Source organism: Toxotes jaculatrix, chromosome 7 (genome assembly GCF_017976425.1).
Source record: "Toxotes jaculatrix isolate fToxJac2 chromosome 7, fToxJac2.pri, whole genome shotgun sequence".
NCBI lineage: Eukaryota > Metazoa > Chordata > Actinopteri > Toxotidae > Toxotes > Toxotes jaculatrix.
This window is the reverse complement of record NC_054400.1, coordinates 14,619,541-14,682,834: the sequence shown is the minus strand read 5'-3', so window position 1 is coordinate 14,682,834 and position 63,294 is coordinate 14,619,541. Positions and strand designations below refer to the sequence as shown.

The following is a 63,294-nucleotide window of genomic DNA, read 5'->3' as shown; positions in this document are numbered from 1 at the left end:
ATGGGGAGCTTTCGTGAGCTGCATTTATCATGACCAATGTGAAGACAATAGAATCTGGCAGGAATGATGAATCTTTAAGTTTGTCTCCTCATTGCGCTCACTATTTTGACAGGTATCACTCACTCCCCACCTACAGACAGCCAATTAAATTGGTATACAGTCTAACCTAGATGCTCTCACTCGACTGACCCAGCTACAGTATGCAGGTGTGTGTGTGTGAACGTTGTGTGTATAGTGTACCGGTGGGGGAGAGGGCACATGCAGAGTTTAGGCAGAGAAAGCACAACTGCAAGGACAACTTCTCCATCTCTTCCAAACATTTATCTGACACTTGAGAGTAATAGATGAAGGTTGCTGCATTTTTGGAAGGGGATGCTAGAGTTTTATTTCACAGGATGTTTTGTTTTTCCCGTGGAGGATTTATTTTGGCAGGGTTGTTACTCAGAAGTGCTGCTCTTTCCTCCCTCCACTCTTCCTCTCTATCTATCTCTGTCCTCTCTTCATCTCCATCCTTTATTTCTCTCTGAGGCGCTGTCTCTTTCTTACAGCCTCCCCTCCATTTGATAAACTTTTGAGATTTTGTATAACAAAGCACACAAGAAACAGCAGCCACGAGGAGGAAAAAAAAGGACAATCACACTGTCAAGGTGCTTTGAAGAGCAGAGCACTGCAGCAGCAGATTAATGTGCTCATAAAGCAAGGGAGCTGATTTTGATGGAGGACTTTATAGATTTTGTAGGTGGACCACCTCCTTTGGGTGATATTTCTTTTCTCTTTTGTTCTACATACTTGAGGTAACAGAGGGAAAGAGTGGAGAGATGTAAGAGTGGGTGCGAGCACAGGGGTTGATGGTGACAGTAACAATAACCGGATCAGCTATGCAGTCAGTCATGTATATGAAAATCTCCGCCTTGTGGGAGAGTGGCATACAGCTTCAATGATTATTAGCTCTTAGGAACAATAGACAGTATGCATCACCTTTAGCCTTGTCCTCCTAACACACACACACACACACACACACACACAGAATTTTCAGACAGCTGAACAGTGGCACAGATATTGCACCATTAAGAGGCAATTGTCCAAGAATGATTGGCCCCTTACAAACAATGAATCAGTAGTTACTATGGAAATGGAGTCAAAAAGAAAACAGCAGTGGCTATTGACGTGGGCAGGTAATGAAATGATAATACCTCACAGATGGAACGGTTGTCAAGGAGTCATTGACCTTGATTCCTCCCCGAGTTCCTTTCTGTTCCCTCTGCTCACGGTTGATAAGAGCGAACAAGAAATGTGCAAGATCAAAAGATCTGTCAGATCAACACGTCTCACTACACGCATTTAACATTTGACACATTTGAAATATTTAAGAATTTTACCCATACCATGAAATCTGCGTGTCTGTGTTTGATAACAAACAAAAGTGACGGTCTATACTCTACTGGTGAGTAAAGTCTACCGGAGTGATAACTCAGATGGTGTTTGCGTTTTATAAAATCAAAAGCAAACAGCAGCTCTTCCTGAACATTGACTATATGTGATTGCATATTTGTCTGGAGGACAAATGGAGAGTCTGTGGAATACAAAAGCTTCATGCTATATATCTTCCCTTTTTTTGTTGTGAGACCTTTTGATGAAATTCAATTTGATGGCCCAAACAGCAGTAAAAAGAAAGGCTTGATGGAGGAGAGTTGAGCCTGAGCCACACCAGCCAGGGTAAGGAGACCTCCCTCTGGGCCTGGCAGCCCAATCCAGTTTATTGATTTTCTGTCCTCTCCTTCAATATCTGGAATGCGCCATACCCAATAGATTATGACAAACGTGCCCGCCTGAGACCACCGATCCTCTAATTGAACTTGATGGAGTACAGCTGAGGATCAAAGGTTGGGAAAATTCAGTGACATAGCAGGTTTCTCCACTCCTCCCAAAGACACTCCCTCAAAGTCTATAAAACAGACCGCAGTCTAGAGGAAAAAAGGTGTCTTCCGTCCGACCATCTCTCCTCTCGTGTCTTCTCCATGGCCGTGGACAGCTAGACTTTCACCGCACCGCTGAGCACAATGGAGTCAGTGCTTTACAATAACAACCTCCTGCCAAAAGCACAAAAAAACAAGGCAGGAGAAAAGCTCAGTGCTCTATTTTGATGAAAGTAACAAGCACAGCTTGTTGTAAATAGGCTCTCTGAAGCCTGAGGCAGCTTTTCTCCCCAGGGGACGTGCTTTCTGCATCTCTCCCAGGGTTGCTGTCGCCAAAAGGTTCTCTCTGTAAGGGAAAAAGGAGGCACAAACAAGAAGTTGCTTCAGCTCTTCTGGCAAGAGGAAATCATCCCTCAGTAGGGCACACTAGCCGGGATTTACCATCCATTCAGATTAGGAAGAAGATGTTTTAGTTACAATGCTACGATTGTGTATGGACCTTTTTGTTAGCTGTATTGGTAGGATTACAGTCCAGGTGCACACAGAGACACATTGTTAGCTGAGTGCGTCGAGGTGTTGAGCTACTGAGGAAAGAGGTAGCACCCTGTCTGTCTGTGAGCTCTTCCTCCTGATCCCTGATAACTCGGATGTGTGCTTATTCAAATGAGTTCTGCTCTGGGCACCCTCTTGCAAATCAGGTGCCATCCGCACTGGCATTGTCACACAAATTAGAAACGGATGTTTTGGGCAGAGCAGAGGTGCAGAGTCTGTGGACATAGTTAGCCCCGGTTTCTTTGACGTGTTCATGTCTCTCGCCACACCTCCACAGGAAGCTCAACCATGAGAGCAAATCTCTCTCACCTTTCCCTCCCTTAAAGAGGGAAAAGGAACGTGAAAGATGATTGTCTCCAACCTGCCACCCATATTTGAGAGAGTAGTTTTTTTTTCTTTTAATAAATCTCCTCAAACCTCTCTCTTCAGTTACCTTTCTCCCCAATGCCTATAAGCCCCTCTGATCCTTTCCAATAATAATGGCATTGCCAGCCAATCTCTCTGAAAATGGGTTCAGCGCATACCTAATCCCATTTAATTACTTAGACACACAGGGCTCAGGACACACTCCTCAGGCGGTGCCCACCCCCCCACCCTCTGTAAGCATGCCCTGTTTGCACCCCATCCACCTCTTCTCATGAATTATGGATCCCTGGCTGCAAGGCAAGGGGTGATCATTCCGCCTGCTCTGTCATAAGGCTCAGGGAGAGCCTTAGCTCAGTGTAAATATGGTGCCTGTCTGAGGTTGAGGTGCCCTATTGTGCTTGGTATTAAAAGCTCACCACTCTCCCTCTCAGTCCCTCCACCGCTGTAGTGCTCGCAGCAGGGGGGCAGGGGTAATCGCACAGGCCTTCCAGCGCTCTGCTCAACTGCAGCCGGGCTCACGCTGACCAGCATTATGGCTGACAGTCATCATACCTGAGAGGAGGGGAGAAACGAAAAGGAGATGGAAGCTGAAAACTGTAGAAATGCGCTGAATCAGCCCGGCTTTACTGTTGATTTGTCAGCACAAATGCCAGTTTACACAATGAGAAAACATCAACACTTTCAGTGTGATCGGATGTCAAAGTCCGCCTGACCCCTGTGCTCTGGTGATGTAATGGTGATATGACTTGAGCAGACAGTCTCTGAATGATAAGGGTTTCTGAGTGCCAAGCAGTGGCTGTTTCCTGTTTTAACAGGGGCACTGAACACTCAGAGTTGCTGCTGCTGATTCCAGTTGCTGCCACAGTATTAGCGACTGAGTAGAGCAGAGGAGCACACTGGATAAATCATGCTGTCCGCTCCTTATGTGCTCAGCTGACAGGATCAGACCTCTCCTTTCCAGCTGCTATCAGATGCTTCAACTGCACACACTTCTGGGCATGACATACCATTCTCCTGTGTCACTACCTGGCTGGAAACATGATGACATGTTTATTGAGAAGAAAAGTCTACAAGAGCCTTCATCAGGGTTGTATACATTCACAGGAATATAATTGGCAATGTCACAGTTCTCCCCTTGCCCAAGGAAAAGAAAAGAAAGATGATGTCTGTGTCAGCTCTGAGATGGTTCGATGCTGTCTGTCAGGGCGCTGAGCACATTTCCCTGAGCTTGATACAGACAGGGCTTGTCTCGCTGCCCTCAGCAGCAGACAGACGTTTCATCTTTATCTCTCCAGATTTCTACCTAATCTGTTTCTCTCCCCTTGGCCTCTCTTCATGAATCTGTCATAAATCATTTTTGGATTCTGGCCCCGTTTGCACAGACGGTTTCATAAAGGGAGAGGAATGGGCATCAGATATCCAGACTAAATAGTGATCAAATTACACGGGATATGAAATGCTGTAGTTTGGAATCCATTATACTACTCAATAAGAGTCTTCTCACTGTAATATGTCAGCTCTGGCCCTGAAGGGACAAAAGCACAGATGGTACTGTATATGTGCAATATGCATATGACTGAACAGTCTAATAACTATGGTTGACAGCTGAGTGAACAACATACGAGCTGAGTGCACACAACTTGTTCAAAATACAAGCCTGCCTGTGTATTCGTCTTATATGTATATACATCAAAATTGCAGCTAATTTGGTATACCATACAAAAAACACAATAAAACAATTGGGGGACCTTGAAAATGAGTTTGCATTTGCAGTTGCTTTCAAACCGCCCACAGCAGGTGCTCTTATCCAGGAATGAGGGTTCATCTCATGCTTAGCCTTCTTTACTGGTTGCATTGATTCTGCAGGTTAATTGCAATGTTTTTTGCTTTTTTTTTTTTCATTGTAAGGTTCACATGAAAACAACTAATTACATGCAATAACAAACTAAAGTGATGATCGCACTAAATGGACTGGACCTATCTGCCTCCATCTGTTAAAACCACTGCCTTTTTTTTTTTTAAAGGGCTCTTCATTTTGACAAGGATCATTGAAAAATTCCGTCGCCATGGCAACGACAGACTCATTACATTTAATCCACTAATTGGTAACTAGCTCCACAATTGGCTGTAATTGCTTTGGGGACACAGTTAACCCCTTGGTTGGTATGCAGAGCAAGGCTACTTCTGATGGTGTCGGACAAAGGCCAGAAATGAAAGATGGTGCGGTGGAAACCCCGTCCACGAAATCCAACCCCCCGCTCCTAAAGACAAAAAAAAAAAAAAAAATCTGTGCACACTCCGTCCTCATCATCCAACCGTTGCTAAATCTCCTAGTGGAATATTAATTAATGGGGATGGTTGCCATGGTGATTGATCACCATATTCTCTGTCAGCAGTATTTAGTCAAATGGGCCCTAATGTTTGTTTGTTAATGGAGCAGTTGACAATACTGCTTGAAGTCTTTTATTACCTCCTCAGCAGCTCTGCTAGCACCTGGGCCATTCAACAGCACACTGTACACACAACATCAAATGAAAGAGAGGAAATCTACTCGCTCTGCTAAATTGTGTTTCTTTTGGCTCTCATGTTTAGTGAGAATGGGAAACACAGACTGATAGCGACCAGACATGACAATATCATTATATATCTAACAATATGAAAGCCATTACAGACTGCAAAAAACCCTGCCACGTGTAATGACTTGAGAAAAGTAAGCTACATTGTGAAGGATATCAGTGTGCACTCTGATCAGTAATCTTACTATTTATTTTGGTAATGTCTCAGTGTAGTCATTAAAATGACTCACACAAATGACTATGTGATGATGAAACATACCGAGGGTGACCAATGGGAAAAGTGCTTTTATGTGAGTGTGTGTGTGTGTGTTCACATGTCGGTGTTAGAGTATGTTTTAGTGTGTGTGTATGAGTCAGGGCACTGAACAAACCCAAACCCCTTTGAAGAGTGAAAGGCTCAAAGGATGGAGAGGCAATCCGAGAACTTCACAGGCACAGAGGGGAAATTGCCTTGAACCTTGAGGTGTATGAAAGTGCAATTTGTGTCCCATCTGTTCTGCTTCCCTTCCATTAGGAGGAAGGGTGCTCTAAGGCCACCGAGGAGAAAATGCCCCTGTGAGGGTCTCTGGGTACACAGAGGCTCTCGTAGACTTAATTTGCCAGACTAGTCATTCCCTTTTTCCTCTCTGTATTATTAGAGCTTTGAATGTTATTACCTCGGCTCTCTTTGTAATTTTTTTTTTTTTTTTAAATGAGAGGATGTGTTTTGGTTTTGGAAAAATTAAACCAAACAAAAGTAGCTTTTGGATTCATGTGTCTCTGTGAGCCAATAAGCAATTTAGACTGTATTTCCACACTATATTGGCCATCTTTCTAGAAGAGATGGGAACATTGGAGAAGAGAGAATGAAAATGAAAGCAAGACAACCCTGCAGCTCTATTGAGAGAGGAGTCTCTCCACCTTCACTGAATCCTGTCTCTGTCATACCACTCTGCAAAGTGGCTGGATCGGCTTCCTTAACTTTTTGCCCTTTCTTCAGAGGGATTTGCATGACAGAAGCCAGGAGAGAAGTTTGTTGCCCGGGCAACGGATTGCCTCGATTTGCAGTTGGAGCAGAGGTGTTACTAGAGGAGTTGGAAACCATGGCATCAGAGACCCCTTTTATACAGCCTCTTCAAGGCGGGAATGTTGCGCCTTTATTCCGCTTCGCCATTAGACGTCTGTGTAAAGGGGATAGCCAGCATGGCGGGACAGACGCCGATGCTGTTGTGTCACATGTCACGCCTCTGATTTCTGGACGTCGACATGCTACCTAAAGTCACACTGTGGCAGCATCATGCTGGCTTTGTTTGGTTCAGTGTAAACAAAGCTGGTACAACGAGGGCTCTTCTTAATGGCAGTATAGTAGGATCTCTGTTTAAAAGGGGCTGGAGGTTAGATGGGCCCACAAGATACATGTTTGTCAGAGTTAAGGAAGTAGAGTGCATTACTGGCACCAGAAAAGAGCCACTATCATCGGCTCAGATATGAAATAGATCTTTGGAGGATAGGGTCTTTGAAGTATTACTGGTGCATTAGGTCAACCGCTGACCATTTTAGCCTATAGGGATCAGCACAGACGTTTCCATGTGAATAGAAATGTTGACGCCTTTTACTTTACATGGTGTTAACTGGTAAATTAGCAGGTTATTCATGTGAAAAGTTATATCACTTGGTCGCAAACAATGCATAATCATTAGTCTAACAGATAAATTAAATATGTCTAAATATATGACTGTTGTTGTATCAATATACAGCTGGAAACAGGGTGTTCCTACTAGGCCAGGTCTTGCTTTTGAATTCCTGTTGGGAGTTATAAAGAACTGTAATGGACTTGGAGTGGCTGTAATTGTGGCCCTTTTAAGATATTATTATATATATATTTTTCATTTTAGTCTGTTTTTTTCCCTAAGAAGCAAAAGCATGACAGAGGTAAGACTTTGAACTGTATCTATTGATTAACATGTATATCTGAGAAGAAAATAAAGGCAAATCTTACTTTGTGAGTTTGTCTGTATGTTTAATAATGACATGTATGGCAATTTTCTCAGTGAAAATTAGGAAAGTAAGCCTTTAGGTACAGTAAGCCCAAACCTATATTGTTACTTTACCCTTTTCGTGAATTTTTTTTTTTTTAAAAAAGCATTATTAAAATCCCAGTAATTATCTTTTTTTAAATCGTAATACCGTTTTTCTGAACAACATAAAGAAAACTTTAGTTTTTTGGTTAGGTGCGGTCTCTTCGGAGGAACCCATTTAAAAGGAGTAAGGTCATGGGTGCAGACACCTCAACCCCTTTCCCGCTGATATTAGCAAATCCTAATGGCACCTTTCAGTGAAACGCTCGTCTTGACAAATTGATTTCCATGTGTGAAACAGAGAGTTGTCCCCGGAGACAACAGCTCCTAAAACCCTCTTCACACATATATACTGCTAATTCAGAGGAAAGGACAGAAAATGAATGTGAAATAGAAATGGGGTCGCATTGCGAGAGAATATTAACAGTCGAAGGGGCGAGGTGGGCGCGTGCAGTTGGCGATTAGAGCCACAGTTTATGTAGAGGAGAGTGCACACAGTCCCTATTGCCAACTGTGAAACAAATGGCATCTAAATTGAATAATTCAGTCTGGGGGAGAAAGATGTGGGATTTGCACACAAAGACTGACTGACAGATAGAGTGAGAGGAGAGGCAGCCAACCTTTAGCAGAGCTGGAGAGAAAAGACAGTAAATGGCAAGTTAGATTAATAGATTGGCAAGGTCTCACAGAAGATGGGATAATAATTCACCAAGCAAAAGAAAGGCAGCTTTTTTGAGGTCAGAGTTGAGTAAGGAGGAATGATGAAGATGGAAATATGAATAGTGAATAATGCAGTCAAGATCCTTCCATGAAACAAAAAAAGGATTAAGAGTGGTAGAAAGTGTCAAAGGTTAGAAGCAGCTGTGGAGAAAGACTGAAATGAGTCAGGTGGGTTTAGAAGAAAAATCTGTGAAGGAACTGAAGCGTAGTGAAAACAGAAAAAAGAAGTGTGCAGTGCTGGACAGAGGTCAAGGTGTTATTATAATCCACATCCAGCACCAAACATCTAGCTTGAGCGTTCACCTCCGTCTGTGTGCCTTTTAACCTACGGCTGACATGCAGACATGAAGCTGCAAACGGACATGTAAATGAACACCTGGATTCCTGAGAGCTTCTTTGGATCCGTTTTCTTACACAGTAATTTTAGCTGAACAAATACAAATTACTCCAAAAGTCAATTATGTCATGGTGAAATGGGAAATGGACTATTTAATTTTTACAAAGCAACCTCTAACTCCGACTAATTGCATGCTGCTTATTTCAGATGGTTTCTCTTCCCTGAGTTGACTGCATGTTTCTTTCCCGCGCCGGCTTTCTGCTCCCAGGACCTCGATTTTAGATTTTTCTCTGATCTCATTCATACTTTGTGCTTTGAGCTAAGATGTCTTGCTGGGATTTTTAACTAGCGTCCAACACAGACTTTTAACCTGCTCTTTCATTCGCGTTTATGTCCAAACCCTTTATTTTCTATAGTGTCTTTTCTTTTGGCTTATTTTTGTCAGACAACAGTGAGATTCTTTGTGTCTGTGAAGCAGCCTCTCAGCACAATTGCACCGTGAATTTTTTTTTAACTTAAAAGCATCTATGGATCACAGAACTACTAGAGTGCTTTTATTTTGAATCTTTCATCTCATCCTTTTGGTTTTACTACCTGTAGCTTTACTATTGTAGGTCACTCTCAAAGTATTTATCCGCATTGTTTTCAAACATAGCATTAGTCACCATAAGCTATTGGTCATACCAGACAAAGTGAGATTAAACCTCTGTTTAAGCTAGGGTGTGTTCAATGGCTTATAAACTGTTATAGGAATAACGCTTTGTTTCTTCTTGGTCTAAATAACAACCATCCTCTCTAAATTTCATAGTTTTCCAGTGAGAGCACAAAAATCCTGTAAAAAAAGGCTAAAAATAACAAGCTAGGGAAGCTTAACATCATCATGGTCATCATTATCATTATCATAATTATTGTCATTATTGTCATTATCATTATGTTTATGCCTCCTGTAGTTAAAGCTCCTCACTTTAAACTATAAATGTTGTAATCATTTCAGCTTCTCAATTCAGTTGCATCTAGGACGATTTGTATGGAGTTAAGTAATTGGACCAAGAATCCAATGAGAGTTTCAGCACGGTGATTGCTTCCAGGAGACAGCAGTGCTCAAGTGTTGTGGAGAGGTTGTCTGTAATGTGATTAGTTGTCTGTTTCAAATTAAACACAAGGCAATTATATAACTAGGGACAAAGTATCTCATTGTCCTTAGCATCCCTACAGATATCCTCACTTCTCTGTTTCTTTCTTTACTTTGACAGCTTTTGTTCCGCCTTTCATTTCCAGCCCTCGTCCTTTTAAGAGACAGACAGTAGGGAAGAGGTGAATGTGTGTGATTGTATACTGTGTGTGTGTGTTTTGGGGGTGCAGGGTGGGTGAAAGGAGGGAGCACTCAAATCCCAGTGGCTCTGGGGAGCTGTCAGAACTGATAGTGCTCTATCACTTGCGAACGGAGGTGCAAAATTGGGCAGAGCTGAGCACTGCGCAAAGCAGAGGATGATGGTCCCTCTGTCCACTGGAGCCTGACTGACTGAGATGGAGAGACATGGAAAGTGTTCAACCAGCTGCCTTCACAACTTGAAATGAACAAGGCTTAGCAATTCAAAATGCAACACAAGGAATTCAGAATACAGTAACTGGCAACAGGGACGACAAAATCCTCCGAATCTTATGGAGGGTTTTGTCCATTAATGCAAATCACTGGCTCTGCAGCTGTAAGGATATTGTTTTTAACAAATTGAAAACTCTGTTACTCAACAATTGGCCTGACATTGAAACTGTATTAAGATATTTTGAAAAAATGTCCTTATTGACTTCTTACTGATAGGCAGTGTTTAACCTAACTCAAGAGGATGTGAAGCTTTGCTTAAAAAATAGTCCAGCAACTTGTTTTTGCATTTCAGTTTTTGTGCTAAATAAGATATAAGGTGTTAAAAAGCTTTAAAGGTGCCAGTAGGCATATTTTGTTACCTCTAGACAGAGCCAAGCTAGCAGTTACCTTGTTTAAGTAAGCTAACTCCCAGCTTTAGCTTCTTACAGACCTAAGTGGTAACTCTTGGCAGGAATTTCCTAAAAGGTCTAACTATTCCTTTAAAATTATTTTTTAATGGGAATTTACTAATCAGGGAATACTATACAGTGTACTCCAGTTAAGTGTACATGTTAATAGTATATTGTTTGCTGTTTGTTCCTTATTTTATACTGTGGGGAAATAGTATAAGATGAACATCAAACCATGACTTTGGAAAGCTGCTTCCATTTTCAGATGATGATGAAAACCCTATCATATGATTGAGAGCTCCGTGAGCTGGTTCTTGAGTTGGGATTGCTCTGTCATACATAGACTGTGTGATATGGATGAAAACTCTCAAAAAGGCTACTAAGTAGGTCTTGAGTTGGGATGGTTTTGTCAAATTATTTTCTCACAGTGTGTAGTATGATAGTTGGACATGGTGACTTCAGTCAACTTCTATTGGAATTACAGTCACATTTTCAGAAGATTAAGGTATCTAATTAGAGCAGAGATCATCACAGTCCTTCATCGCTGAGCAGAGAGGAATAAGTACAGAGTAGGGGTAAAAATCTGATTTAAAATGGACTTTCTTTCATGTCACAGTTATTTTGCACATATTTATTATTAATATGTGTCATAGTCACAGTCTGTGTCATAGCTGTTCTCTTGGGTGTGTCTCTTTAAAGTAGGGCTTAACTAAAACAAAGTGGCCCCTCACCTGTCACAGACACCAGTGCTAGGCTGGCTCTGCATTGTATGGAGAGGGGGCAGATACAATATGTGAAGCTCTCAAACAACAGGAAGAATAGCTGTGTTCTTGGCAGATCTGCCTTAACCAGCTGCTGTTAGGAGAAGAACAACAGCATAAATACACAATGTGCATGCGTGTGGCCACATGAAAGCACCCAGCTCTTGTCTGGTGCTGATATTTTTTATTTTGATATTATGAGGCAAACACTTTAACTTGGTGTAAAATATGATTTATCTTCAGCATGTTTGTGTTACCTAATAAATAAAAGAATATGGGCAAGTGTGCCTTTTTTTTAATATGCTGCTGGGAGCTGCAGCTAGCACAAATGTGCTGACAAACCCCATGAAAGGTGTTAAAAACGGTTTTATTTTCTTACAGGGTAGTGACAGCTAGATGTAAGAGCTTCTGCTTCAAAGCTTTCCAATTACTGAAACATAACTTCTTACATTAGATATGGCAAATTCAAATAGTTTGGGTGTCTCCTCTTGTGCATCTTCAGTTTTTATGAGGAGGAAGAGCTGAGAGCATGAGGTTTAACGGGTGTGACAGGGGTCACACTGTGCCTGGCCTTCGCATACTCAAGTACTTTTATGCCTCTATTTAATGGGGACATGTAAAGACTTGACAATATGCAGTAAACAAAAGTTCATATCTGATCCTCGGTGTGTTTTGTCAGAAGTATCAGAAATGTGGAAATTAACATTGTTATTTCTTGTTTCCGGTACAGTTTCTTCTTTTCACACCCTGATGCTATTGCTGTAATTTAATTTTGCAGTTTTTTGTTTTTTTTTAATGAACTTTGACCTTAGGAATAGCAATAATAGTCACCGCCCAAAAGCACAGTCATCCCCAGCATTCAGGGCACCACATAACCTCAACACAGCCTGTCTACAAACAGCTTCCTGTGTGTACCCATGTGTGTCTCATGAAGACATCTCCGACTGGTCTCACACAGGAAACCAGATGCTTTCGAGGGTTGAACCAAAAACACTGCTCACGAAAACAACCTTCTAAAACATAAACAAGTGACAATCTTTGTGTCAAGTCAACTCAGCTTCACTTAAACAGCACCTAGAATAAAAAAACAAGGTTACAAAACACGGGGAGTCACTCTCAACCACAACTGTTCAGGAACACCTTGTCCTTTTTAAACGTAAACAAGTGACAGTCACTACATTTTTAATAAACTGAACCAGAGAACTTGACAAAGGTAAATTAAAAAAGAAAAAAAATAGACCAAACTTAGAAAAAGTGTGTGAAATATCAGTCTTCACAATAGCAAGGCCAAAAGAAAAAATGTCTTAATGGTTTTTTTTTTGTTTGTTTTTTTTTAAACACCAACCAGACACTTTGTTTTAAGGTTTCTCCACAGCTGGGACCACAATAGCAAACACGAAGTTCTCCCCCAGTCTCAGTGTAGACATGTGATTGCCAACAGCCACAGAGGAGACAGAGGGATGTTGTAAAGATACCAAAGTTCAGGAGTAACACTTCTTTGTCTGGGTCTGTGTGACTGCATTGGCCTCTGATCTCTGTCCTGGCTTCCCCTCTTCTCAACAACATTTGGCTGTCAGTGTAAAGTCTCTGGGGAGACATCTATTTGCCAATTGCTGAGACTTAAAATATTGCAAAAGATGCTTGTCTTGTCAAGCACTTGCAACAGCGGGATTTGATATATGCTTACTCATACAGTGTTATTGTAGCCAACAGCCTTTGACTTCACACCGAATAAACCGAAGATGGCCTTTACTGTTGTGCTTACAGCAGTTAAAATAGGGGTCAGCTCAGTTATATTCATTTAAAATGTTGATATTGTCAACAGGACAGAGAAGTCTTGATTTTAACTGGTGTCTCGGTTTATGTGATGGTTTTAGCTTCAGGCCTTTTGCTCTTTCACTAAGCTCTCTGCTTTCATGTTGATCTCTTCTCGCTTCTGTCAAAGACATTTAACGCAGCACTATGGAGACTCAACCCCGCGTAGTGCTGGTGTCATCCGCGCAGCATTATCCTCTCTTATCACGCCTTTCGTCTACCGCCTTCTTCTGTTTGATACCTCATGCCCTCGCTCCCACTCCAGTCTACTCTTCCTCCCTTGCCACCTCTGGCCGCCCCCGATCTCATCCTCCACCTCTGTGTCCTCTAACCACTTGACACCTTTTCAGATTCATCCCCATCAGTTGGCAGACAGCGTGCATTTCACCCGGAGGGCACAATGCAGCGATCCTCACAAATCAATGGCAGATAAATCAATGCTATCTCTTTTTTCCATGCCTCTGCTGCCATCGATTTTTTTTTTCTGTTACTTTGCTGTTTGTGGAGACTTAAACTTTGCTCAATTAAACTGAGTCCACTTTCAGGAACAAATTGTAACAGCATAAGGCTTTCAGCTCTGAGACAGTCGCTAATGTTAGCTCTGGATGGGGCGTACAAGAGCTTTATTTATGAGATGCCCCATTCAAACAGAAGCTGCAGTGGTTTTTACTGAAGCCGAACCTGGATTTATTGGTATTGTGAACCCTCTTTCAGATGAGGCATGCCAAAGGCTTGCCTTGATAGTGAGGTCTTTCATTTTGAACCAGAGCTAATACCTTAAACAGAGACAAAGCAAATATCCTTTGATCATATTTACTGAGAAAGAAGGAGGCCCAATTAGCATGTGAATAACCCTTGCTTTGGTGTTTTAGTTAAACGCTCATAGGTTTCTTGGCAGGGAAATATCTAATATGATTTCATATCCAATCTCCAGGCTCTAGATCCTGTCATTGGGAATGATTTCTGGGAAATGCACAGACTCAGACATATTATTTTGAAAACTACATTTAATATAGCCCACAGAAAATTATCCACTGTGATATTTCGCTAGTCTCCCCCATAAATAATTCATTGTTTTTATGTGCCCTCATGCTGCCTTGGGGATTGGAACAGCTGAGTGTTTTCACAACGTATTTGTGTCCAATCTTCTGCGTATTGGGCGTACTCTAATCAAACCACAGTAAACATGCCTTGAATGTTTGTTGAGTCATCTGCTTATCAGCTAATCAAATGGCTTATTTGCCTGCCTGCCTGCCTCACAGGAGCACAACACAGCTCTGGTTGAGTATTTTTCAATTAATTGTTCATCTGTTTGATTGACTATGCCGCCACATGGAGTAGGTGATATGATTGAACTCCACACGCTTTAATGTATACTCTATAGTGTATACTCTATAGATGTTATGGGAGCAAATACATATAAGGGATCGACTAAGCCAAAGTGCCCCTTTGTTCTGGAAATTTTACCTCTCTGGGAGCAATTGTTCACCGTTTTATTGTTTGTCATGTAGGTGTAAGACCGCACAAAAGATCCGACATGTACATACAGTATGTACCTATTTTTCGGTGAAAGAACTAGCATGAAAGTGCAAGTCATAGAGAGTATTTCAAAGGCAGAAGCCAGGACAGCGACATGGAGCTGCCAGGGATTGGTGAGCAATCAGATAGGGCAGAATTGATGACCTGGCTCAGGATGGATTTCTTGGAGCGGGCTGCCAGACCGAGGTAATACTTTCAGGCTCTTATCAGCACTGGCATAAGCTGAGTGCTGCATCACCCACTTCCCAGCGTCAGCTTATTATGAGAGTCCATGATGTGTGATTGCTTGTACCGCCTTTGTGTGTACCGGGGCTTGTGTGCACCGGACACAGTTGGCAAGAGGAAGAAGAATACGGAGGGACTCTGTCAAAGTAAACCCTCCACTTCCTCGCTGTTGTAATGACATTTTGCAAAAACAGGTGTTTTGCAAGGTTTCCTGTGACTCAAATAAGCTGGAGGTGTCAGTGATGGAATTCTGCAAAGTTAAGCAGCCACAGATATCTGTCAGACTTCTTAAAAGACTGCCTTGCTGAAATATGTTTAGGTAATTTAACACTGGAGGTAGTCAGCAGACACAGAGCACACACTGTATGTGTGTACTTATGCATCTTGTAAGTGTTGCTGCAGGAAATGATCGGTGCTCGAGAACACTGCTCCCATTATAGTTTTAGACAAAAAGTGCCTATAATGCCTCCTTATAGATCACTGAATAAATTGTGCTCATAAAACACAATAAACTTTGTGTCTCAGAGGCAGCTCCTTGATGATCACACACCAGCCAGACTTTTGATATTATAAACTGATTATTGCAAGGCTTATTATGTGTATGGAATATGTGTCCTATAGGAGTTTCAAACCAATTAAGTTAAGTAGCATTTTCAAGTCACCAATTCATAAACAGTAGATTCATTTAGCATGCTAATCACATTTAATTTTATTCAGATTGCATAATAATACTTTATTTCTCCCTGCAGAGCAACATTCCTGCAGCTTGAAGTGATTCAGTGTGTTGCTCAAGGGCACTTCTCTGCCTGCAGGTTTGAGCCCAGGTCGTCCCATTAAAGGATGGTGTCTTCAACCTTTAACTAGGCTGCTGGGGGGAGAAAAAAGGCTGAAACGCTGTGAAGGATAAAAGAATGATTAAAGATCTCAATCTGCATTCTGCCACGGCAATTTATATCAGATGGTTTCTCTTTTTTCTCTTTTTCCGCGAATAAACAACGTGGTTTCAGACGCTTGGACGCCGAGCATCTCTATGGTAACAGTCCTCAATTACCGATGATTGGCCAACCCGTGGGAATGTTTCTATTCCCTCAGTGCAGTGATTGGTCGGTGGGCGGTCTGTGCAGCCTGACAGTCTGCAGCGTTCCGGGTTATTGTCAGTCTCGGCAGCTCGGCACAAGGGCAGGACCGCATCCCGGAGCTGCCTGAAGCAGCTAGCTCTTTATTCAGACTTAACCATTTCTTATTTGGTTAATACACCAAAGAGAGCATCTCGGAGCTTTGCTATCGAGGTTACTCCACAGCCTCAACTGGAAATCTGAGTCTGAATCCGGAGGCAAGACATCTCAGAGAGGCTACCGACACCACGGAGAAAGTGACGGACGGAGCAGAGCCTGATCACCGGGATTTTTTTTTCTTTCTTTTCTTTTTTTTTTTTTTTTTTACATCGCATCGCATCTGTTTAGGATATTTCAGGCAGCTGCTTTGGCCCAGCCTTGATTTCTTTCAGGGTATCTTCACACAATATTGCCTAGATAATATTAATAACATTTGCATGATACATTTCACATAAGGTCGTCTATAGTGAGCAGGCGGACCACTTTAAACCCATGCGTAACAGCGGAGGATTTTGGAATACTGCGTAGCAGTTCAACCACCCAATCTTTCGATGAACAGCTCTGTTATTTGGAAATATCTACAAGCGTAAAGAGGAGCAACCAGGACCTTTTACTTTGTTCCGGAGGCTAAACGTTGAAAACCCGAAGCGCACTTGGTGCGCAATCCTTCTGAGGACGCTCCTGAAATTGCCGACCTGCGCTTTTGCCCTCGACAAAAATTGGCAGCCGAGTCGAGAAAAAAGGCAAAGCTTATTAACTTTGCATGCTAGAAGCTAGAGTGTGGAATCTAATTCGCGGGGTTACCGGTATATTTGCATACCATCGGAAGAGGATAAACTTAATCAGCATTTGACATCGACAAAGCGGCTGCTGGATTTCGGAGAACAGAATGAATCCTTTTTAATTTGGACCCCAGAAGTATTACCGGTAGGCAGATTGCTCAGTGAATACTACAATCTGCATGGAGTTCTAGTCTGCACTACGGAGCAATTTATGGTAAATATATTGAATTTTTTTTTCTTTCTCTAAGTCTTGCAGATTTTCAGTGTTTCGGGTCAGCCTTTGTAACCATTAACGTAGTTTCTGTCAGAGAGCCTCGCTGAATCCTTTTGGGATGGTAAATAGAGGAGCAGCAGAAAATAATGAATGTTTGTAAATGCTCCATTTTCCCAGGATGCTGCTCACATAACGATGTCTCAGATTTAAACCCTTTGTTTCCATTCGTGACCCACAATAAAGGAAGTGTTGTAAAAATCGACTTGTTAGAGAGCCGCTCCCGAATGGCTTTAGGAACTGCTTTGATGTGTAATATTGGTCTTTTCAAGTATGGGTAGCAATTAAGTGTATTGTCGAGGGTATTGCACCGCAGGCACCACAGGCAGGAAAATGTGGCACTAGAGGAGTTGCGACTCAGAGCAAAAGGTGCGAATTCCTCATCTGTACGCCCCCGTGCGTCACTGCGTGTGGGGAGGGTGACTATAGTGTCTGCTGCAATTAGTGATTTTTCACCCTGGAGTGTTAATGATATACAATCTCTTTTTATAGTGTGCCTGCATATTGTGAGTGGCTTTCATCGTGGAACTCATAAAATTCGTGGAGAATGTGCGCGTAACGCTGTAAAACTTTTCACTTTGTGCTCGGCGACATGGATGATGCTCTGTGCTGCATTGAGGTCTGGATGCAATTTGTCACTGTCCTGTGAATTCTTCAGTAAATTTGTCCTCTGCAGCCCAAGCCTGGAATGCAAATAGTAAAGTCGGATTATCTCGAGTGTAACTGAAGTTCATGTTTTATTTGAATATGAATGTTGGCTGATAAAGTTTAGTCTGTTTCCGACTCTTGTGAACTTTGAACCCCCTCGGGTTGCTGAGGTTGCTTTGCAGTGTTTAGCCTCATCGCTCACACTGCACCTAAATGAGCCTGCACCTTTTGCTGACTGTGCAGTGGAAAAGCCGCACACAGTATGTTTTATCATTAGACTACAAGCTTCCTCAAAATTGATCTTCCTCACTAGCTCCAGTCATTCTCTCTCCAGCAGCCTCGCAGACAGGCAGCTCGCTGAATGTAATATGGGCCCCTACAGCAGGGCAGGCGCCCCCACAGTCAGGGCACCTGCCATAGAGCCTTCCTGGATGTATTGAATAAAACATCCAGTGATGTATGAGGCAGGGGCTGCACCCAAGGGGGCAGAACTGCCTCATTTACTTCCTCCACTCTGCGCCTATGACCTGCTGAGCAAATTGTGCTCATATTAGCTCTGCGGCTGCTCCTCACCTAAACAAATAGTCTTCCCAGCATAATGCTTGCCTTAACTCAACATGATGGTTGGATAAGGCAGGGGAGAACGAAATGGCAGAAAAGCTTTAATATCTAGGTCACTGAATTACCTTTTGGAGTTTGTACCTCTTGTTTTGGCTCTTTATTTTCTGGCTTGCTGTTAGATCTCTTTTTTCCCCCCGCAACACTGGAACTTCAAGTGTCCTGCTGCAGGCTCAAGACTTTACTCACATTTCATTCCTCTCGCTTTCGCCATGTTTCCTGTTGCTCTTTACTATCAACTGTCTAAAAAAGGTCCACAATAAAATCTTTAACATTCTAAGCGCTTTGTAGGTTGAAAACTAGTGTGGATCACAATTTATTCTACTCTTCTTTGCTTGCAGATGAAATTAAAAAAAAAAAACTAAATTACTAAAGTAGAATCTGATCTGCTGTACTCAATTATGCTGCCACCAGCTGGAAAGTGAGGAACATATTTTAGCATCGTATTAACAAAAGTAATACGCTAAGAGAAGCCTGGCGTTTTATCAATTTGCAACTCAAATTGCAAATCAGTTTGATTGATTGATAGCATTTGGGTTCCTTACTGTATTCTTTGCTTATTAAAGTGCCTGCCTGAAGTGAATAAGTAAGCTCTACTCATGAATATCGTTAAAGTCACTGAAGTTTAATTTCCTGCACTGTGTATTAATCTTTTTTAATCCCTGCATGGCTTGATTGTCTCAACACCTACCCAGAGGCAGCAAAACTCATTTTGGCACTTAAGATGACTAAAATAGTAGATACGTGTGTGTGTGTGTGTGTGTGTGTGTGTGTGTGTGTGTGTGTGTGAGGGTGGGTGTGTGTGTGTTTTACTAAAGACCTACCCACCCCTGAAGTGCCTAAGCTATGCATGTCCATTCTTGTGTGGCCTTTATTGCTTTTTTATTCACACGAATGAAATTAACTGTCCACATGCTCCATTTATAGAATAATATACCATATACATAAATAACCCTGAAAAACATTTTCTTCTCCTGTCAAAGAAAAGACAAGACAACAAGAAATTTCATCGGACACTTTAATGAACATGAATATTTCCTCTCAAAGCCGTGTCAACAGCAGCTCATTAGTTACCTGATCAAAGTGTCTCATATCAGAAAAAGTCTCTAACAGTCCTTGTTTTAACACTTTTCATGTGCAGGCAAACAAAAACGACATGCCCCTTCTTGTACTTTCTTGCGATATTACATGATTTAATATCAACTCTGTTGTCCCTGCAGCGAGATTTGTCTTGCACATCAGTACCTGGGATGTGGAAACAGAGCATGAAAAAAAGCAACATAAAACAAATGGTTCACACACAAATGATTGCGAATAAACAAACACACCCTTCATGCCAGTCAGGGTGAATGAAGAGAAGTGAAAGTGATGCTCGGTTTCCACCGGAGATGATGGTGCAGACGAGATTTGACCTTAAATTTGCTGGCAGGGTCAGCAGGGATGGTTCCGTTACTGTATTTGGCATTAGTGTTTGCAGACAGCACTGTCAGTACTTCATGCATGACATTTTTGCCTCGTTGTGTACTTGGCTGCTACTCACTATTACACTGCATACTATATCTATTTTAACACTGAATCATTGACCCTCAGTCTTATTAACTGTGCAGACAAAGTCAGAGGAGCAGCTCTCATTTTCTCCCCGGTGTGTTGATCTTTCCACAATGTTAGGGTCAAATACTCAGACACAGACTCTTTTAAATGGTTCAGGGTCACTCCTGACAAAAGACTGGTTCTAAGGTTTCAGTATTTTATTAGCTATTTTCAGTATGAAAAAAAAAAAACCTTCCCATGGTATTGACCTTGTGCAAATGAACTAAATCATGGCACTTTCATGAATACTGGTTCCTTCAATTAATGCCTGAAGATTCCACTTAGATGGTATAATAATTCAATTTGGGTCGCACAAAAGGAAACAAAAATCTTCAACTGAGATTTGGCTGTAATTGTATGTATACAGTGCACATGCACGCATGCAGTGTCTCTGATGACTGTTTGTGTTTCCAAGGTTCTGTGTGGTTCTGTGCTTGTTACTCCGCAGATGATTTCCTCTTATTTTTGCATTAAAAGTTTAACTGACCACTGCTCTGCTCATGTGATCTGATCCGCTGTGAAGGCAGACGTTGGCAGCTCTTCATCAGGGCTATCTGCAGCTACTTAGTGCATGACGGACGGCAATGATCCCCCCGACCTCCTCCCTCGCTTCCCCTCTCGCCCTCTGTCAGGTTGAATGGAAGTCACGTCTCAACAGGCCTTGAGGTTAATGTATAGCCTTTAATTTGGAAAGGTTAGGGTTGTTAGTCCATTTTTCTGTTTGAAAAATGCTCTTGTGCTCGTGAAATATATTCAACAGGAGCTGAGCAATTTAGATGTGGTTAATCAGTACGCTAGTATGGAGAGGCTGAGTGCTGTGCAGTGGATAGTTTGCTCCATAACCCAGCCAGAAAAGTGAGGGGAGGCATGCTCCTTCCAAAGTGTTCTTGGGGGAAGAAAGAGAATAAAGCAAATCTGACAAGCTCTCCAACAGCGATTTTGCTCTCCTTAAAAACAATGCCGCTGTTGCCTTCCTCATGGTCACATTGATTTGTTCTGGGTGACAATGCAGGCTGCTGTGAAATCACCCCAGCGCCATTGATCTCAAGGAGAGGAGGAGGAGAGGGAATGAGAGCCTGGCGACAGTGAGCAACATGGGAAAATCCTCAGTGTGCCCTCTCCAACCTTAACCAGTAATAAAATGAAGGCCTTGGTTGCTATCAGATCAGCCCCTGCTGTACTTCTTCAGCCACTGTATCGCAGTCTAGTCAGTGCTTTGATTTGTTTTGGAGGCCCATACATGCTGTTTGATTTGCTATTGTGCCTCACCATGTTTCACATTATCAGCTGAACTCTTTATTGCTACTGTTTTCCATGCCAGAAGCAAGGCTGTTTTTATCTCATGCAGGCCTCTGATTAATCTCCCCCTCTATGCTGGTGTACTTTAATCTTGAATGGGAGATATCTGATTCTGCTCGGCTATTGAGGAAGATCAAACTTTAATGGAACAAGGAACTGCACATCATCCTAATCTCCATCTCCCTGCATTTTGGTTGACTGCTCTCCCTTGGGCTTTGTAGCTTTCTGCAGGAGCAGGAAATACATCAGACAGATAAGATGTTTTCTCTTCATGCTTTGGTAATTTATTCCCTGTTGACAATGGCCACCACTTTACATCTCTGCTGTTTGATTACCTGGTTGAAGGAACAGCGGGTAAAAGCAGGGGAATTGATTGACACTTACAAATGGCCATCCTGTATGACCTAAACGTGTAGAACTTTTCCAGAAGCTTTAATTGGGATTTCTCCACAGTTCAGTCTTTCCATGGGAAAATGCACGAGCCCTCTCTCTACTTATTGACATGCAAGAGATGGGGCCATGTGTGACCTACGTCATCTGTCTATAATAGCCTGAGGAGAGATACGTTAGCCGCATGGATGTATCAAGGTTCAATGCGTTTGATTACACTACAGTCAATCCAGGAATTAGCTATTGACCGCTATTTTCTCCATTCAGTTCCTCCATATCACTGAATAACGGTGCACATTATGCTGACCAGCATCCGGACTGTGACTGCCTAGATGCATATTGTTGCAAATGGATAACACTTATGGGGTGTCACACCTCCCACAGACGGTTTGTGTCTCTGACAAAAAGAGGCTATTACCCAATTCTAAGGCAGTTGCTGTAAGGTAATGAAATTTCCACTGACTGGAGAAAACAATGTTGTCTGGTCCGTATTGTAATTGCAGAAGCCACCTCACCATTTTCCTGAGTTCAGCGTGAATGCAACACGATTTAATAAAACTCTGGAGATTTTTATCATTTATTGCCAGGACTGGCAGCTGCATCAGGGAGAGTAAGCTGAGGCTTGCACAGATAAAACTCATTCAATTTACTTGTTGAATTTTAACCACGCCGGAGACCATTTACAAGAGAGCCAGCCATATGACCCATAGGGAAGCGTTTATGTGTTTGTATAGGGCTCGTGCAGGTCAGCTATATTGTTAATATAAAGCCACCATTTCCTTAATCTAAATGGAGGAGTAGCTTGGAATTTCCTTCATTTTCTCCCCTGTTATTATTTGTGTCAAGAAAAGGTTGAAAATCCGTGGGATATTAGGCCCTGAGGCCAAAGAGCTTCTGTGTGCCTGCCTCCACTCACATACAAAAACATAGGAATACTGACATGAGGACATGTATGGACACACACACACTCACAGACACACACACACACACACACACACTCCTAGCCCTGTTTTATTACCTCCTGCCTGCTGCTGGAATTGCTTTCCTCCCTCGAGTGAGCCAGGCAAAGCCGGCTTTATTGTGTTAACCTATTTGTGTGTCAAGAGCGATTGCAGCGTTCTTTATCTCTGTTTGTATTCGGACGGGGAGACGGCAGAGAGAGAGAGAGGGAGAGAGAGAGAGAGAGTGGCAGAGGAAAGGAAGGAGGGGGGTTTGCACAGGAGCCAGGCGAGCCACCAGAGTTAGACGGATGGCCGGTCACCTCGCTCCACTCTGGAGGATAATGACTGGTTGCTTAGCAATAACCCACCCCCACCCACTTCCAGACTTGCATCCAGAGTAATCACTTTTTTCCTCTAAAAGATTTCATATATAATTATAAGCCCACTGCTGGCTTTCGAAATCTGCCTAATGGGTCTTTTCATTTATTTAGCAGAGTGGGTTGAGGGTGCGAGCTGGAATGGGAGATTTTGGTGTGGGGGTGCTTATCAGCTCCTGGTTATTGTAGGTTACAGGACTGTGCATGTGTGTGTGTATTTGTCAGCATGTGTTTATATCTGCTTTGTGTTGAGCAGTTGGTGGAGTTTGACCAGGATTACGACTAGGCCAAAGCTATATTTCCTGCTAGATAGCTGCTGCTGTACAACCTTTGACCTGTGTAATGCTGCAGTGGCAGCATCATACTCACATGCAGCCTCACAAGCACACACATTCACATATTCACTTTATGTTGGGGCAACCAGAGGCTTTGAGTGCTTCTTCTCGTGAGCTCTTAGTTTTATTAACATTTTTATTGAGTTGAACAAATTGCTGACCTTTTGTGGCATAATGAATAGCCCGGCCTGCTTAGGAAAAATGAGTTTTGGCAGAAGTGACTGGCGTCAATCCAGGCTGTTTAACTCGTGATTTGCAGTATGTTTATTCAGCAGGTGAAAACATTTAATACTGCTGAGTGTTTTCCAACATTTCAGTCCTTTTTCAACTGTTTTCTTTTTCAAATTTCACTCCTGAGTTAGGATGTTAATCTATAGGCTGTCTTTAATCTGTACTGTTCTCCTTCAGGTCTCTATAATTTTATCTAACTGTGTTTTAAAGTGGCAGGATAAAGGTATGATATCGGAACATGACCCCAATTTAAACTGCCTTTCATCACCGGCAGTCACTGATGTTGGCACAGAGTCCAGAGTGGTTTTAATGCTCAGCCAATTATCCTCTCTGCTTTTGAAAATAGATTTTTTCCTCCCTTCTTTTATGAAGAAGTAAAAAATTAACTTGAAATTCCCTGTGAAGTTCATATTAAACTTTTACTTGTTTGGATGATAAAAAAGTCCCGGCTGCTCAAACAGACCTCATGGATCAAATTAAATGTTTTGACTTATGCCAGTGTAGCCAGTTGGTGTTGCATTAGACTGTTCATTTTTGGATAGACAAATTACAAAATTTACAAAAAAATCTGTTTTGTTATTGGAGCTTCTTTAAATAATGTCAGCCGTGTCTGATATTTACCCATCTGTGCTCTCTCTCCATATCCTGTTTGGTGCCATCTTTCCTTATTCAGGCTCATGCACCATTGCTAAAAGTGACAGCTCTGCACGTCCTGGGAACTTCATACAGATAAACTAAACATACAGCACTAACCCCCCCCCCCCCCCCCCCCCCCATCTCCATGGCATGCTTCTGTGGCTGCGTCTATAGGAACAGCTGTCCAGCTGTCACAGCAGCCAGCCAGTCAGCCGCTCTCCAAGGCAACATCTGTAGAGACTGAACGCACAAGGGCAGCCTGCCGTTCTCTGCTCGTCCCCAAAGACCGCAGAAGTGTGTCAGGCCTTTTGGCTGCACATTATCACTGACCACATCAACCGTATCACCGGGTTTTGATTGAATGTTATCTGCTCCTGTGCCACTTAAATAAGCTCTGCTCGGCATCAGACCTTTTTTTTTTTTTTTTTGTCACCAACTTACAGCGATCTGTTACTGAAGCGATTCATATTATCACAACGGTTCTTAAAAACAAAACGTGTGACAGTACAGCCAAAAAAAAAAGAAAAAAAAAAAACACACCACATTATCGTATCCATTAATAGCCATCTGCCTCTGCATGGATATCTGTGTGTGTGTGTGTGTGTGCGTGTGTGTGTAAACAAAATCCCAGCGAGCAAGGTGCAATGGCCTGGAACTGACGAGAACCCACTGGGAGAGTCTCTCCTTGATGTAGCCCCCCACACTCCTGCTCCCCCTCCCCACCATCTTTCCCTCCTGGCAGTGGAGCGACAGCGAGGCAGGCGACGGGGGGGTGGGCACAGAGCTATGTGAGCGGGGAGATGAACAGAGCTGTGGTCCCCTCTGTCAACCACAAACTAGGATCAGGGAGATCGCATGGGACTCTCTCCTGGGATGAGCTAAGGGAAGAGGGGAGAAAGCAGCTGTTCAGAGTTTTTCTCTTACGTCCTCAACCAGCTCACTTGTGTTTTTTTACCCTCTCTGTCGTCTTCTCTGAGGCTGTCATTAGCTTCTGTCATGTTTTTTTTTTTTTTGTTGTCGGGTTTGTCTTTAAGGGAGGAAATGCTTGAGTGTTGCTGTAGACATGGATGAGATGAAAATCTCACTTTGAAAGTGTTATAATCATTCCTGTGCCTCTTCTTGGGTGTTTTTAGGAACTATTAAAGGACTTGATTTCTTCATCAGTCCTCTTGATAACTGAGGGCCTCTCAGGCATACTGTGCCTCTCCCCACAGACAGCTGCAGACTCATACAGGCTCTGGGCGAAGTTTGATGGATCCTGTTTACTGGAGCTGAGAGAATGCCTGGGTATCTCAAATTAAGTGTCACTTAAAGCTTGTCTTTTAGTCAGCTTTCCATTTTGTTCCCCCATCTCTAGTGACAGCACTGTGCTGCCAATTGCAACAGGGTTTGAGAGGAAGACATTTGGTGATTACACATTCTGTCATGATTGAGGGGTGAAGCCAGCAACTCGAGGCAAAACCAAATTCCATATGGCTGCAGTGAAATCTCTCCACCCATAGTGAGTTACACCAAACAGCCCCTGTCCTGATGACAGGGAAATCGCCTGCTCATGACTTATCGTTTTATCATTCAAATTTACCCCATTGATGCTCGCTGCTGTGATTGACAGCTGGGCTTGAAAGCCACAGCTATCTCAATTGAGCTGCGGCAGCCAGTTGGTAACCGTGACAATGGTCTCTCCTCTTTGCCTTGTTTTCACACTTTTTCTGCTGTCACAGAAACCTCACTGATTGCTTCTCTGCCAAGACAGCATCCTATTAATCTTTTAAATAAGGGCCACAGCCCCGCGGTATTGTTTGCAGAAAAACGAGAGGACCTTGTGAGACCACACTGAAAAAGAAAAGGGGGCAACTGGGCCTGAATCTGTCTCATTGTGGCAGGAAAGCCGAGCCTCCTTAAAACAACAGTATCAGAAATCTGCTGTGCTCTAGGTGCTGTGGAGATAGATGGTGCTGAGGTCTGAATATAACCAGTGCTTTCTGGCCCCACCTGATAACTCTGTGGGCTTTCTTGTCTTCCGCCACTCACGGCTTTGCTCTCCAGGTGCATTTTGTGCTTTCATCTGCATCGTGGTACCCTGAATAAAAGCCTCTGTGTTTATGGCCATTTTCTTTTTCTGTGCACTTATTGATCCCTTTCGGCGTGGTTGGAATAGGCTTTATTTATTTTCAATTTCTGGGCTCAAACAGCATAACAGCGGTATATTCTGAAATGGCAAACCATTGATGTCTTGTGATGTGACCTAGGGAAGGAAGAATAACAGCTCAACCCTTTGTCCCTCATACTTAGCTGACAATTTGTCTGAAGGAGACACAAACATGAATGAAATAATGGTGTCCTTGCACAAACGTATGTTTCTTACAACCCAGAAAAATCTATCTAGCCTCTGTCTTGAAAAGGCTTTCTGCACTCTGATTTTATAGACTAGGCTTTTGCGTTTAATTAGGTGTGATTTGTGAACATTTCCCAAGTGGTAGGAAGTCTTTTTTGAGTCTCTGTACTTTCTTGTCAAGTGGTTGTTAATGGAGAATTGCTGCAATGCACTTGACACCTTCTGCTTTGTAATGAGTGTCTTCCTGTGCAGAATAGCCCCATAAACCAAACCTTTCAAGGACGGGGAACATGTGGCGGCAGTATTTGGCATCTCAGTAGTAGAGATGTTTTTACACCATACAGAGACAGACGTTATGGGATCATTGCATACCTTCCTTCATGCCTTTGTCTCCTCTCTGGCCATGGAAACCCAGTGAGGCAGGGCAGCCTAGATGACTAATTGACTCCCAGGTCAGAGCCACACATGATAGCAAGACTGCTGGTCAATGGAAATGGATATACTTTCCCCTGCAGGGAGCTACGACTGCTTTGTGATCATCTGTGTGATCACACACCCGTGCATGCACACAGGCATCAGGATATGTGCACGTAGCTATTCATAGTTCAACCTCTGTGGCTCATAGTTGCTCCTCCACTTTGAAAAGACAGGAAATCAATCAATCAATAACGACTTCAGAACAATCTAATACCACTTTTTATATGGGATAAGAATTTTGAGAGTTTGAACAATAAGGAAAATGTTGAAGAGAAGCGTTTTTTAATTATGTGCTTTAATAACTAGAAAGAATTGCGGCCTAGTTTTGTAATATTTGACACCGGTTTTAAGTCTATCCACTTTTATTTCAGGAAAAAAATGTCCTCAGGGCACTGCAACTGTTTTGCAGTGGTAAAGGTTTTCTCTCTTCTCTGCGTGTATAGCCTCACTGCAGTGCTTTTTATTGACAATGACGTTCTTTGAGCTTTACTCTCAGTTTTTTTGTGCTCAGAGATGAGTGAGTGTCTGTAACAGTTGGTCCTTGAAATGTGCGTTAAACTGCGAGTCTGAGTCTGTGCTCTGAACATGCAAATGTGTATGCGCAGGGATGTCTTTTTTTTTTGTTCTTGTTTGCAGGTTAAACACAAATACTGCCGTCCCAGATTCACACACGAGCCCCCTCCACCTGAGTCTGATCCCCGGCAACCAGCCCAAGCACCTCACATGCAGCCACGAGCCTCCTCCCCTCCACCCATCATCCAAAAAAGATTCTCTCAGTTCCTCTGGTTTCAAAGCGCTCGCATAGCTCGACTGTGTCGAAGCACGCCCCTCCTCCCTGACCCCTCCTCTGAGAGACAGCACTCTTGACCTGCTGCCCCATTGTTTCCAGCGGGGATGGATGGGGAGCCGCCTCTGCCGGCGCGATCCTTCACTCAATAGCGGCTCCATCTGTTGACTGCGTGACTCTGGGTTACAAGCGGGGATTTTGCTCCGTCTGTGCAGGGTGTGAAAGGAGCTATCTCAGGGGGCTTCCTGAATAGGGGTTTAAAACTGCAGTAGCAGGGTGTTGTGATGCCCCTCACAACCCACCCTTCTCCCCTCTCCCCTCCACCCGTCATCAGCCCAACACAGCCGGCTGGGTGTGTGCAGGATGAGAGGCCTTCATTGTGCCTGTTCACAGGCCCCTAGGCAACAGGGTCACCTTGTCCCCAAACAAATGCTGCCCTCAGTGGGATTGTTGGCACTATGTGTCTGCTTTTCCGTGTGTGTGTGTGTGTGTGTGTGTGTGTGTGTGTGTGTGTGTGTGTGTGTGTGTGTGTGTGTGTAAAGGGGGAGTGGGTATTTGAGTATAAGAATGCATCATCAGGAAGAGGGCAGAGGCCTTGGCTGTGAGGACATTTATCTAACATCTCTGCCTTTCACATCAAGGCCTATTCAGTGCAACCCTTCTGCATCAGGCTTTCAAAGGACATCACAGATAGAGAAACACTCTGGGCTGCTTTACAGGTCAAACTGCTCTCGCTGAGCATTTAAACCAACAAAGCTGCTGATGCCATTTTCTATTTCTCTTGTATATTCAGCTTAGAAAAAAAAAACTAACATTTGAAAACATTATCCGTGTTTTGTCTCTCATGAATTTGAGTTCCCGTCTCTTGAAATGGTTGTCGAGCTCTGCTTTGGGCTTTTGAGGCTGGTCTGTTCTATGGTTTGTCCTCTTTAACAGAGGCCATTTGTGAACAAAAATGAAATCTGTAGCTGTTTTGACAGTTGGTTAACCTTCAGAAATTAATGTTGAAATTGCAGTCTGCCAGACATTTGTGCTGGGGTCTATCTGCGTGGGAGTTGTTATCTGGCATTTCCTCTTAAGTGAAAAGTGTAACTGAATGACAATGTAAATAAGTCAGCCGCAGTTTAATTCAGTTCTCTCGCTTTTGTTTGTATCTAATGGGGGGTCCTGCTCTTGCCAAGAGCTTAGTCCTGAAGAGGCACATCCAAGCACCCTCATCCCCCCTGTTTCCTGTTCCTTTCCTTTATCTCAGAGCCACAGTCAGCCACAGCCTCGCTACTGGGGCCTGAACCCCTCAGCTGTCACATGATGTCCCCAACACACCTTTACCTCAGTTAAGATGATTAAAGTAGCGGGATTGCTCTCCTCATGTCTTCGGCACGTGTTTCACCTCCACCTTTCTCCTCAGCTTGGAAAAAAAGAAAAAAGTGAGCAACAGTGTGAGAGAAGCAGGCAGTTGGTGAAGGCGTGGAGCCCCCTCACCAGACGAGACGAAGTTAAAGGGGGGGGTGTTGAGTGGAATGAGTGGAGGTGGAAAACTGCAGTGACAGCAGAATGAATAAATTGAAAAATTCTCTCATTGTAAATTGTCTATCGCTCATGACAAACGATCTGATAGGCGAGCGGCCCGGGTTCCTGACGCATCCGTCCCAATAGAGCTGTGAATAACTGGTCTATCTCCACACTGCTTAGCACTGGCCCCGCACTTAATAATTCATACAGTGTGAAATATTTTCCCCGGTACAGATATGCCAAAGAGCTGCCGCCAGCAGGCGGGGGCGGTGAGGGGGGTGTCCCTGCGGTGCTAATTTGGGGGATGGTGACGTGCATAGATTTCTAAGGGGGCTCTAGTTTATAGGAGATGCCTCAGACACATTTGCTGTCGTGTATGCTCTGCCTGTTACTGGAAAGAGCTGAGCTGGAGATGGAGAGAGTGAAAGTGAGAGTGAGAGAGTGCAGATGACATTTAACTCATGGCTGATCTGCCTGGAACTGGGAACACAGAGGAGAAATACATTTCCATTTAAGCTGACTGAACACAGTTATCAGTGACTGTGGGGACAAAGGGAGGCTGTAAACCTACTAAGTAGGTTTTGCTGTTTGCCCCGGTGAGCGTTGTGGCCGCAGTTGACATCAGTGGCGGCAGGTGTCTGTGGACACCTGGTTTATGTCTCCTGTTTCCATCAGGTGACTCAGGCTCCTTCAGGAGCTCAGCAGCCAAAAGCGGCTCTCATGGTCTCTGACCTTATTGTCCCCTTCATTCACAGCGCTGAGCTCTCACCACCTTATTCTCCACAGCAACGGGGCCCAAAGCTATAATGGCCTCGCTCGCATGTGTGTGCGTGAGCACGTGCAGATGTGCGCTTGTCTGCAATAGTGTCATTCCGCGCGTGTCATTTTTTGTGCAGCGGTCCTGTGTGGTTTTGTCTGGCTCGTTCCGCAGCTCAGTCCTGTACAAACTGGGTTTTTATGGTTCGCATTCAGGCCCTGATACCAATTATGCAAACTATTAAAAATTTAAGGAGGACAGTCTTTTATAATTTAATCCTAAAGTAATAGATTCTATTAAAAATGCATGAGAGGAGCTTTATAGATGGAGCTAGAATTAGTGTCTATCAAAGACTCCAGTCAAGGATGCAGGGGGAATGGGCAGCAGGAGTGGTGGTATTGCCTCATTATTCAAATAGGATATGATTACCATAGAGCAGGAGTCCCTCAGAGCTGAAGCAGAGCTCGCTGGCCACTGTGATCACAAACAGGAGGAGTGTAGTTGGGCTCCTCAGAGGGAGAGCTCTCCTTTTTCTGGTGAAATGAAACTGGTTTTAGATTTCCTGTTTTAACTTTCACAAATGGGATTGGAAGTCACATGTGATTTGCTGCGGTTTAAAGCATTCTGTCGTTGAAATACTCTTTGTCTTCTTGGGTTTCTGCTCCCTGGTGTTTCACTTGAGATTGTTTAGTCTTGTCCTTGCTGAAAGCGTGTAGAAGGTGTTCAAGCATGAAAACAGGAAGCCTGCAGTGTTGTAACTTAATGGCTCATGCAGCAAGCGAGAAGCAGACCTTTTACTGGCCTCGGTACTCCTTGGTTTACCCCACAGAGCTTCCTGAACAGGTGAAAGGCAGAGTAGAGACATCCCTGTCTGACTTTCCACAGTGTATGTGCTGTCTTTAACCCAGCGACCATATTTGCACTGTTTAACTTTAAAAGTTTTCAGTCATTTCATACTCTGCTTTATCCTGCTCAGGCAGGGGAGCGAGCTAAACAGTTTTTCTGCATCACAGGTTTTATAGAGTACAGATAGCAGTTGAATTTCACTCTGTTGTCATTGTGATTTGCTTCAATAATTACAGGTAGAGAACTGCAGTGATTCAGATACAAAAAAAAAACAGCTTCTGAAAAGGGTCTGTGGTTATTAATATGCGGCAAGAAGTGGATTGAAAAAAGCCAAAAGTAAAATTGGAACCTTCATGAAGCTTATATGGATTTTAAGTTCTGCCTCAGAGGTATATTCCTTGCCTTTTTGATGTAATGGTTGCCTGTTTATGGAATAAATCCAATGAGCTTAATCGATCATCTCCGTGGAAAGGTCAAGAGGAGAAGCTCTGGTGTTTGAAGTGCTTATCCCATGGAGGAGTGCCAGAAATGTGACACCTTCTTATGAGTGGGCGGTGGCGGGCAGATTAGTGACGGACAGGGTGGCCCAGGGGGATGATTTAGGGAGATTCAGCTCTAAATACTCTATATCAGAGAAAGAGAGAGAGAGAAAATTGTAAGCTGCCTCCCCCCCAATCCCTAATTTCAACAGAAAAGCATATTAGTAGATTAAAAAGAAAAAAAAATTCCCTAAAGAAGAGAGAGAAAAGAAAACAAGGAGGCCGGTGGTGAAAGGTGAATAAAAGTTTATTGGTTTTAACCTCCTGTCTGCACGTTATGTTTAATGTGGCTTGAAGTTACCAGTCGGTTTCATCCCTCTGCAGTCTAATCTAATCTGGAGTGGGTGGCTGTGGGCAGCATCTGTGCTCCGAGTTGAAATAGGGCTTTCTCTCCGCCTAATCCTCTATCCAGGGATCACTCAGTAGGGTGAAGACAATTACCAGCCTGCTTTCTCATGCTAATGGAATCTCTAACTAGATCTTACAGAAAGAGAGAAAAAAAAATAGATGGAAGAAGAAGAGAGGCAGGGACAATGGCGCAGAAAGATGACCCAACTAAAATGGGTTTTTAGATTACCATTTAATTATTGATAGAGACCCAGTTGTAAGGCCTAAGGTCAGGATTTGGAGAGCATTTTCTGAGAAAGGAGATAGATTATCAAGTTATTTTGGTGTGTGTGTGTGTGTGTGTGTGTGTATGTGTGTGTGTGTGTGTGTGTGTGTGTGTGTGTGTGTGTGTGTGTGTGTGTGTGTGTGTGTGTGTGTGTGTGTGCGAGTGTTGTGGGTGTCGGGTCAGAAAGTTGCTGAGACAGGACTGATGTCACTGTCATATCAGCAGCTGTGTGCCTTTCACCTTTTTATCACCTGCCTCCAGCAAGGTGTCTGGAGTGGTTTTAAATTGCATTAATATGCAGGAATTTATAGATTGCCTCCCTTGGCATTTCTGCAGGGAGGGGAAGAGAGTATTACAGTCTCCATCTGCACTAATTACTGGGTCTTGGCAGTGTTACCTGTCTCTTGTGAAGGACAAACCAAGGCACCGAGCAGTAACACACAGAGCAGAAGGAGCTCATCTGCTGGGGAGTCTTCAGGAAGAGGGATGTCTCGGGGGCATTTTTACTCTGATATGTTTGAAGTGTCGGGAGCCTTGACTACCATAAAAAAAAAAAATAAAAATAAAAAATTCTGCTAGCAACATCAATAAACTAAATGACTTCGTCCAACTTCCTTCATCTGGAGCTCAGAGAGAAAAGCAAACAGGCTTTGCACCTGATTTCAGTGACAGTTGAGTGTTCACTCACACTGATATAGTTAAATATATCAGCATATATCTTCTGTTAATCCGGGTGTAAACTTAAATTGACTGTCTCCGGTGTGTCAGAAGACTTAAAGTCATGGCAGCTCAAGAATAAATCTTAACAGGTGTACACCAGCCGTGTTCTCCTTGAAGTGTAGTTCAGAAACCTGAAACAGAAAGCAAGCCTTTGTTCTACTAAATAAATCACAGGAGCAACGAAAGGTATCAAAAATCCTTGAGAGGGAAGAGATAATCAGTCTGCACATATGCTGTTATCTCCGCGATGACCTCGCTTCTCAATTCTCTCCATGAATGGACAAACTTGCTGATAACAGGAGCCCTTATCGGGTTGCTTTTGTCATGGAAAGCGTCGACCATTTTAAATCATTACAACCTGTCCACTTTTTCACTTTCCCCAATCACGGAGTGACACCAAGACCTTGCCTGTGTGCACAAGAGATCAATGCTTTAACTCTTTGCTCTTCAGGTAGCTCACTCACTGCCACGTTGCCAGGTTTCTGCATCAAATCTGCATGCGATAATTCCTGAGCTCGCTGTGGGTTTCTCGGGTTTCTGTGTGTTTATCTGTCGGCCTGTCAAAAAAAAAAAAAAAAACTTCTTGGATTGCTGCTGCACGAACATCTTGCTGGTGTTTGTGCCATCTGTGCCTTTAGCCAGCAGGTGATTACCAACCGCAGCCTCACCTCCCACTCTGTCCAATTGGATTCCCTGTGCTGGCATGGTCAGGGCCAGCTTCAAGAGGGAGCAGGATGACAACAGCTGGATAGCACACATTATGGAGTAAAGGGAAAGGCTGCTGAGTCTCAGTGACAGAAACTGCAGTGAGGAGAAAATGTGTAGAGAAATATGCCTGCTTCCTTCCTTAGCTGTGAGCAGTTGTGTCATCCTCTCTTTTATAGTCCTTAATATCCAGCAGAGCAAAAATGGCTTTGTCATACTTCAAATATATCAAATGAGATCAGTGTCAACATTTCAACGGTGCACTATTTGATTGCCTTGTGGGCTTCACAACACACTAATGTTATGCATGACTGACTATTGGATCTGTGACACCCTCCAGTGAAAGACAGCGGAGTTGTCCTTTGGACCATGGGAATTGGGGTCACCTTAGGCCCTTCTGAGAGCGATGTTTGGAGTCAGGCTTCAGCAAGTGAAAGAAGAAATCACATTGTTTGAATTTAATTATATTCCATTGATTTATTGAACACCCATTAATAAGCATACATTTCGAGGCAGGGCTATTTAGCAGGAAGGTTTTCTCCCGCTCTCTCTCTCTCTCTCTCTCTCTCTCCCTCTTTTCTCTCGCCTGCTCACTCCATTTCATCATAAATTGACATAAGCCTTTCTTTGAAGTTCAGGAGCCAAGCTGAGGAATGACAGCACAACAAACAATGAACAAAACACAAAAAGACAATGAACACTGTTTGAATATTCAAGTGAGCCACCATAGGATGGGTAGAGGGAAAAAAAAAAGCCCTTGTTTTATTGTTGTTGTGTTAAGCCGTGAATGGACCTGTCGGGGACAATAAAGGATTGTGTCACATTGGGATAAGAAATTTTGCAATATCAACAATGCTTTACAAATGGTGTGTAATAAGGTTTACTGAGAAAATATAAATCCTAGCATGAAAACCAAGAAAGCGCAGCCCATTTTTCACATTTGTGTTAGTTAGTGTGGAGGGTTTGTGATTTATGTTTGGAAGTCCTGCCTGGTGAGGCGGCATCTGCTGCAAAAATCTTTAAGAGAATCTGTTTTTTGTTTCTTGTTTATTTTTTTAGAGTGAAATTTAGTTTAGTTTTTAATGTGGCCGTGTATCTGTGATCACCATCTGTGATAAATTCCACAGTTACCTTTCACATCTGTTAAGCGTGTCACAGCACTCACAGGGTTTCTGTGTGAAAGTCGTATTAGGTGACAACTGAAGCTGCTAATGTGCAAAACAATACAACAAGGACTGTGGCAATAAGAGGAGAAGAGGATGTGTTTCCCCTGTGGTTTGTCGAGGTATGTCAGTTGCAGAAAACACGATACCTGAGATCATGGTTAAGAATGGAGCTTGTTCATTGGTGCATTTTTTTGCAGCTGCGTATTGTACTATGTTTCTTCTATTTCACACGGGATCTGAAAAGATGGCGGGCAATACTTGTTGTCAGCTCAAGACCAAACATGGATATGCTACTGTGGGTTAGAGCTGAGACCCAGTGCTCGTTTCAGTTACATCATTGGTCTTTATCGTTATCTACCATGTGTAGAACGAATCACGTTGAGATCTTTTGCATACTAATTAGGGGGAGTTAAAAATGTTCTCGCTCTGGAACACGGCCACAGCCATTGACCAGTTAGTCTGACAGTCTTAAGCCACGCTCTCATTGCTCAAGTCTCTTGCTTGCATCAGCAGGAGCACAGAGACTCAGTCATGGTATAGTACTTGGTTGTACTGTGCTGGAAATGGACAAATTTAACTGAGGGGGACCCTCCTAGCCAGGGCGCACAGGCATGTGTTGGGTATCAGCCTGGTGGTCAATGCAGTTTTATACCAAAATTGGGAATGCAAGGTTTTTCATGACATGACATTCGCAAATAGTTGGTTGTGCTCCCGTTTAATATCCTGTTGCTTTTTGCTCCCCTTTCATTTTTGTTGATAAGTCACAGAAAATGTCACTTTCAAAGAAATATAATGTTTTCTCTGAAATGGTACTATTAATATAGACTCTTGGTTGCCACACAGTGCTGTTGATATTAAAGCTTAAAGGGCTTCAATTAAACTTTGTCATGTGGCTAGAACTCAGTACACTCAGCTGCAAGTAGTGTGACACAAACATTTTGGATTGGCACTTCGATCAGGACCATATAGGTGACAAAATCTGGCCTTGTAATGTTACAACAAAAGGACATTTCAAATGCTCATTTTTCTTCATGGTAAACTTGAATTTCCTTACACTGCCACACATGGTTAAGGTTCTATTTATGTAAATTTCACATGTGACCAACTGACATCAAGGTCAAGCTGATCAGGGCTTAGCTCGCTGTAGCCTCTGTACACTGCACACCTATAGCGTAGGTGTGAAAAGAGCAGTATGTAGAGACTTACATAACTGATGCTTTGGTAAATCCTAGGGCACATGTAATTCTTCAGAGAACTGGTGACTCTGATCGTGTCTGAGGATTGCAGTGGATGATTGTTTTCCTCACTAACTTGAGTGGCTATGGTAGTAGAGGAACAAGCCTGCTCTAATGTTCCAAATATTTGAAGACTTTTTTTTATTCCAAAATCATACAAGGGTGGAGAGTATGAAACAGGTGCTGCTGTAAAGAGCAGAACCAGGTGAGTGGGACTTGACAGACTTTAAATGTACATAAGGGCCCAATCCAATTTAACCACCTGTTGGTTAGTAGATAACAAAGCACTTTGATTGGTGTAGCTTCCACACTAAATTTGCCGCATTCCTTAAAACTGCCTGACAGTCCAACTCCAGCCTGTCTAAATTTCATCCTCAGAATGCAGCTCATGTAGTGGCTGAAAATATATGGTTTAATTCAGTATAATATTCTCAATTATTCATAGGACCTTCAGCATTCCTCCATCCCAGCATTTGTAACACATTCACCCAACCTGAGTTTGGTTTGTAGGTTCAAAATCAGAACTGCCTCTGTCCGAATATAAATCTAAATTTCATTTTGTTTGTTTGCTGAACCTCAGCTCTTTGCATTTTCCACGTTCTGAGTGTGGTTGCCACATAGCCATAATGGCTCACTGCTTTGTGAGCCTGTTATTTGCCATAAATGAAACCTAGCCCAGCGCAAAGATGCAGCAGTTGGCTGTGAAGTCAATTAGTCCTCACTGCTATTACAGGGTTGACATTAGTCTAGGCAGGCGTGTTTTGATTAGAGATGACAGACAACTCGCTGCTATTGGACTGCCAGACATTCCTCACCCTTCATCCCACGGGTGAAGCTATTGAAGCTGACTGGAATATGGAAAGCTAACAGCAGAGTGTTTTTGCCAAGATGCCCTTCATCGGCACAGAAACCTCTTATAAATACGACTGCATGGCATACGAGGCTGTATAAGCCCCAATAACAGCGACATGCTGCATCGTATATATAAGACTCAGCTGCCAATATGTTTTTCCAACACTGTATATCATGGCAATAATGCCTAAACTGTAGGCTTTTACACACAATGGCCTTTTGTTGTGCAGGTTATTTATTGTGCTGGTGTGAGGTTGCGTAGAGCTGGTGGGTGAGTGCATCCAGGGGCTTGTATTGTTAGGGAATCAGTGGCTCTTGTCTGTGGAGCTGGGAGGGTTTGTTAACAATGCCTTTTTTATGTCCCAGAGTGCGTGCCTGTCGGCAAACGTCCCCTCAGAATTTTTGTTTGTGTGTTGTTTTATTGTTGGTGTGTTTGTGTGTGTGTGTGTGGATCAGGGTCGGCGAACAGAACCCTCTCATTGTGTGCCATGTCCAAATAGACCAGTTTTATATCAGGCACATGTGAGCATTAGTGTGTGTGTTTTGAATATACAGTATGAGTGCAAATTATTTAGTGTGGATGTGTGGAAAGTGTCGAGCTGAAGGGGTTTACTGCCAGTCCTTCCTAATGGAGCCTTTCACTCTCCCTCCATTCATGTGACGGTATGGTGACGGAGAAGGGGGGGGCTGGGGATTAAGGGGGTAGAGGCAGTGCCTTGTTAAAGAAAAAGAAAGGGTTTGAGTGTGTCGATTGGATTAACTTGTTTGGGCTTATTAAGAGGGGAGACACAGCAGCTTGTTAAAAGCACTGCATGGGGCGTCCCACAGTGAGACGGCAGGGTCACCATTCAATTAGGCTGAAGCCCCACCCCTGCTCATTGTGAAGGCTGTCTGCCAGGCTCCCGGACCACGGCTGGTCCTGCACTGTGAGGGGGAGTTTCACTGAAAACACTTTAACTAAGAAAGTTAAACCTCTGCCTAAGCTTAATGATTGGTTTTCTTTTAAAAATCACTGAAAGATAATAATAGCCATGCTTGGGAATTGTTTGAAATGTGTTGCTACTGATGCTGATACAACAACAAAGTGAGAGAAATATCAAAAATTATGGTGTATTACAGTATAGTTAAGGTTGGGCATCTAAAACACTTGATTAAAAAGGAAAGGATCATGGTTACAGCTGATGAAAAATCAGTTTCAGGTTGTAATGGGGGATTAAGTCTGGTTTCCTGTATTTAAGTCGGATCTGTTACATGCCCATGTGCCACAAAAGCCTGATATTTAATGTAAATGTATTTCAAAGGATACTGGGCTGGTTATTCTACAAAACACAGTTCTTAGTCAACAAAGGGAGCCACAAACGTTAAATAGGAACTGGCAAAATTTTGTTTCAAATCAAGAACCATCTGATCAAAGAACAAGCAAACATGACTATGAATCTGACCAAACATTCAATGTCACCTTTTTTGTTACTTGACCATTTTTGATACTGCCTGTGGTTCAATAACCAGCCTCAGTATCAGCTGCCTCACTCTTTCTTTCACCTGAAACACCTATGTTTTCTCAAAACACGTACATACACTACATTTATTCACCCATGACCACCCTGCTACACCCTGCACTTGGCAGGATGCTTATCTGGGCAGACAGCTTTGGGCGCAGGGAGCCATCTCCTCTGATCTCCTCTGGAGTTTAAGAACCTTTTAACTAAGAAATAGCCCTCTGCCAAGCCCACCGCCTCTTGATTCCGGCTTATTCCCTCATCTCATGGGACTGATCTTCCGCCCCCATTGCAAACCCTGCAGCAGCGTTAGCAGAACGGGAAAGAGCCGATAGACATCCTGGCTTTTGAGATATCCCCGCACTGGTGTAATAGGAGCCCTGTGAGTGGATTTGATGAGTGAGTGAAGTGCAGGTGGTTTTTCATGCGGTGTGTGTGTGTGTGTCTGTGTGCTCACTCACATTCTGCAGCACCTTCACGGGGATTGACCTGGGCATGACAGGCTGTTTTAGGGCAGCTGGATGATGGGTCACAGGGTTTTGGTTTGGAGATAATTTCCTGCCATTGATAGACATCTGCTAAGTAGCACAATAACCTAATAGGAGGATATAAGGGGAAAAGGGGACATGACAAACAAGCCAAAGACTTGCTCCTTCTGCCTCGCTCTTAAAGGCAATAATAGGAGAAAATTGGTTCTTGAAATTAAATTGAAAAAAGCGGGTCTCTCTCTGCGAAGTATAATGCCTCAGAATACATTTGGTGAGCAGCAAATGGAGAAAAATGGAGGGTAGTTACTCGATTGTCTTTCATTTCAGAGAGGGGAAAACTGTGGAGGTATCCCCTGTTAAGACTGGCTTTTAGTCTCAATCTACACCATGTGTCCCTTTCCTCTCTCTCAACCACTATCTTTTAACAAATGGGCTGTGAGGATGGACTCGTTGTGAAATTAGTATCCTCACAGAGAGGACACAGAGAAAGGATTATGTGAATAGCCAGTAATGAGCTCAAAGTGCCAGTGTGTTTGGGCCAGGCCTGCCTGTGTGTGAGAGGAAATGGCTCTGCAAGCGACCTTTTTTGCTCAAGCACCTGGCGAGAAATAGAGTGGCCCCTCTCTTCCATCTGCAATGTGTGTGTTTGTGTGTGAGCATGTGTGTGTGCGTGGGCGGGTGGGTGAGAGAGAGCGAACTGTGGCATTAACAAAAAAGTCTGGGTCTAAAAATGTAATTTACCAACATTTATTAGGGAGAAGTGTATATTTTTTGTGTGAACATTTTCACACTGTCAGGTTTGTGCTAAAAGTGTTGTTTTGCGCTGCGTCTGACAGGGTTTAAAAACACACGTTTGACTTAGAGTGTGAAGTGTGTTATACAAGCCTCAGGGTCTGAGGTCAAATTTAATGTTTTGCGAAAAATATTTTATTAAAATTTATTTTTTTTTCTGTAACACCTGCTTCTGATCTTCAACTGTTCAGACCAGGAAAATCATTCATAGGTTTTGCTTTATCTGTGAGGGAAAAAAAAAATGTTAAGCAGTGCATCTAAAACAGTGGCAGTAAACATGCCACTCAGTCCCCCATACTGCTCTGAGCTCTGTTTTAAAAAGTTGCCATCTCCATAAGGAGGGCTGTTAAAGTTTATACAAATGAACCTATTAATCTAAATCGAGTCAATTCTGATTTAGATTATATTTTAAATTGCACGACTTACATTTTTATGAGTCAACATATTTATTCGGGGACAGGATGCGAACTCATGGGAAGCAATCTGTATTGTGTTTTATTTAACATAAGATTTGTTGTTCATGGTCTGATGATTGAACATGGTCAAATATAAGAAATAAAAAATAACTGTCATCTTGATACTTTGATTCACATCAGTTCAATTTCAGCACTGAAATGGTGCATAAATATATTTTTTTAAATTGCAATTTTTAACTTGCCCGATTTTTAAATCATGGTTTTCCACCTTGGTTGATATTACAAGAACATTTTCTCGTTTACAAAGGTTGTTGTGATTGAACGCTTGTATTAGTGGTCTGATATTTTGATGTTTTTCACTGGTGATCTATATTTTGCTTTATTCCTTAAATGAGCGAGAACAGGAGCCGGCGCTTTTTGAACTGCCATTAATTCATCTCTTAATCACTGTAATTGCTTTCTTTCATATTAAAATGATAATCTATAAAACTAAGTAATGGACTGATGGCAGGTGGCTAAATGTTCATTTAGTGATTCACTGAGAAAATAAATAACAGGGGACAAGCCTGTGACAGGCGCATGAGAAATCATTTTTCAATAATCTGCCACGCATCATGGCAGGAGACGCTGGCGCTGACAGCATAGATGAAATATTTGCCTCTGTTCTTTGTTTTAATATTGGAGGAGGCCCAGATGGAAACGATAGTGTTTCATATCGATGCATTTTGGACAAGAGGGCTCAAACACATGCAGAGCTCAGATTAAGGTGGCAGTGCTTTGCGCAGAGTGAGCATTGCATGCATTTGAGGTGAGAGTGGGCTTCTGCAGTGTTATACATAGTACAGTAACAGCACACGTTTCCTGGAAACCAAACAATATCCGCTAAGTGAACTATAGAGGAGTGAATCTCGATCCTTATCATATAAAAACACTTTCTGGACCTAAATGGTTTGCTGTAGCTGTTCTCATCTGGCACATAATCCAAGTAGAAGACTTTGTAATCAGTCATCATTGTGCTATGTGACACTGGTATGTTGCTGATGAATGATACCCTCCATGCTACTCGATTGTTGAGGGTTCTTAGTAAGGGAGCTGTGGGTTTTCTTTTTTATATATATATTTATAACTGTGTCCTGTGTTTCCACTGGGGCTGTGATGTGCTTTTTGAGAGGAAACTAGCAGCAACTGCCTCCCTGTTCCTGAGTGAAGGTGGCTGCGGGGAAAAGGGGGAGTGCAGAGCTGGAGATTTATGGCCTAGAGGGAGATTGATTAGTGCCGTCACTAGCCCTGATGTACGGTTGGCAGTCTCCCCCTCCCAACCCATCGCATTTGCTCACACACACACACACACACATGCACGCACACACACACACACATGCAACCATACGGTTCAACACACAGCTACACATACATCCAGACACCACTCAGTCCCTCAGGCCTTTCCTGACAGTCCCCCAGAGCTGTTGCATGTTAAGTTGTAGCAGACAGACTGCTGTTTTCTCAGCATTACCATTTTTTTTGCTGTTCATAGATAATGCCATCAATCACCACATACACACTGCCCTGGAAGGAATGTGCCTGAGTGTCGCTACTTTCTGTGTGTGCCTGTGTGTTTGTTTTGAGGACGGTTTCATAGACAGGAGATGTGGTTGAATGGCTGTGTGGATGTGCTGTTTGAAGCTGCAGAGTGACTGGCCTGGACTGTGCTCTGAACCCGTGTCAACCGTGCTGCCCCAGTGCAGGTGTGTGTTTATCATTCAGCACACAGAGCTGAGAGGCAGGCAGCTGAAGGCATGCTTTCCCAATTAAATCCTGGGTGAGAAACCTAGCCCATCTAGCCCAGAGCCAGCTCCTGCCGGCTTACCGGACACGGCCATGGAGCTTTGACCTCGAATCATCCTGCTTAACTCACTCAACATTCCTCTCTTTCTCTTTTTCTTGCTCTTTTTCTGCTCCAGGTTGGCCGCAGAACTCCCCCGGCTGTAGTACTGTGCCCACCTCGCCATGCTGGCCTGTCTGCAGAGGAGGCAAAACCCTCCACCCCAGCACCCGGTGTGTGCCAGCAAGACCCTGGAGCCACCGCAAGCCCTTGGACGGAAATGTAAGTTAACAAAGAGACAAGGAGCGATGGAGGTCAGCAGTTCAGCCCGCCTGAAACTAAGGAACGAAGGAGGCTTGTGTTTGTCATTTGTATTTAATCTATTGTGAATGATGGAAACGGGTAGTTAACCCTGCCTGTGAATAAGTGAAGGAAAATAGACTTTCCGGTTTCTGTTGTTTGTCACTGTGTTCCCTTGCTGCTCTGAGGAATTCTAAACAGTTTCATTCGCTCTGCACTTAGACCTTGGATTGCCATGTTGTTTGGCTACTCATTGAGAAGGGGGCTGTTTAGCTGTGCTGATTGTGCAGTCGTGGCAACAGGGCTGAGCAGACAGTGTTTAACGTGCCTCACTGGCCCTGGGTGACCCTGAGGGTCTGTAAACATTTACAGTGTCTGGCCCTGGCTGTGCCGGCCGCCTGTAAAGCATGACAGCTGCTCTGTTTGCTCCCCGAGCACCACCCTCTGTCCACTCACAAAATGGTGTAAAGGGACAGAGATGAGCCAGGGCTGAAAACTGTTACAGAGCTGGCGAAACTAGTTCCAACCAGTTTAGGATTATAGAGAGCTGCAGCAGTCAGGAATCTGGAAGGTGAATTTCTCTCTAATTTTGTTGGAACTTTTGAATAAGCCTTTTACAGTGAGAGTCTGTTTTCTGACGAGAGGAAGAAAGGTCTTTCCTCCTCAAGTCTCTGGTGGCCTTTGTTTACATGGCAGGCCTACGAGCTACCTCAAGCCGATTAAAAGGCCTGGCGGAAGGAGAGCAGAAGAGCACTAACCTAGCAGTTTTTACCTCAGCTTAGAGAGGCTTACTGGGAATAGCACTGTGCGTCTTCATCAGTGGGACATTGTATCGGTTCTGTAACCAGGCCAGTGAAAGGCTTTAAAGAGACTCTGATTGGCTCTGGCTGAAGAAATGAAACAGTGTTTGCGTTCTTTCTCAGCTTCTCACTGGCCAATTAGCTACTTCACAGCTCAACATCACACTCCACTCGCCTCCTACAGAGGAGAGGAGAGTCAGAAACAGCAAGGTGACTGGGTGCTACCTCCATCCTCAGATCTGGAGTTGTTTTGCTGGTCTTTATGGATGTTTCATATGGAGCTGTACAGGTGTGTGTGTGTGTGTAAGGAACTAGAGAAATAAACAGAGCTCCAGGTGCATCTGGAAACGGGCAGCTCTCAGCGCTGAGTGGGGTTCAACTGGGCTCACTAATGAGGATTCAGAGAGAGGTGAAGTGAATGGAAGGACAAAGAGAAACTGTGCAAAATAGAATTAGAGAAGGTAAAGGTGGAGAGGAAGGGAGAGGAATGGAGGGACTCCTCAACAGTCGTCTTAATCGATTCCCTCCTTCCAATTTCGCAGGATTAGCCCACTTCCTCTCAGGGTCCTTTATTGAGGAGCAGCCAGTGGGAGTCAGGACTCAAATCAATAGATAAAAAGAACAGTCTCCAGTCTTCCCTTTGCCCTCCCTCTTACTGACCCTCTCTGTCTGACTCTCCCTCTCCCTCTCCACCTGTTAAACCCTTTGATTGAAAGACTACCACAGCGACTGACTTAAGGTTCATAATGAGGATGTTTGAACATAATAGCCTCCTTTCTGTCCTTGGAGGGGGAGGGGGAGCAAGTGTTGGATTTCCACCACTGTGCAGCTCTTGGCCTCAATAAGGCAATTGTTCGTCCAGGCCCAGAAGGGGTGCAGAAAGGCAGACAGTGGGGTCTGGCTGCAGAAGTGGGCACACTCAGGTCACCATGCTGAGCAGGTCCCCATGATTGATTGTTCATGGCCCAGTTTGTGCCATCATGGAAGGGGCTTGTGGGTAAGGTGACCTGGGCTCTCAACAGGAGGCTGAATACCAGAATACACTCCTCAAAGAGACAGAGTGAGTGAGAGCACAGGAGGGGGATTACCTGGGAGAGAGGTAGAGGTGAGCTGTGTCATTTGCATGTGCTGTCCTTTACACAAAAGTAGCGTGTGTGTGTGTGTGTGTGTGTGTGTGTGTGTGTGTGTGTGTGTGTGTGTGTGTGTGTGTGTGTGTGTTTGTGTATGTATGAGGACTGGGGTGGCAGAGCAGTTGGGACAAGAGGAGGCGAGGAGGGTTTTAGAAAAGGCCCCCGCATGCAGATACCGAGTGGCTGCACAGTTCATTGATGCGACTCCCATTAAAAATCCCTCATACCCTCAATAAAAAAGGACTTAACTGGCTCTACCATCAGCTGGAAGCGTTCAGATCGGCTCGCCAGACAATCAATTTCCCCCAAGCGCACAGAGCTTAGCGGGAGAAACGGGAGGCGGAGAGCGGGATGTTTCCATTATCACAGCCCGCTCTGTGTCTGGGCTCGGGGTGGGAGGGTGGGGGGCTGGGGTGAGGTACTGTAGTGCGGGGGAGTGCAGGGGAGAGAAAGGAGGGAGCAGCAGTGGGAGATGGGGAAAGACAGACAAGTGGAGAAGAGAGAGAGAGAGAAGCAGAAAGGGAGACAGAGAAGCTGGCTTTTCAAAAAGCCATTGACCGCCTGCCCTTAAAAATATCATATTGGATTAGCCTCACAGGGGCGGCCTTTTGATATTTTTTTCTTTGGCCGTAGAATTAAAAGGAGTGCAGAGCATTACTTGAATTATAAATCATAGGCACTTGCTTTCACTGCGCCCAAATTCCGCACATATGTGGCTGCACTCACCAGCGCCAGCCCCTGTCATTTTTAATTAAATCCCCCCTTATGGGTGACATTTGTAGCTTGCCCCCTCCTTCGTCCTCCCCTCCACGTCTCTCTACCACTGCCCTAGATGGAGACATGAAAGGCAGAAACAGCAGCGGAGCCAGGGCCTCTCATCGTGTTGTGCCCCAGAGAGAGGGCACCCATCCAGACAGATGAGAGAGAAAGGCCCTGCAGGGAGAGAGGGGTGAATGGATGCCACTGACCCTGGCCACTCTCGGCCCGCAGCAACCTTCCTCGCCACCCATCCCTCTCCTTGATTGTCGTCCTCCACTGTGTGTCTGAAGGTCCAGGGAGCAGGGAGAGGGAGGTGCACCAGTCCAGTGATGAGTAACACTGAGATGGCTGGACAGGAGGCCCAGCAGCCCCCACCACTACCCTGCCTCCTCCCTGGCCCAGACAGCAATTACTTTGCCACATGTCAGCTATAGAATAACTGGTCCAGAATCCCTCAATTGACTGGTTGATGGGGGTATCTCTGCCTGGCTATTTTCCAAAATAATATCAGATTTCAGCAGGTTTCCATTTGTTTATTCATCACCTAGGAGTTACATTTGTGCCAGCGTGACATTTTTATAAGAACATCGTTGTCACACTGGGTGTGCACGTTTGTGTTCTTTATCCAGACTCACTGCAGGTTCTGCTTTTGTAAACCACACAGCTCACTGCCACTCCCATATTTGTCCTGTGATTGGATCAGACTTTGGGCTAAACCTGGGCGTTCCCTCATGTCTGTAACCCCAGCAGTGCCTGGCTGTAACTCATACATGCACACAGGGTGGTTTAGCATACTTTTGGTCACATTTCAGCGACTTATGTAACCCTAATTAAGACAGAAACTATTTCACATCATGATTAATGCAACTGCAATGAAATCAAACTCAGGAAACCAGTTTTGTCTCCAGTCAATCGGTGTATTGTCTAGAATTTGTCCAAAATCTGCCTTGTAGCAGAGACATGTACACACACATACATGAGAACACCTGCAGCCGTAACCCTCTGTGACACCACCCAGGACGCCTGAGGTGCCAATCAGCCAGGTGTAGATGAGAAGTTCCCAGAAGGCCTGATATCCCAGGTTCATGCTATGTCAGGCCCAGTTCAGCCCTCTTCCAGCTTGATCGACAGAGACAACCTGGCCTTGTCACACACAGCCTCAGGACATGACATGGAGGTTCACCTGGGGATTGTAGTTTTCCTAATAGCCCTGTGCCTCTGCAGGCAGAGCTGCCAGAGCCATTAGTTTGCCTTGCTTTTAGCAACCTCTCTTCCTAAGCTGCACCACCAGCGAGAGGGAATATGCTCAGGTAATGACCTCCAGCCACCTCTCCTCCACCGTTGTCTGAGGCAGTGCGAGACATAACAGTGGAATTAGCTGGCCATATCAAATTGCAGCACGATACTCCAACGGCTGTTATGTGTGGGGGGAAAAAAGGGCGAGGGGGGGCGTTTTCAGTTGAATATTTAAATGTGGTCACGAGCTGCAGCAGAAATAACAACCTTTACCCTGATTGCCTCAGTACCCTGGAGGTGGGGGGCATAAAGTGGAACTGGGGGAAAAGGAATGGAGACAGAGTGAGGGAGAGAGAATCTGCATGCACTTGACCTTTTCCCACTGATTGAACTACCTCGTTTCTAACTCCCATTTGGAATTCCACAGAGTGCCCACAGAGATTGTCATTATTTCACAGTCTGCAGCAGGGAAGCAGAGGTCATGAGGTATTTTTCATGGTGAAAGGTGATTGACAGCTATCCATGGTGCCTCCTCCCCATACCTCCTCCTGGATGTCTACTTATGCAATCTCATTTTAGAGATCGCTAGGTTTGCATAGCCGCATGAAATATATCATTCTCACTTTCATCACATTGCTATACTGGAAAATCCAGAGTATTAAAAGAGTTGCAGTGTATTTGGGAGAGACAGCCATGTGATATTGGTTGTACTAGTCTTACCTCATGCATACTACAGCCTCCTCTGTCATGTTGGCGCCTCAGTGCTGGCACAGAGAGGATCATTTCCGGCTGGTGGTGTCCCACAGAGCCATGCCTTCCCTCTGCCCTCTGCCTTCTGCTGTGAACACGGGGGGCGAAGCAATCTTATTGCCTTGGGAGGTGAGCTTGAGGAAGAGGGGCTCTGCTTTAGTTTTGGTCACAGCGGGACTTGGGTTGAAAAACAGGTTCCTGGTTCCAAAGCCTCAGAGCTGGCATTTGGACGTCCCAGGTGCAAGGCATCAACACCCTCTGTCTTCGCCTGCCAGAGACTGGGGGTGGGATGGGGGATGTGAGCGAGGGTACAGAGAGTGTCCGCAGTCCCTTGCTGTCCCACAGGAAATGACACGAAGCCGATGCCATCTCAGAGCTGAGCCCACCTCAAACTGACTAGGAGAGACATTCAGGAGGTGTTGCACACTCCTAGCAGGATACTAGAGGAGTGTTTGAGTGGGCTCTTCATTATAAAACTCTAAATGAAAATGTAGTCATGGTCCAACATTTGGAAGTGTGTAAACAGGAGGACAGGTTGATTTCTTTCTTTCTCTCTTTTTTTTTTGTCCAGCCTTTAATTACTCTATTTCTGGCCAGTCAGTCCATCCAAGTCATCAAGAAATTACAGCTCATTTAAAAGTTTGGATCAGAATTTTAATATATTTATTTATCTACTGAACACATGTTGTATAATGATGCTATATTGTTGTACAAGTAACAAAAAAGTCAGAGAGAGAACATCCTGCCAAATTTACTTTGTGGTCACAGACACAAATTTACTTTGTGTGTGTGACCACAAAGTAACCTATTTTTTTTTTCTTACACAAATTACATCTGCCACAACTTTATCTGTTAATTTCCACTTCAGTAAACTGGCTCACACAGTTTAACCTCTCTGCCACAATTGAAATTCACAAAAGGTGAATATTGATCAATATGCTGTTGCTAGGAATCCTTTGAGCCATTATGCTGGGAAAATGCTCAAGAAGTTATGTGTGAACAAATTAAAACCAAACAGCCAACAGCAGTAGAGTTTGGCGTCTTGGTCCGAACCGCTCATGAACTTGTACCGAATTTTAAAACCATCTCTGGCTGTGGTTTTTCAGTCTGCTGTAATGGTGCAGAGGGTTTGGCAGGGGAAGCTGACCACAGCACAATGTTGAAATCATCGCTCCTGTGGGACATTTAACTGGAGTTTCTGTGGTTTGCTCTTCAGGCTCATTCTCATGAAGGCCATCTTCACATGCGTTGGGTGCATCGTCATTTTAGGTTACAGAAATGGTGAGTTTCTTTAGCGGGATTTTAGGTTCAGGGTTAGGGTGTGTTTTTTTGCTGACCCCTCTTGCCGCCAGTCCCAGCTCTGAATTCCCGTTTCAGCTGGACCTCAAGACCTTTGAACAGATTTCCAATTTTCACTAACCCTAACCCTGGAGGAAATGCTACAAACCCAAACCTGAATCTGTAAGCTCCATCGTGGAGCATCAAGAGTCTAATTTGTAAAGTTGTTTTTACAACTGTTGCTATGCAGTGAAAAGTTATTGACCTACCAGGTAATATAAAAGCTAAAGTATTGCTCAATGAAGTGATAAAAGAGCGTGTTGGCTCTGTCAGCCAATGAGGTGTGACCTAACAAACCCAAAACACCTATCAGTGATAGAATCTGGAGAGCAGGTAATAAATGTACTGTTTTTATATTTTGTCACAGTCCAACAGATGGATAAAATCATGGCATATTAATTAAGAAAGGTTTAACCTTTAAGGAATACTCAAATTAAAACATGTTGCTTCAACTAAATCCCTGCCTCTGAAACTAGTTTTTCACCTTATTGATGTACCATTTATGTATCCCCTTTCCCCAATCAGGTTGTACCCATCTCCTCTCCTCTCCTCCCCTCCACTCCCCTCTCCTCTCCTCTCCTCTCCCCTCCTCTCCTCTCCTCTCCTCTCCTCCCCTCCTCTCCCCTCCTCTCCCCTCCCCTCCCCTCCCCTCCCTTCTCTTCTCTTCTCTTCTCTTCTCCTCTCCTCTCCTCTCCTCTCCTCTCCTCTCCTCTCCTCCCCTCCCCTCCCTTCTCTTCTCTTCTCTTCTCCTCTCCTCTCCTCTCCTCTCCTCTCCTCTCCTCTCCCCTCCTCTCCTCTCCTTTCCTCTCCTCCTCTCCTCTCCTCTCCTCTCCTCTCCTCTCCTCTCCTCTCCTCTCCTCTCCTCTCGTTGGCATGTGTACTGCAGCGGAGTGCCTTGTTGTCTGTGCAGTGTTAAATATTAATTGGGAATCAGTGGAGGACTTGTCTCCTAAATGATAGAACAGAAGGGCCCAGGCTTGCCTCAGGCAGCCTGCAGGCGCCTTTCTTCTTCCATTTACCTGCAGGCCTGTGCACCAGCACTTCCTCCGGTCTGACAGGCCTGCCCAGGCGCCTCCAGCCTCCCCTCATCTCTCCCTCTCTCTCCCACTCTCTCCCTTTTTTCCTCCTTCTTTGCTCTCTGCTCTGGTTCCTTTTCTTATCTCTGTATGCACTTACAATCTCTACCTCTGGGGTCCTTTACTCTAAACCTGTGTGTGTGTTTGTGTTGTTAGTGTGCCCATTTGAGTTTGTGCATGACTGTGAATGCTGCTGGCTCTTAGCTGTACATGTAGCCCTTTAAGAAAACAGTGTCACAGTGCGGCATATTCTCTTAAAGACAGGACAGGAATGGTCTGACATAAATCTTTCACATCAGGGTTTTAGCTTGTTGTGTTTCTTTCTTGGCTCGGTGTCCTGCATTGCTCTTTGCCTCATCACGGAAAGGTTTAAACTCTGTTTCCTCTTCATGATGTCTCCTCATAACCAGCCCCACGGTTTATCTTTCTTTCCTTTGTTCCTCTCTATCAGCCTTGTCATCTGCAGAGGTGCACCAAGACAAAACAACTCTGGCACCGGCTGCTTCTTAGTGCACTGGCTAGCTCTAACTTGTGGATGACCCTTCTGGATGGAGTTAATTAAGCTGCAGAGATTTGTTTTGGAAATCAAACCAGTCTAACCTGTTGTTATATTTTCACTCCGGATCTGTTTGCAGTAGACCGCAGCTTTTCACAAGGTTCAGTGAGGGTATATTGTGAAGTGGCAGGGCTGAATGTGAAATGGAAAAACCTAGAGAAGGAGCGCAGGGCAGCAGAAAGGCAGGGATATAAATGGAGGAGAGTAGGGGGTGGGGTTGACTTTGATGCCATAGGAATGAGTTCACAGGCTCATGAGCACAGGCCTAATCGCACATGACAATATCGGCTGGTGTGCCAGTCGCAACGCATAACCACCCCGCTGCTTGTGCTGACTCGGGGTATTTGCTGATAAAGCTCTGCTTTCTAGACCATGCTGTATGCACAATGAGGGTGGCCCAGGCAGGCCTGAGGGCTGGCTCATCATAGGCAGCCCACAAACCAGGGCCTGGGTCCCCTCATCTATACAGAACTGCACACTCCGCTAAGCCCTTTAGCCAGACTTGATTATTAAACAGAGAGCAGTTTTGTGATGAATATAGTTATTTTTTTCCATTTATAATCTATTATGTTAACCATCCAGGCCCATAAATTATTGCAAATGGAAAGAGCTTGGCAAAACTCTGAAATGAGGTCGTGGCTGTGAGGGGGCTCTGTTCACAGTGTGAAATTTTCAAGAGTTATTTTTCTACTGAAATGCCCTTTTTTGGGGTGGTGGCTGTCATGGGAACAAACATGGAGAGGGTTCTTTTTGTTTGGCCGTTTTGTTTATGGAGTGCAGTGTGTAGTGTGAGGTAAACATGTTGCCCCAGTTTCCGTGTTTGTTTGGTGCACGGGTGTCCCACAAAAGGCCTGACATGGCTGCTGCTGGCCTGCATTCCTCTGTGGCTCAAAGAGGACGTAAACACTGGTGTTGTTTCTGCTGGACATTCAGCTAGATCATCAGTAATTAACACACGCAGTGATTTGAATTAACGAGTGATCATATGTTCAGTTCTCTGTCATGCTATGCCGTGATTTCTTGCTCTAAACATGCCTAAATATCTTCCTCTTTTTGTCATTTCATAAATTATCCTCACAAAGGTTAGTGTTGATGGTAATGTTTTTAATGCCCCAGAGATGCAGTAGATCTGCTCTGGTGGTGCCAGTGGTGTTAATGGGGCAGGAATGCAGGACGAGTGCTTTCCCACGCTGTTAGTTTTCTTCTGCCGGCTGTGTTTGAGACAAGGCTCTGGGCCGGCTAGGCTCTGCTAATGCAGCCAGAGTGCAGACAAATGGAAAGTGACACTTGTGTGTGTAGAATGGTATTTGTGGTGACGCTTTGACTACAGATAATAAAGTGTTCGCCCTGAGGTGATTTCGCCCGGCAAGCACCCCAGATGAAACTCACTTACTCAGAGAGGGAGACGGAAGAGACAGAGAGGGGGAATGAAGAGACAGAGAGGGGGGATGAGGCAAAGGAAGAGCACAAAGAAATAAAGAGAGGAGGTAAAGAGGAGGAAGAAAGGGAGAAAGCAGCAAAAAGATCAAGAGACGTGTGGAGGGAAATTCAACCGTTTGTTATTTCGATGCTTTATGGGTCAGAGGGTGCAACTGTTGTTTCGGAGAGTGGTGGATTTTAGAGGTCGGGGAGCTCAGGTTGAGATTTGTCCTTCTGACTCTACCTGATTTTAAGTGTATGTCACGTTCGTTCAACTGCTTTCTGGAATAAGAAATAAAGAACATGCTTATTTAGATTTATGGATTTTGGCAATTAATGATTATCGATGTTGTAGCTACTAAAGAGAAAGGATGTCAGGATCAGGTGGAGGGTAAAATGTTTAAATCAGTTGTTGTTAGTGGGATCTGTCAGTGTGTGTTTCTGCTAATGCGTGTGCATGTGTGTGAGTGTGTGTCTGCCTTGCCATGTGTACAGAGGAGTCCTTCAGGATCAATCAATTCTCAGTAATTTCCCCTACAGCCCATAAAAGCCAGGTCGGTCTGGAAGGAGCATGAGGTTGCCACATCAAACCAGCTAATTAATTTTCATGGCTGATTCAGTAACATCTGGCTTTAGAGATAAATTCTAACGAGAAAATGTAAACATGACAGTGTTCTGGTGGTATAATATTTCACATTTCTTAGGAGGAAACCTTTATAATTGAAACCTAATTAGCGGTTTTGATTGGACACATTGTCTACCATCACGTTACATACACATATGTGAGACTGTAAAAGAATTGTAATGTTTTACAAACACTTTGTGCCCAAAGTGAAAATTGATTTTTTTCTCTGCTCCTTCCTAGCGTCAGCTGTAGCTGTAGACCTTATCTCTGTTACAGTGTACTGTATTAACCACACACGTGTACTGCCTCACTGCAGGCTCACTAAATGACCTCATGCTGCAGTCTGTGTGAGGAAGGAGCCAAAATTAGGCTCTCAATTTGGTATTTCTTCTATCTGCTTGTGCAGGAAATAGAGAGATTAAATCTTAGATGAGATTGGCTTTAATGAAATGAAAGATTAGATTTGGGAGTTTTGTCCAAGTTTTTTTTTTTTTTTTTAAATCTCTTTTAATGATTAAATCCATTTTTGACATTGTGCCATGTCTGCGTGCCTGTGAAGGATCAGTGTGCAGATTGCTTTAACATTCTCATTATCCTCTTTGCTATTTGTGAAGCATGTTGGCAGGTTAAAAGCCCAATATGTGGTTGCGGTATGGCACCCCCTGCTGAAAAATGTTGTCCAACTACTGCTTTTATTTACATAGTGATTCAGTCGATTAAATGCATAATGTTCTTGCTATTAAGTGTCTGACGTTTGATTCAAAAGTAACTGTATGTGACTGTTTAATATAACTTGTTTAAGGTTTATTTATGTTGTAAAATGCAGTTTTTTGACTTAACTAAGTCACATTGAAAATTACAATCAGTCAGCCAACCGATCAACAATACACATGCAGAATTTAGAGAGACAGAGAGCAGTTAGGTGAAGAGCACATTTTCTTTTCAGCTGTCTCACAATATGCATTTGTTTGATGATTATGGTGACACACGCAGCCGTGAATTCAGACAGCTCTATCCTCTGAGAAATCACTGCAGTTTGATTTTTATCTTTGCAATTATAGATAGCAAAGGCCTGACAAATAATTGCCTTGATTTTTTTTTCCTCCCTGTGTTGTTGCACAGAAAATCAGCCTTGAGATGAACAGAGGGAGATGAGTGTTCCTAAAAATGGCTTTTCTGATATCAAGCAAGCAGCAGGGTTCCCTTTCCCCTCACGTGCACTTGAATTGATTAGTACTCTGGCTGAGGGCATATTCAACATGTCTGCCCCCTGCAAGGCTGCTCTACCCTGTTGATCACTGGCTCATACATGTGCTTCCTCTGCTCCCTCTCTCCTCAGGAAGCTCCTGTGGGGCACTGAGGCTTTGATTGACTGGCGGCCGAGTCCACAGGACGCCTCTATTATTATCATCTCTACCTCGGCAGAGGGGCGGGGGGCTATGTCCAGGGGGTCTGGCCGACAGCCCCTGCTTTGTGAGCCCGATAGTCAATTAGAGGCAGCGCACTGCCGGAGACGAGTGGGATGCAGGGTTAATTGCAGAGGACCAAACAGCTGGCTCTATCAGGGCCCATTGTGTTTGCAGCAGTTGTCACGGCAATTGAGGCCTGGCTGTAATCGCTGACTAATCAGCCCTGTGCCAGATGACACCTCCATTAGCACAAGGCAGGTATTGTTCAGGACGCGAAGCTGCCTCTGGCTTCCCCCTGCCTGCCCGTCCTTTTACAGCAGGCTAACGGAGGTGGGGAGAGGATGTCATAGACCCTGATCCTATCTGCTAAGAGCTAAACAATAGCCAGAGGTCAAGGGTTCCTCCACAGAACAATGCTGTTGTATCTAGGCTGCAACACATTTGACAGGTCAAACTTTTTCCAAGCTGAGGGATTCTGACGTGAAGGGTTTGAAGACTGCTTTAGCCATGAATTATTAATTTTATTAACTTCATTACAACTATGGGATTGAGGACAAAGTGTCCATTAGTGGTTGAATGTAGTAGGAAAAAAAAAAAAAAATATATATATATATATATATATATATATATATATATATATATATATATATATATATATATATATATATATATATATACACACACACACACACACACACACCCATGTGATGCATGTGAAAGGACATATGATGAGATGATGAGTGCAGCAGCTAATGTCTCTTGGCTCACACACATTTGACAGTAACTGTCACTCTCAGGGGAAATGGCTCTCAGAGCGTGGTTGATGTTTCTTTCATCTTTTTGGTAATCTAAATGCCAGTTGTTTACTCTAACCTCATCACAGACTGCTCTCTTTGTTTGGCCAAAGCTTATGTGTATTATGCACTCGTTGTTCTGTGAAAACTTAATTGCAGATCAACCAAACGCTCCCCTGCCTTCATCTAAACAAGCACTCTTTTTCCCCTTCTCACCAATGAGCATGGTCAGAGGGGATCAAAGCGTGCGGTAAGAAGGGATACAGGCTTGCAGGAGTGAGTGAGAAAACGCCGAGGGCTTTTTGATGTGTTGGAGCATTTTCTCCACTAATAAGAAGAAACTTCTCCAACCTGCTCATAATTTTAACACTTGGAACACTAATAAATGGGAGCAGGGGCATTTCAGGCAGTTCTCTCAGACTTTTTCCTCTGCTTATTCATTTAAACCTCTAATTAAAATGCAAAACATTCTCATGGTCTTCTGGATTTGGTGCTGCACTCTCACACAGCCTCTGACTCCCTATCTCCTCTCGTTTTTTCTTGCCCCCACCCCCACCCCCACCCCCCTACCCCTTCCACCTCACCTAGCTCCCTGCTCTCATACTCTCTCTGTCTGCCTTTGCTTCTTGTGATCAACACAATTTGACCTCTCACTTGGAAGAAGTGCACTGAATTTAATGGATTTTTTACAGTCTAATCTAACCAGTTCCCTCTTTATTGCTGTTTTGTACCCAGTGGACCTCATCTTTACCAGGCCTCCCCCCTCTCCACCGCCGCCTCCACCCTCACACCAAGAAAATTAGTTCATCAGAATTCAAAATGTACTGCTGGCTAATTAAAGGAGTGTTAATTGAGTGTTCAGAATTGGGTACCCCCTTCACCACATGCACACAGAGACACACACATGCACACAGAGACACACACATACACACACGCACGCACACACACAAGCACGCACACAATCACAGTGACAGCACCGGGTACACCAAGGACGTTGCGCTTGGGGAGTTTCATGCCAATCAAAAATGGAGAGAAAGGAGAGTGCCCATCCTCCAAGTGAAATGGGATTTCTAGATCATATCATGGCCTACTGCAGCTCAGTCCGGCTCTGTGCTGCCATGTTATCCTATCCCAGCCTTGCTATCTCTGTCTGACCGCTGGAGAGTGTAACACTGCACAGATAGCCTCTCTCACTGCGTGCATCGTGCTAATGAGGGGTGGCATTTAGAGATGTGCTGCTCTGACACATGGGCATTGTGTGCCAGGCACTGGGTGATTAAGGACGAAGGTCAGCCCATTAATTGCCTCCCTGCCATCTCCGCTCCCTGGCGCGTGATCTCTCAGAACTAATGCATGTGTTTGCCTGAGCTTTTATCTCATCTCCAATGCAGTTCAATCATATGCTTGGTTTGTTTACATTCCTTTCATGTGAAAGTTTTTTTTTCTCACTTACTGCAAAAGCAGTACTTGCCCAGGTTTCCCTGTTCATTTACTATAAGCTGTTTCATGTGTTTGTGAGTGCACATAGCCTCCTGCTCTCAGGAAGGGAAAAAGCATATTCTTCCATCCCCAGGGGAAATAATTAATCCTTACAAGGCTGTCGCATGTCGAAATGAAGCGAGTGTGAAGCATTTAGCCCAGGAGGCATTGCAGGCTGTCGCCCGCACAGGCACCTGTTGTTGTCCCTGCCCTACATTTCATGAGAGAGCACTGAGCAGAGGATAACAACATGCTCCACTGATGGCAAATGAGACACACAACTGCAGATGCAGGATTGTGCGTATGTGTGTATGTGCGTACGTTTGTGCCTTTTTTTCTGTTTTCATGCATTGTTTTAGCATGCATGATCCACATTGGAGAGTGTGCACAGGTGCAGGAAACCCCCTACCTTATGAGGCGGTGAGGGGCTCACACAAAGGGGGCAATGCTGGCTGCCTTGGAGGGTGTTTATCAGCCAGCACCATCTGTATGCTGCTGCTCATAGCTATGATCTACTGCAGCCTAAACCAATAAGTCACAGAGCGTCAGCCTAAAAAGAGACTCTCTCCTTTAACCTCCATGTCCTCACTTATAGACTTACTGCTCTGGAAGAGAGAGATGTGGAGACCCTGCACATCAAACACACAGTGTGTATAACAGTGTGTGTGTATGAGAGTGAAATTACGCCCCGGTTTGTGGCCATACTTACTGTAATCAACTTTGCTATAAAATTTATACCCTGGAACTTTTTAAAGAAGAAGCCGGAATCAGAAGCATCCAGATGCTCATTTGCCTCCTCCTCCTCCTCTTCTTCCTTTATGCCTGTGGGTTCTAATAACCGGAAGCCTTTGTGGAGCTGAGATGGGTTTTGTAGGCCTGAAAGGCCTCTAATCCCTGTGGCCTGTGAAGTGTGAAACCCTTTGATGCCAGGTTGGTGTGCCAAAGGCTCTGCCTATTGACAAACAAGGGCCAAGCTGGGAAAAGACGGAGGGAGAGGGCTTCCTCCTCTCTCTCAGAAGAAATACAGGCTCAGGCATGGAAAATATGGACTCAGTCAGTGAGAAGGAATAGAATTAGCCACCCTTTAATGAATTTCCTGGCTGTTTTTATAGTTTTTTTTTTTCTCATGTGGCAGTAATTAGGTGGAATGATGGGCATATTGCAGCTGGGGGCTTGTAGGGGCGGCAGGGCACAGGCCCTTGATATGCCTGAAAGCCAAGTATCTTTCCTCATTTAGACCATGTGATGATCAAAGATGTTTTTTTTTTGCCCTCATGTAAAGAAGATCAGAAAAAATGCTGCCATTCCATTTGCATGTGGACCAGCAATGTGCTTTGAAATGAGCATGTTTTTCTCTTCTGAGCAAATGAAATAAGTCTTCTGTCAGTTTTCCACTGCAAGTCAGAACATCAAAGCAAATGGCACTGCTGTCACCGGGGAAGCAGAGCTTTTCCTCAGTAAGGTTGGTTAGATCTCAGATAGTCTGGCCTGGCAAACTCAGCCTAGCCCATTAGGATGGCACCAGGTTCCCTCTCTCTGATTAAAACTAATTCATTAAAGCCAGCCTATATATATTTTTTTTATTCTGATTTGAAGTGTAGTGTTTCTGATTTTGAAAGCACGTCGTCTGCAGGATGAATCAAACTGACTGGAATAGGTCTTGCACTAAATTTGGCTTGGGAAATTCACTGTCTCTTGTCTCTGCTGTGAAATTCCCAATTTATTTCTTTTATGATATGGATCTTGTAGATTTAATCATTTTCACAGTGGGAGACCCATAGGGTTGTTGAAATGAACTCCCCATGCTATCTGTAATGGGAGCAAAGAAATGAGAATTGTGACTACTTGGCTGTGGAGTCTCTTTAAAATGATTTTGCAATAGGAGAGGAAATGGAGTGAGTCCTAGTCACAGGCTGCACCCCGCAGACTCCTTAGGTCGCCAGGACATTTGCTGACGGCACGGTTATGGCAGTTAATTTTTTGTGCGTTTTGTTAGCTTTTGCATAAAAATGTCATTTTTGAAGGGGTTGCAAGTCATTTGTGGCAGCTGATATATTGCTTGTAAATTGAGTTCTTTTCCCAACCCCCCACCCTTTTTGTTGCACTGAGCTAAGTAGCCATGAAATTGCCTGAATAATGTCGTTTAAATCCAATCTCACCGCGGCCCCTCACCTCTATGCCCAGCCCCCAAACAATGACACATGGTGGGGTTTTTAGAAATTGCCATTTTCCTGTTTGCCACCTCAGTTCACAATGGCCAAGCCTTGGCTCATTGAGCGACAGCTATTGCTAGTCTCACTTGCCAGGTTCACCGCTGAATTGAATTTTGGAACTGGAGTGGTTCCATATGGCGAACGGTGAAACAGAGCATTTACATGTACATTAATGGCAAAGTCTTTGTGTTGGTAGCATACATTTTCCTTTCGCCTGCTCCATCATGTAACATTTTGTTCATTTAAATGAAAGACATGTAGTAATACATTTATATTACATTCACACAAAATGCATTGCTCTGCTACTTTACCTTCATCATTGAAATATTTCATATTCACACAAGGGCAAACCACTGGCTTATCTTATATTTGATTTAGTCAATCTAAACAAAGTGTTTCTTCAAAACAGTTTTTCAGTTTTATCCTTGTCCAAGTTTGCATATAGCAGCACTTTAGCATTCTTGACTTGGCTCTGTTCTGATACAGTTCACCTTAACCAGGCTAGTAATTCCCCGTAGATGTTTAATTAGTTTTTCTGAGGGTCTCTCCATGTACTCCTAGATTGAATAAATGTGGAAATTCTATGGCCAAGGGTAAGACCCAGTAAGTGGTACCACTTATAAATCTCAAATGTGCCACTGCAATTAAACAAGCTTTTATCCCCTCCCCTTCGTCCCTCCTTGCCTGGTATCCAAGGCTAACCCAATTCAATGCTAAAGAGAGTCCGAATTAATTTCACAATGCACTGATTTAACAGCGCCTAAGGTACCAGGCTTTGACAGAATGAGTTTTTAAAAAGATCAATTTGTCTAGGGATGAACTTCCACAGGAGGGTGTGAAAATGAGATGGAAAGAAGCTCAAATGGAGGAGGAGAGTGATGGAACATAAATGAATGTCAGTCCTGATTTACAATTTACAAACTCTGTTTGGGTTGTTCTGCAGCCTGTCTGCTGTTTGCATCTGCTTTTATTCACCTACTCTTGTAGAAACACTGACATTTTTCAGTGTGCTTTAGATGTAGACACTGTAATGCTGCCAGGTTTTACTGTTGCAGCAAAGTAGTGGTTATTGCAGTTGACTGATTGATCTGACTTTGTGGTTGCCATTGCTGTCAGCTCCTTAGGTATTTCTGGTAATTAAACCCCTGGTTTGCTACTCTATTCTTCCACACATAAAGCCAAATGTGTTTTTTTTCTTTATCTCAATCAATCATTTCACTCATACTTTTCTCTCTGTCTTATAGGTGAGCTTTTGGTGCCCACGCATTCTCCACGCTACCCCACTGCAGCAGAACTTGATGCCTACGCTCAGAAGACGGCAAACAGCCCCCTATCCATCAAAATCTTCCCCACCAACATCAGGGTTCCCCAGCACAAGCACCTTAACCGGACTGTGAATGGATATGACACCACGGGGCAACGCTATAGTCCCTACCCACATCTCCACACAGGGGGCTATCAGGGCCTGCTCGCCATCGTCAAGGCCTCCTCCTCATCATCATCAACATCCACCTTTGTCCCCTCAAAAGGCATTGTCAAGAACTCTGAAGGCAGACGGACTAAGCTCTCGCCAGCCCACATAGCTGTTGCCCCATACCCACCCCCTAATAGTAGCACTTTAGCCAGTGGCCACAGCCAAATGGTATACCACACCGGGCCCTCAAAGCCTCCAGAAGGCCCTGGACTGTCAGTTCCCCCAAATGTCACTGTAGCTGGCTCAGTGATTCCTGTAACAGGGGGCCGAGGCCTGGCCCTGCCTGCACAGTCCAACCTCCCCTCCATCCAGAGCATCATCTACCAGATCAACCAGCATTGCCAGGCCCAGGCTCTGCAGCAGGTGTGTCAAGGGGCTGCCACTGCACCATCAAATTCCAGCCCCTCCAAGCAGGGAACAACTGTCATGGGGGTCTCGTCTAGCTCCTCAGGTGGAGGCTACGTGGTAGGAATGGGTCCCCAGGCTAACATGGTGTACACAGGACCAGGGCTGCCAGCTCAAAATGCGGAGGCGATGAAGACTGGTGTGTACGCAGACGGTATGGACTATATCCTTTGGCAGAAGCAGCAACAACAACAGCAGCAGCAGCAGCAGCAACAAGCTGTGCTCCGCATGTACAGTGGAGGTAGTGGAGGAGGGGGCGCCATCAGCAAGTCCCCCGAAACCTGTGTTCCAGGGGGTGGGATTATGGCGACCCAAGTGTCCTCTTCTTCCTCCAGACCTTACCACCTGACAGCTAGTGCTAGCGGAGGAGCCGGGCTGGACAAAGTCAGCTCTTCCCCTTTGAACTGTGTGGGTATGCATGGAAATTTCTCGGTGGGTCAATACTTTGCCCCACCGTGGAACAGTGTGCTGGTGACACCTGACAGTGACTGCTACAACCCCCAGGAGCTTCTGGGCACTTCTACAGGAGGGCCGGCCACGGGGCACAGAGAGATGGGCTACCCCCACCACCATCACCACTACCACCACCATCATCACCACCCTGCTATTGACAGCGGGGGAGGTTTGTGCTGCAGCCTGCCCAGCAAGAGCTTGTGCAACACGTCTGTGCTGAGCAGCAGCTTGCAGTCTCTGGAGTACCTGATCAACGACATCCACCCACCCTGCATCAAGGAGCAGATGCTTGGCAAAGGCTACGAGACTGTGTCTGTGCCACGTCTGTTAGACCACCAGCATGCACACATCCGCCTCCCTGTTTACAGATAGAGGGGGTAAAAACAGGAGGAAAAGAATCAAGAGTTGTGAATTTCTGAGGAAAATCAAAGTTAAAGAAGTGAGATGTTTTTTGGGGCACAGAGTTGTTATGAGTGGCACTGCTTTAACTAGTGTGGGAGCTTAGACAAGGGCAGTTGTTGTGCTGTGTGACCTTAGGTTTGGTGGCTTCAAGGCAGGCTGTGGGAATCCCAAATATGAAAGGTGGTAGTGATTGCCAGTGGGAGAGAAAAGGGATTTCAAGATTCTCCAGATGTTCCATTGTGTGGTTTGCCAATAGGAAATTTTTGAATGATTTATTTTTTCCTGTGTTTTGTTTTTTTTTCTCTTTGTTGTTGTTTTACTTGCCTGAACTTTTTTTGATGAGAATCATAGCTTGACATGAAGTGCATACGCCACTTGTATCCCCCTTCCAAATACTAAGGATGAAGCTACTGTGTAGGTTGTCACTGAAATGGTCTTAAAAGGGCCGATGTTTAGGGCTGCTTTCAAAATCCAAAACTCTGTAACAGTACATACATAAACACACACATAGACAAATACATACAGATACAAAATGTACGTATACATGAGAATAAGATTATAGGCAGTACTCGGGTGTTATGTACAAGGATCATAAGGTTGAATTAAAAGGATAGTACAATATTAGCTATTATTGCTGTTATAATTGATACATAAATTGCACTGCTTGAATCTTGTTAACTTTGAAGTTTGGAATTGGGTAGTTTGGATATGATATATTTAAGAAACTTGAAAAACTTGAACCTATTTTTTGTTGTTTTATATATTTGTAGGTATATTATATGCATTGGCTGCTATGGGGAAAAGTGTCTCAAATGCTTTTTTTAATTTTTATTTTTTTTCCACTTTTGTTTTTATGATTTAATATTCATTCCTCCTCAAGCTGATGTGCAGTTTCTTATGCCCTGGTGTGAGGCATAGTTGCTGCTTTGGTTCTGTAAGAACCTGGTCGGAGAGTTTTCCTTACCAACACTGGAATCTACAATAAATCTTGAAATACTTATTTAAAAAGAAAATGTTGCAAAAAAAAATTCAAGAAAAAGAAATGTTACAATGAAGAATGTGATTGGGGGGGTTATCTACATAACCTTACGTGTATGTTAATGCGTGTATGTGGCTGAGTGCATGCGCGTGTGCATTTTAGTTTGTGTTCTTCAAAATCCTCAGACTTTTTTTTTTTTTATTGTGTCATTACAGGATTTCTACTACGAAGACTGAAAAACTGATTTGCCAGTCCCATAAACATCATATCTGAGTAATGTACAGGAGATTTTTTGCAAATCTTGCTCCCTGTTACCTGAGGCTTTAGATATTCGCTGGAACCAGTAGAGACCAAGTTCTCACATGACTCCTTTGTAACTGTAGTTACAGTACTGCAGCCCCTTCCTCTGTCAGGTGTTATCATAATGACAGAGAGAGGCAGACACAAATGGAAATCCTATTTTTGGGGGGTGTTCTTCACCACTGCGCCTGCAAACTAAAACGAAATTAAAACAATCATGCCCTGTCCTCTGGCGTCAGATGAAATGAGACGACGCTCACTGCTTTTCCTTGTCCATTTCAGCCCCTGGTTGGGATGCATTTAGCCTGGGCCAGTCTTATAACTTGATGATTCAGAGCAGTGAAATATTTATAATGACTGTGAGATTCCCTTGAATGTACTGCACTTAAATTACTCCGATGTTTCATTGCCTTGTGGGACTCAAGTGAAAGAGAAAAATTGGATCAGTGCAGCAGTCCTCTGCTCTTAAATTAGCATTTCTTTTGTCAGTCAAATTTCAATGGTAAATTGAATTTATTAACTGGAGAGAGAGAGAGAGAAAGAGAGAGCCGCAGCTTTGTTGTGGGGAAATACTGGCATCAGTCTAGATTTATGAAGTGCAATTATTATGACTGTATTAACATTTTTTCTCTGAGCTTACACCAAAAAATGTAAACTACAGTTGTCAATACATTCCCAATGTACCACATCCCTAATCCCTTTTCTTTTTTTTTTCTTTTTTTTTGTTTTGAGGTGTAAAATAAATTTCTTTAAGAATATATTCAGAAGCCACATCTTGGCTTTGAAGTCTGTCATTATTTTTTAACATATGTCCTCTAGAAGTAAGTGGGAAATTGGGCCCTTATTTCAGCAGTTCTGTGGCATCCAGAGTGGAGCGTGATGTGCAATGTAGATCCTGAACTGTACTGTGGCGATAAAAGCTCTGCCACTGAGAAAACCTAGTATATTTAATTGATCACTTTTTGATTTTGAAGGTTTACACTTTGGCCATGCAAATATAAAGGTCAGACAGCACTGTTGGAAAAAGAAATTATTTACCCATACTGAATAGATGGATTTTTTTTTTGTTTTGTTTAAAAAAAAAGGAGCAGCAGGAGTTCATATTTCTTTGATCATTTACGCTCCATACATAGACCTTTTTATCCCTAAAGATAACCCTTGATTAATCTTAAAACTATGAGCCTTAAATTTTTGAGCTAATGATGTTTGCAGACATGCTACTGTCTTTGAAGGCTGTCAAAGATTTCACTCTCAAGAATACCAAGCCCCCTTGGCTTAAATTTGCACAGTAAGCCTCCTTAACATTCCAGTGAAAAATTTTTCATGTTGTTTCAACAGCTTAATACCCCAGCCACAGTCTGATTCCAGCATATTTTCTGTCTTGTAGAAATATTTTGACAGATTTACAGATACATCCCGTCCCTAAATCCCCTCCGTTTGGCTTCTGCATCCAAGCATTAAACCCTGTCACATGATGTTGAAGTGAAGAGGAGACACTTGAGGCAGTGGAGTTTCTGGTGTCTGGCCTTTCCCACCAGTGGAGGTCTGAGGCACCAGGCCTCTCTGCTAATGGGAATATTGGGTGACGCCTTGGTGTTGGACACTGCCAGTAGAGAGTATTCATTCACTCAAAAGGTTGAAATCAAACCCTTTTCAAATAGCAAGGGATTTGCTATTAGGTACTGAGAAGGAATCTGGACGTTTTGTGCCAAGTTCAATTGAATAAAACAAACAAAATAAAGTTTTTTGT

At 43.9% G+C, this 63,294-nt stretch overlaps 1 protein-coding gene across 1 annotated transcript; it reads left to right on the top strand.

Annotated features, from left to right (window-relative positions):
• Window positions 1-16,032: 16,032 nt before the first annotated feature.
• On the top strand, window positions 16,033-62,304 carry fam222a (family with sequence similarity 222 member A). The gene is made up of 3 exons (XM_041041807.1): window positions 16,033-16,967; window positions 41,787-41,929; window positions 58,776-62,304. Exons 2-3 carry the CDS (start codon window positions 41,833-41,835, stop codon window positions 60,233-60,235), a joined length of 1,557 nt encoding a protein of 518 aa, XP_040897741.1. The 5' UTR covers window positions 16,033-16,967; window positions 41,787-41,832; the 3' UTR covers window positions 60,236-62,304.
• Window positions 62,305-63,294: the final 990 nt, after the last annotated feature.

What these genes read in the sequence shown, in the direction of transcription:
- fam222a (XM_041041807.1), top strand. Translation starts at nt 41,833, where the DNA reads ATGCTGGCCTGTCTGCAGAGGAGGCAAAACCCTCCACCCCAGCACCCG. An exon ending in GCAAGCCCTTGGACGGAAAT is followed by an intron (nt 41,930 to 58,775) that starts GTAAGTTAACAA and finishes TCTGTCTTATAG; the next exon opens with GTGAGCTTTTGGTGCCCACG.